The sequence below is a fragment of the Rhododendron vialii genome, chromosome 9a (assembly GCF_030253575.1).
Source record: "Rhododendron vialii isolate Sample 1 chromosome 9a, ASM3025357v1".
Classification (NCBI taxonomy): domain Eukaryota; kingdom Viridiplantae; phylum Streptophyta; class Magnoliopsida; order Ericales; family Ericaceae; genus Rhododendron; species Rhododendron vialii.
In genome coordinates, this window is record NC_080565.1 from 3,447,633 (window position 1) to 3,518,064 (window position 70,432).

General features: G+C 37.9%; 6 protein-coding genes, 2 long non-coding RNA genes, 1 other non-coding gene and 1 pseudogene across 16 annotated transcripts in view; 5 read left to right on the forward strand and 5 right to left on the reverse strand.

The window, feature by feature from the left end:
* The first annotated feature begins 3,203 nt into the window (after nt 1-3,203).
* Nucleotides 3,204-22,685, forward strand: LOC131299509 (serpin-ZX-like). The gene is made up of 2 exons (XM_058325097.1): nt 3,204-3,937; nt 22,617-22,685. The coding sequence occupies exons 1-2, from the start codon at nt 3,374-3,376 to the stop codon at nt 22,683-22,685; spliced, it is 633 nt and encodes a 210-aa protein (XP_058181080.1). The 5' UTR covers nt 3,204-3,373.
* LOC131301989 (uncharacterized) lies at nt 17,489-20,738 on the forward strand. The gene is made up of 3 exons (XR_009191504.1): nt 17,489-17,823; nt 18,928-18,992; nt 20,450-20,738. It is a non-coding gene; the product is annotated as an uncharacterized LOC131301989 (long non-coding RNA).
* A 2,254-nt stretch (nt 22,686-24,939) lies between the features above and the next one.
* Nucleotides 24,940-25,242, forward strand: LOC131299510 (serpin-ZXA-like). The gene has a single exon (XM_058325099.1). The coding sequence runs from the start codon at nt 24,940-24,942 to the stop codon at nt 25,240-25,242; it is 303 nt and encodes a 100-aa protein (XP_058181082.1).
* Nucleotides 25,243-32,923: 7,681 nt separating this feature from the next.
* On the reverse strand, nt 32,924-33,698 carry LOC131301987 (lachrymatory-factor synthase-like; annotated as a pseudogene).
* A 3,607-nt stretch (nt 33,699-37,305) lies between these two features.
* LOC131301986 (uncharacterized) lies at nt 37,306-42,418 on the reverse strand. Of its 5 annotated transcripts, XM_058328529.1 has the most exons (5): nt 42,267-42,418; nt 41,879-42,146; nt 40,928-41,215; nt 38,012-38,433; nt 37,306-37,922 (listed from the first exon to the last, which is right to left on the reverse strand). In XM_058328529.1, the coding sequence occupies exons 3-5, from the start codon at nt 40,998-41,000 to the stop codon at nt 37,365-37,367; spliced, it is 1,053 nt and encodes a 350-aa protein (XP_058184512.1). In that variant the 5' UTR covers nt 41,001-41,215; nt 41,879-42,146; nt 42,267-42,418; the 3' UTR covers nt 37,306-37,364. The 5 variants fall into 5 exon arrangements, with proteins under 5 accessions (XP_058184512.1, XP_058184513.1, XP_058184510.1 ...); XM_058328530.1 differs by lacking the exon at nt 42,267-42,418 and having other exon boundaries at nt 40,928-41,190; nt 41,879-42,260; XM_058328527.1 differs by lacking the exon at nt 42,267-42,418 and having other exon boundaries at nt 41,879-42,260.
* A 4,584-nt stretch (nt 42,419-47,002) lies between these two features.
* On the forward strand, nt 47,003-55,471 carry LOC131301990 (uncharacterized). Of its 4 annotated transcripts, none has more exons than XM_058328536.1 (11): nt 47,003-47,208; nt 49,080-49,216; nt 50,585-50,718; nt 51,075-51,274; nt 51,570-51,851; nt 52,351-52,409; nt 53,019-53,055; nt 53,140-53,211; nt 53,338-53,488; nt 54,080-54,211; nt 54,751-55,471. In XM_058328536.1, the coding sequence occupies exons 2-11, from the start codon at nt 49,087-49,089 to the stop codon at nt 55,165-55,167; spliced, it is 1,614 nt and encodes a 537-aa protein (XP_058184519.1). In that variant the 5' UTR covers nt 47,003-47,208; nt 49,080-49,086; the 3' UTR covers nt 55,168-55,471. The 4 variants fall into 4 exon arrangements, with proteins under 4 accessions (XP_058184519.1, XP_058184518.1, XP_058184517.1 ...); XM_058328535.1 differs by having other exon boundaries at nt 47,003-47,202; nt 49,078-49,216; XM_058328534.1 differs by lacking the exon at nt 47,003-47,208 and adding an exon at nt 48,413-48,531.
* LOC131301992 (uncharacterized) lies at nt 50,381-54,136 on the reverse strand. Its single transcript, XR_009191505.1, has 4 exons — nt 54,006-54,136; nt 53,353-53,476; nt 51,231-51,326; nt 50,381-50,622 (listed from the first exon to the last, which is right to left on the reverse strand). It is a non-coding gene; the product is annotated as an uncharacterized LOC131301992 (long non-coding RNA).
* Nucleotides 55,472-59,489: 4,018 nt separating the features above from the next.
* On the reverse strand, nt 59,490-63,510 carry LOC131301993 (transcription factor RF2b-like). Its single transcript, XM_058328538.1, has 4 exons — nt 62,797-63,510; nt 62,559-62,691; nt 60,773-60,857; nt 59,490-60,360 (listed from the first exon to the last, which is right to left on the reverse strand). The coding sequence occupies exons 1-4, from the start codon at nt 63,267-63,269 to the stop codon at nt 59,885-59,887; spliced, it is 1,167 nt and encodes a 388-aa protein (XP_058184521.1). The 5' UTR covers nt 63,270-63,510; the 3' UTR covers nt 59,490-59,884.
* Nucleotides 61,647-61,754, forward strand: LOC131302166 (small nucleolar RNA snoR100). Its single transcript, XR_009191638.1, has one exon. It is a non-coding gene; the product is annotated as a small nucleolar RNA snoR100 (small nucleolar RNA).
* Nucleotides 63,511-67,973: 4,463 nt separating the features above from the next.
* The window catches only part of LOC131301996 (putative disease resistance RPP13-like protein 1), a 2,920-nt gene continuing 461 nt past the window's right edge, over nt 67,974-70,432 (reverse strand). The window contains exons 1-3 of the mRNA XM_058328546.1: nt 69,896-70,432; nt 68,247-68,999; nt 67,974-68,054 (exon numbers count right to left, since the gene is read on the reverse strand). The exon at nt 69,896-70,432 is cut by the window's right edge and continues 461 nt beyond it. Coding sequence (XP_058184529.1) covers nt 68,035-68,054; nt 68,247-68,999; nt 69,896-70,432 — 1,310 coding nt within the window. The 3' untranslated portion in view covers nt 67,974-68,034. The remainder of the gene's footprint in view (nt 68,055-68,246; nt 69,000-69,895) is intronic.

Consider the following 70,432-nt stretch of genomic DNA (forward strand, 5'->3'; position numbering starts at 1 on the left):
AACTAGAGAGACGACTACGAAAATTTGCCCATTTTTTAATATACAAAGTTTGGTTTGAAACCTTAATAATGACTTTCAAAAAAAATGTTCAAGCTTGGTTTGTTTATGCAACAAACCAATCTTGAATAACCTTTTAACAAACGGACACGGGCTCAAACTCCAGTAGCTTTGTTTCTTTAGCGGTCCTAATTTCCGGAACTTTATTCCGCTTCAGAATTTTTTACGTTCTGATGGTTTACCTAATACTTGTGGTGGAATTGGTATGTGATAACCATAGGACTACTTTTAAAAATTGTAAAAATAATCCAAACCAAATGGATATGGCTTCTCTGCAGTCTGTGTTTGAACTGCATAGAGCAATCTGGACAATCTCAGTCGTTCAAAAGTGTTTTGAACGGTTAGATTTTATAGAAACACTATTCGCGAGAATAATTTTTTATTCACGAGAATAGTTTGTTTTAGATCTGAATCCTTGATTGAAGAAATGAATAGACAAGTTTGGACTGCAAAGATTTCTCTGCAGTCCAACTGCAGAGAAGCCGGATCCAAACCAAATAGCAATATAGAGACAATGTAATTATCTTTGCGTTGTGATATTTTCTCTTGGCCTTTTATCTGTACTATCCTTTTCTCTTCTATTTATAAAATTCTTCTTCGCTGTTCAAAAAAAAAAGAGACAATGTAATTATTAAATTGGGCTACTGATTCATTGACTCGGGAAAATTTCCGTAGATAGTTTCGGGTATCTGTTTATACGATAAACTAATTTGCCTAAATTTGGGAATCTCAATTGCGGATCAACTACTCTTTCTTTTTTCTAATTGCAATGAAACTACAGGATTATAAATGTGTGCCCCTTTTATGTGCTTTCCAAATAAGAAGACAGTGACCATAAGAAATAGATGGTCCACATCATTACTTCTTTCATGGTCATTCCGTAAATTACTTATTCACGGATCCTTCACGAAATAAGCTAATCTACTTACTCCTTACTAAATTTTTCCTCTGTGGGTCGGAGCCTGTGCTAGCTAGGATTGCATCACTCTCATGCTCGATTTGTAGTGCTTAGCCAATTATGAGAGTTCACCCAATGACTATTGATCAGTGGGCCGTTTCACTTCAACTCTAAGGCCCACGGGTCAATCTGTTATCGTTGCCCCTCCTCTAGTGTGGTTTGGGCTGTACTCGGTCCAATCGCTCAAGAAATGTGGACGCTATCCGCTCTACATCAAAATGTTAGGTGACCGAATCAGTTTACATGCATCTCATTTACTATATTTTGTTAACAATCTCAATTGTACGTGTTGATTTCATAAATAGGTCTCAAGGTGTTTAACAATTTTGCAAAAGCATAAAATGATGGACTATTAATTTATAGAGGCTTGTTCAAATTATATTTACTGAGAAGTAATGTAGAATCAAATTTCTACGAGGCAAATATATATATTTGTTAAGATAGATTCTAATATCCAATCCAATGAACTTATCTTTTAGCATAGACATTAAAATACATCGAAAATTATAAATTAAATGGTTTGAAGAATTGAATGAAAAAGCAAGAGATTTAATTTAACATCACATACAACAAGTGGAGTGGCAGACATTGTGTACTCACATGCATTTGACAGGGAGGTAAACCTCATTAACTACAACTTAATCAATTGAGTTGTTTTGTGGGCCCACTCGAGATCGAGCACATACAATTAGTCGATTGAGCTGATTTTTCTTAATGTCACTAAAAAAAAATATTTTACAACTACAAAACGATTTGCGTAAGACCCGAAAGTGGGCCCCACAATGCATATTTGCACGATATGTGTTTAAAATTGTTTGTGTCAATAGACTTAAGTTAATTGTTATGTAATTAATGGTGCTAATCGAGTCAAACAAGCCAAACACAGTATTGTTTAGGCTTGGCTTTACTCCATACTACATGTATTCAAGCTTCCCTCGAGCTTGAGAATTTTTTAAGACTAATTGTTCAAGCTTGGCTCGAACTTGAAGTTTTGTGTTCATAATAAGTTTGGTTTGGCTCATGAAATATGCAAGTCATTCTCAAGCTTCCATACATGAGCTAAACTTGTGCAGTTTCGAGCTTTCAAGCTTGAGCAATTAGTCTATCGAGCCAAACACTCATATGCTCAAGCTTGGTTTGAATTCATAAACGAACAAAAATCCGTGATTGAGCTTGGCTTATAATTTTTATAAACAAATTTGAACAAGCCAAAAGTTGAGCCAAGCTTGAGCCGATCAGTAGATGTTTGGTTCGTTTAGCAGCCCTATATGCAATGTAGGAAAAAAAAAAAAAAAAACAAGACGCATGTCTGGTGCGCTCAAAAGGAATTCGATATCAAAAATGCTAGAGGCACATCGGGTGTGGCACACCTCAGCCACACTCCTCTCACATACAGGTGGAGCCTACTGAAACGGGCCCCACCTGTATATGAGAGGGGTGTGGCTGAGGTGTGCCACACCTGATGTGTCCCTAGCACCTCTCGTTGGATATGAGTAGTTTTGACCGACTTTTTTTTTTTTTTGCTCGGCAAACGAAGATTTTTATTAAGCTCAAAGGGATACATTGAGAAGAAGAGAGAACAGAAGGTGCCTCTCAAAGAAACAAAACGAGAAACAGAAGGGATACATTGGGATCCAAAGAATTCTTTCTTTCCTTATGGATCGGTTCGGTGCCTATATATAAGGAGTAGGGTTCTCTGCTTCCTGCGGATCTCTACCACGCATTAACAGAGAACACCGCTGGGATCAGAGGAAAAGAGAACGGCTTTGGGCGAAAATCTTTCATTCTTTGTAAGACTCATCTTTTTTCAATCGAGGTTATTAATTATTTCATGAAAATCATATTTTGACTCCATGATTGGCTAATTTTGAGCTAGGGTTGATGATGAAACCCTATGAATCTTAGTGATTAATCTTTATGCATATGATTATTTCTATTCGCGCTCATAGTTTGTTGTACTTGGCTCATTAATTGATTGGTTCAAACTCGGATATGAATTCAATTGGAATGGATTTTTTTTCCCCATGATTTGATGTCATCTTATCAATCGAGTTGCCCAATGTATCAAAGTTAATATTTCATTACTGAGTATCCGGTGTGATTTATTTTTACAAATTCAATAAATGATTTGGTCTTAAACTTCAAAGTAGAGGAGGAACGTATTTTTACTAGTAGTTAAGATTGACCTCTAAATTATTTGTGTAGAAATCAAAGAAAAAATCATTGCGTATATTTGGTAACTAGGTTAGAGTTTAATCAAGTAGCTATCTAACTGATTTCTTTTGCAAGAATCATAATTTCGTGCTTTTCCCAGATGAATCGTTGCATCCTCCGCAGTATTATTTGCTTCTGTTACATATGTTTGATTATGGTTACACTTTTTGGGTTTTGGTCTGTTTGAACTTATGTAATAATTTTTTCGCAGTTTGCTTCTTTTTAATCTTGTTCGTGAAAATGGATACGCGGTATTTACCAAACAAAAAACAAAAAAATTTGGATACGCGGCCAGAAGCCATGTGGCGAGAGAAAAGTAGATCAAGAATGGAGCTGTGCACGCGGATGGTAAAACAACTGCTGCTCAAGGAGGTTGAAAAGGGCAATCATGAGAACCTTGTGTTGTCGCCATTGTCGATCGATGTTGTTCTTAACATGGTGGCTGCCGGATCAAGAGGTCGTACTTTAGAGAAGATGCTAGACTTGCTCGGTTCCAAAAACATCGACGAAATCAAATCGCAATCCTTGGAGATGATGGCGGTTGCAACGGGTGATCAATACCTCAATAACGGCGACGATGAACCGATTTTGTGTTTGGTCAATAGAGCATGGTTCGACCAACGTTTTACTCTAAAGCCTTCTTATAAAGAGGATGTACTTGAGGGTGTCTACGGTTGTGAGGCCAAGAAGGTTGATTTCGTGACCCGGGTAATTTTCTGCCTCTTATATGTTCTTTCAGTAAATCAATCGTAAAATATCATCAATAGTTTTAATTTTCTTACATAAACTATTGGTTAGAGTTGTGCAGTCGGGTCCATTTAAAAAAAAAAAAAAAAAACTCTCAACTACTTTTGCAACTCTCATCTTCAATTCCACACAACCCAATTGAACTCACCGAATTAATCCAACTCTGCTGCTGGCCCTCTCTCTTAACTCTCCATCTCCCACTGTGCTCCTCAACCAAACGGCACAATCGGCCGACTTAGACGAGTTGAGTTTTGTTCATCCTTTACTTAAGAGGGTGAATATTATCCTCCATCCTATTGGTTGAAAGTGTGTGGATCCCACCACAAAGTGATGTCATGCTTACCAAAGAGTGTTTTGCACGGATGGGACCTACACCATTTCAATCAATAAAAGAGAGAATAATGTTTATACTCTTTTAAATAGGATGAACAAAATTGCACTCAACTTAGACAATCAAGAGTACTATCGTCCATTTCCTCTTCTTCCATCTCAACCAAGCGCCTCAATCCCCCCTCCCCACCCCCCCCCCCCCCCCCCCCCCCCCCCCCCCCCCCCAAAACCCAATACTGCCTTACGAATTGGGGAGGCTCGTCCAAATAAGGTTTCTTACTTTGATAGGTCCTTTTTTTTGGTTGTAGGTTGTTGCTGCTTTCTTCTCTTATCGGTTACCTCAAGAATTTTTTCACTTTCAATAGGAAAATGTTTTTGGCACTTTAATTTTTTATAATGACACTTCAAAATTTATCTTTTAATGTGTCTGACTATGTATAATTTTTATACTAAAATACAAATTTTGGAGTGTCATCATAAAAAAAAAGTTGATTGTTAAAATCATTTTTCTAACAAGAAAAAAGAAGTGCTAGCCGCACAAATAAACAACGGATGATCCATAGATTTTTTGGTGGGCCCATCTCGGGTCTTGCAAAGATGATCCGAACCGCTTATTTTTCTTAAAATATTTTTCTATGGGTTATTGTAAAAAATCTGTTCAATACAATATCAACAAGGGCTTCTTCTAAATTCGTAGGGTGAACTAGTTAGTTTCACCCTACGAATTCTGAAAAAATCTTTTTCGATATCAGATTGAACAGAGTTTTTACAGGAATACTATAAAAAAATTATTTTAAAAATAATAAGCGATTCGGATCGTCTTTGCGAAACCGGCTGTAGGCGCATAGAGGTGTCAAATGGGCCGTGCCGGCACGGCACGACACGGGCACGGCACGGGCACGGGGCAGCACGGCACGTCACAGGCACGGTATTGGCCTGGCACGGCACGACACAGCACGATTGTAGTGGGCCCGGGGCACGGCACGGGCACGGAAGTGGGCGGCACAGCACGGGCACGGCACGAAAGTTGGACTGGCACGGCACGGCACGACACAGTCGTAGACGGGCACGACACGGGCACGGGCACGAAAAGTGGACAGGAACGGCACGGCACGGCACGGTTCTAAGAAGGCACGGGCACGGGCACGAGCACGGGCACGACCGGGCACGAGCATGGGCACGAAAAGGGCACGGCACGAGGCACGGGAAAAAAAATTAATTAAGCCAAATGACTTTTTTTTTAAAATTTTTAAAAAAATAAACAATTTCTATTCGGTAAAAAATATTTGTTTATCTTTTTTTAAAGGTAAACAACTAAGATATTTAATTTTTTTTAAAAAACAATTTATTAAAAATCATGTTTTTAAAAAATCATTTTTTACTTTTAAAAAACTATCAAATTTTGTTTGGTAAAAATATTTGTTTTGTTTTTGTTAGTAAAATTAAATAGGCTTTGGACCTTTGGTTTGCAAATTTAATATTACAATACAAGATAACAAGTAAAATTAAAAAAACTTATCAAAATATTTATGGTGCAAGAGTAATTTAATATGAAAGAAAACGTGCAAAAGTCATATATTATTTACCCCAAATCTAACAAGAAATAAGAAAAAAATGTGTCAGACAAAAAAGAAAAAAAATACATAGTAGAAATAAGGGGAAAAAATAAATAAATAAGGGTTAGCTAGACAGCCCAGACTATGACTTGAACCCAGGTCTTTAGATCTTTTTATACACAAACAAACCACTATGCCACCAATTAACTTGTATTATGAATTTGAAAAATTAGTATACATTATGTAGCTCTATTATATAAAAACGAGGCCATCAAGCAGTAGCCACACAATCGCAACGCAATCACAACGATCGATACCATTCAATCCATTCATTTTGTTGTGTTTAGTGTTTTAATCATTGGATCCAATTTTTTCGTGCGTCAGATTTTGATAGCTCTTTCATCGGCACACTTATCATTGTTTGATTGAATTTTTTTTACGTCTAATCAAGTATGTAGCGATAAGCATTTTACTTGATTATTGACATGAATGATCTAATTCCTCCCATATAAACGTTAGATGGTTCTGATTTTTATAAAATAGCTTAGGCAGCACTTAAGTAGTGTATTATGGGACTTAAACGCCTCTAGAAGAACCAAATGTGCTTCGATCACGTGGTTTCTGAAATTCGATTATCACCTATTTCAGGTGAGAATGATAAATTTGATAAGACGTGAAATCCTAACGGTTTAGATCGAACATTCAGGAAAAAGAGTCTGTAGCTACATTTCAAATATATACATCGAACTTAGTTGGTTATGAAACAAGGTATTCTGCTATAATATAATGTACGTTAGCCACACGATCACAAAACAAAAATGACGATCCATACCGTTCATTTTGTTATTCTCTATGTTTAATAACTCTCACCAATTTTTGGGTCTACCGGATTTTTAAAACTCCTTCATCAGGACGTAGATTCATTAATAGAAAAATAAATGTTATAAACAATCAAGTATATAACGATAACCAAATTACTTTATTTTTTGCAAGAATGATATAATCGCTCCCACATAAAAGATAGACGGTTTCGATTTTCAAAAAAAAGCTCGGGCGGCCCTCAAGTGATGCATTATAGGACTTTACGAGAATTTTCCGTTATTGGTGCATATGGATTATTGGCGTCTCGCACGCACATGATCATACCATTCATATAAAAGAGTAAGAGATGTTGCCCTAGCACTCTAGCAGACATCTCTCATCTCTGGACTCTGAATCTGATTCTCTCTGTCTCTCTGCCTCTCACAATCTCACTCTCTCAAGTCTCTCACGACAGTCTCAGGCCAGAGCAACGTTCGGAAATCTAACGTTCGGATTTGTCAACGTTTGAATCTCACTCTCGTCTCTCTGACACTCTCCACTCTCAAAGTTCCGATTCTCAACATCTCTCTCTCACTCTCTCCGTCTCTCGCTTCTCTCCACTTTCAACGGTGACTGGTAGTGGTCTGGCGGTGAGTCAAACCGTAGATCGACTGCCGTTTCCGATTGAGGTCGTTTGTTTGCCCGATTGAGGTCCTTTTCCGGTGACCGACGTCAACAGATCTAGCCCTTCCCTTTCCAGACGTCAACAGGTATCTCTCTCAGACTCTCACTTCCCTCTCCAGACGTGAACAGATGGTAGTCACCTCTCTTTGTTTTTTCTTCTTTACTAAGGGTTATTTTCTTCTTCAGTACTGTCTTTCTATATTTTCTCTTTGAACTTGTTTTCGCTTCTCCAGATTTCCTGGCATCTGCTTGTCTCTCTGTATTTTTTTCTCCCCTTTAGAAGGATACTACTTTTATGGGAGGAGGAGATTTTGGAAAGCAGTAACGAGATGGATCCTGAAATTTATTAGATTGTAATTTCATCGATGAATTTGATATGCATATATCTGTTATAAACTTATATTAACAGGGGGTAAGCCAGAGGCAGTGGGGTCAATATTCAGAAAAATAAATAATCTTCTCTTTCGCTAATCAAAATTTCATTATGTATTGCTACTGGAAAATTATTGATGATTGATAGCCCTCAGGTAAGTGATATTGTTTTCTTAGCCAAAAAGAAGTGATATTGTGCTTAAAAATGTGTCGATAATCATGATTTATGTATACAAGTTTGCGAATGTGCATCATTTCTTAATTAATTGAAACATTTGTCTTGACAGAGAGACAAGCAGCCTGTAGAATCCAGAAATGTAAAATATTTGAAATATAACAAGAATTAGATAATACTAACACTAATTCTCAATTAAACAACAGTTAGAATACAATTGCTACTTCAGTATCAGTGTCATGACTCATGACTAAGTCTGCTTAATGTGTCCTTAACATTGACCTGGAGCGAATAGCCATTTCAATACCCAATTCTTCAGCCATTGCTACCACAAGCACCTTGAGCACATTCCCTGTACCAGCATAATCACAGGAAAGTAGAGTCATGTCACAATACTTCCTAATTTGCACATTAAGTGTCTTTGAAACCTCTGCCGTTGCCTCCACACTTTCTTGTTAAACGACATTCCGAAGAAAACCATCACAAACATATCAGGATATTAGGAACCAACTGACCAACATATACCAAGCCTAATGATAGGCCAAGTTCAAAGGTAATAGGATATTAGGATTTGGACTTTTTTTTTATTTCGTGTTTATAGTTATGGTATGCAAAATATTTTTTGTTTTCCATCTCTGCACTGAACTGGTCATCTGCTTTTGGTCATCTGCTTTAGGATTTGGACTTGTTTCTTATTACCGTCTTGAATTCAAATTTCGAATACAGTTTAGTTTTCTCTATTTGTACATTCTAGGTTTTCTGCACATGTAGGTTATTAACTTATTTAGATGTTATTAATTAATGTTCTACTGTACTAATTTTCTCTGTTTTCAATTTTTTGTAGGAGATGGATCTTGAAAACATTCATTTTGACAATGAGGATTTAAACCTTGACCCAGATGATGATGAACTAACTCTACCAGCTGGAAGGGAGTCTGTAGGTGAAGCTGCTTCAAACATTGCAGCAGGTTTTAATCCTACAGGCGTAACAGGCTGTAGCCAATCAGCCCAGTCTGGTGGAACAAGGCGTTACTCTTGGGTATGGAAACATGCAACTATAGTTAATAACTATAAAAATGCACAGGGAATTGATTTAGGATCTAGAGCTGTATGTCATTATTGTCCAAATAATTATACTTGCGTAAGTAAGGGTGGTGTAGGGCACATCTTCAACGACATTTAGAAAACAAACATAAAAAATTTAAACATTCTGAAGTTGGAGTCAGTGGTGAATCTGGTGGTTTTGATTCCGTAGGTGGTACGTCGAATTTCGTATATTCTCAATCTAGTATGAGAGAGGGGTTGGCCCGTTACGTAGTTGCAGCAGAACAACCATTTACTTTTGGTGATGATATTAGATTTGAATATTTTGTTAAACATTATCTTAATCCTCTTTTTTCGAAAGTTTCTAGAAATACAACCAGAAGTGATTCTTTGAAAGCTTTTATTGAAGTTAGAAAAATTTTGATGAGTGAAATTGCAGAACTTGGTAGTTTAATCTCTTTTACTTCTGATTTGTGGAGTGGTCGAAATAATCTTGGTTACATTTCTGTGACAGCTCATTATATAGACTCCAATTGGATTTTGAATAAAAAAATTATTGCTTTCCGTTTAATGGAGTATCCTCATAATGCTATGAACATTTTTCAATGTATAATGGGTGTTTTTAGGGAGTTTGAAATTGTTGATAAAGTTTTTAGTATTACTTTTGATAACCATTCTGCTAATACCAGTTCAATTGATTTGTTCAAACAAAATTTGACTACTCTTCATGCTGGACAATTTTTTCATGTGCGATGTGTTTGTCATATTATTAACTTAGTTGTGCAAGATGGTTTGAAACATATAGGACCACAAATAGAAAAAATTAGAGATGCTATTCTTTTTATTGCTACTTCCCCAGCTAGGCAACAAGAATTTGAAGGATTGTGTGTAAGTTACAATATTAAAGCAAAAAAAATCAAAACTGATGTGAAAACTCGTTGGAATTCAACATTTCTTATGTTAAAATCTTGTAGGAATCATGCTGACGTAATTTCTGCTTATATTAATTCCAAGCATATGCGTACTGATGGTGGTTTAACTCGAGGTGATTGGAAGATTGCTTTTGAGTTTATGAATTTTTTGAAAATATTTTATGCTGCTACCTTAGCTTGCTCAGGTGTTCGTTATCCTACTACTTGTATTGTGCTTAATCACTTGTATAATATGAGTCACACTCTTAAAAGTCATAGAATGAAACCAAATTTTGTAGCTGCTTGTAAGTCTATGGAAGAAAAATTTAACAAATATTTCGAAAACATGCCAACAATATTTATTGTAGCTTCTGTAATGGACCCAAGGATTAAGGTAAGGGGTGTTGAAAAGCTCTTAAAAGGGCTTGGTGAGAATTTAGGGATTACATTACCTTCTATTTCTACTGTCACTGCGCTGTTGACTTCTATATATGCTTCATATGAGTCTAAATTTGCATGCACTACTGCTGCTCCATATTCTTCAAGTATTAATAACCCATGTTCTACAAGTAACAATGAGAATGACCCATCTTGGTTTCTGATTTCAGGGCCAAGTAGTAGTGAAACTTTATCACGATCTGAACTTACTCAATATTTAGAGATAAATTTAGTTACCAATGAGGAGTTTCAATCATTTGATATCTTAGCTTGGTGGAAAAAAACTGAAAAGACATTTCCTATTCTTTCTATCATGGCACGTGATTTACTAACACCACCTGTGTCTTCAGTGGCTTCCGAATCTGCTTTTAGTGCAGGTAATAGAGTGTTGGATGAAAGGAGGAGCAGACTAGCTCCCGACATTTTAGACTGTCTTATATGCTTAAAAGATTGGGAGGATGCACGTCTTGGAATTCAAAGATGCCATCCTAGAGATGAATTCAGAGATTATTTTTCGGACTCAGATATAGATGCTGATTAGGGGGGGATGCATTGATGATGCTGGTAACTTATGAAGGCCTTAAATGACAACTTAATGTTGCCGCATCCAGGTGCTATTCTTCATATATCTGATTGTGTGCTATGATGATATAATCTGAGCCTTTGGTGTTTAGTGTGGCCAAGATGATGCTGGTAACTTATGAAGGCCTTAAATGGCAACTTAATGTTACCGCATCCAAGTGCTATTCTTTATATATCTGAGTGTGTGCTATAATGCTATAATCTGATCTGAGCCTTTGGTGTTTAGCGTGGCTATGATGATGTAATCTGAGCCTAATTGGTGTCTTTGTGTGGCTATGATGATATAATCTGACATGATGATGTAATCTGAGCCTAATTGGTGTTTTGTGTGGCTATGATGATCTAATCTGAGCCTTGGTGTTTAGTGTGGCTATGATGATGTAATCTGAGCCTAATTGGTGTTTTGTGTGGCTATGATGATATAATCTGAGCCTTTGGTTGTTTAGTGTGGCTATGATGATGTAATCCTGAGCCAAATTGGTGTTATACTTCAAGCTTTCATTTGTTATTGGACTGAGCAGAAACTGAGCAAAAATTGAGCAGAAATGACTTTGTATGCTGCTGCTGCTGTTTGAACAACTCTGTGTCAGTGTGTGGGTGTCTTTCAATTCAAGTTTTAGTGTCCCAAGTGTGTGTGTATTTGCTGGTTTCAAAATGTGCAATTTTTAGTGTGGCTATGATGATATAATCTGAGCCAAATTGGTGTTATACTTCAAGCTTTCATTTGTTATTGGACTGAGCAGAAACTGAGCAAAAATTGAGCAGAAATGACTTTGTATGCTGCTGCTGCTGTTTGAACAACTCTGTGTCAGTGTGTGGGTGTCTTTCAATTCAAGTTTTAGTGTCCCAAGTGTGTGTGTGTTTGTTGGTTTCAAAATGTGTAGTTTTTAGTGTGGCTATGATGATATAATCTGAGCCAAATTGGTGTTATACTTCAAGCTTTCATTTGTTATTGGACTGAGCAGAAACTGAGCAAAAATTGAGCAGAAATGACTTTGTATGCTGCTGCTGCTGTTTGAACAACTCTGTGTCAATGTGTGGGTGTCTTTCAATTCAAGTTTTAGTGTCCCAAGTGTGTGCGTGTTTGTTGGTTTCAAAATGTGTAGTTTTTAGTTGGTTTTTGGTTCAAAGTTTGGAGGGTTTTGGCCGATTTTTGGTTCAAAAAAGTGCAGATGTGTGTGTGTGTGTATGTTAAAGATACAACAGTCAGCTAGTTTCAAAATGTGCAGTTTTTAGTTGTTTGTTGGTTCAAATGGGGAAGGCTCCTGGGACTTGCGATTTTAATGGGATAGCTACAATCACTACCACGAATCCAAGTAAGATTAGAATGGCATTGTTAGCAGAAAAACCGTCTGCTTTCTTTCGTTTGTACATGCTTTATTCATGTCCCTAATTTCTGTTATTGCATATGAACTCCTACCCACAAGTATAAAGAAAACAGTTAGCAAGTTAGCAACTAATGAGCAACTCACGTTTCTTGCCTTTGGTCGATGTAGTGGTGGCAACAATGGAACCTTCGTAAACACCACAGCCCCGGCATTGAATTCTTGGAGGTCAAGTTCTTCTTCCCACTACCTCCATGGCTATGGTTCAACACGTGCGGTTATTCTAGTTGGAGTCCTATCATTGTTTGTGATTTTCCTTTGATTCATATGTTAATGGGTTGTTTGCCAGTAGGGAATTTTAGCTAGATGGCAGTTTTTATTCATTATGTGCCTTTGTAGAACTTTGTCTCAATGTACTGCTCTTAGCCAGTTTTTTCCTCTGTGAATATGTTGCAGTTGAAGGGTTGGGAATTCAGATGGGGATGTGTTTTGACTGATCATTGTAGAACTCTATTTATCTATCCCATTTGGTTTATATAGATGTTTCTCTTAATGGAAAACAATCCTCTATGTGAATATGTTGCAGTTGAATAGGCTTCTGAATTACTTGAACTGAAATCTTAGAACTATACAAAGCAGTTGAAATTGCTGCCTTTTGAAGTACATAATGTCTTGACAGTATTAAGCCCAATAATAACCTGCATTTATATAGTTCAAATCTGCGTAAGGCGGCCAGTTGGGATTTTTCTTACCTTTGCGAGGGCTATAAAACCAACAAAACTCTACTTTTGAAGTTGTGTACATTTTTTTGTGGAAATTGAACAGCGTTAGGTGGCAGAAATAACCGGAATTTCACCGGTACAACTGAAGCAGCTTGGATTTTGCCCGATATTGTGGCCTAAAAGGGACTTTGGCATGTCTGTTCCTTTTCATTTTTAACAAGACAATACATACAAACTTGAGACCACAATGATTTTCGCACTTTAAAATTTATCTTTTAGTGCCTTGGAGTGCACTAAGGCACACAAGGATTGACAATGGAAAATGGAAAGTGATTCCTATCATAAAATTAATGACATACGGAGTAGCATTTTTTCGATACTACTCTCTCCACTTTGGATAGAGGTGTTAAATGAGACTTGTGCAACAATAAGGATTGAAAGCGCAAGCGTAGATTGACTGAGTCATTTACCAAACTCGCTTGTATACTAACCGAAAAGTTGTTTAGAGATTTATCAAGTAGGAAGTTGGGAAAGCGAGGAAAAAGAGGGGACGTTCAAAGAAAAAAAAGGAAAGAAGGGGCAATCGAAGTCGAATAGCAAATGGCACGGCACGACACGACACGATTTAAGAAAACGGGCCGGCACGACATGACACGATTGAAAATGGCACGGCACGACACGACACGATTTAAGAAAACGGGCCGGCACGACACGACACGAATTCAGAAACGGGCCGGCACGACACGACACGATTTAAGAAAATGGGCCGGCACGACACGACACGAATTCAGAAACGGGCCGGCACGACACGACACGATTGGCAAATGGCACGGCACGGCACGACACGATTTAAGTAAACGGGCCGGCACGGCACGACACGATTGACAAACGGCACGGCACGGCACGACACGATTTGAGTAAATATAGTAAACGGGCCGGCACGGCACGGCACGAAGCACGGTTAGCACGAAGTTAAACGGGCCGTGCCGGCACGGCACGACCCGTTTGACACCTCTATAGGCGCACCCAAAAATCTGTTCATTATCTATCCTCAATATATCTGTCCAAACAGACTTTTTGATTTTGTTGCATCCGAAATGCTACTGGGACATACAATCTGTGCACAGATTTTGTAGTGGGGCCCACCACGGGTCCCACACAAATGATCCGAGCCGTTCATTAAATGTAAAATATTTTTTCGAGGGTATTTGTAAATAATCAGCTCAATCCAATACATATAGGTGCTCAATCCAATACATATAGATGTTTGATCTAATCATCTAACTTTTCATTATCCAAAAATCAAAATGAAAATTTAGATGATTAGATCGAGCACTTATAGGTATTAGATTGAGCTGATTTTTTACAGAAACTCTTAAAAACATATTTTACATTTAATGAACGGTTTGGATCATTTTTGTGGGATCCGTGATGGGCTCCACTACAAAATCTGTGCACAATCTGTGCACAAATTGTCTGTACCCGTAGCATGGTTCTTGTTGCATACCCGAGGTGGGCCTACCAAAAAATCTGCAAATCATCTGTTCTCTAATTATCTGTGCGGCTAGCACTTCCCCAACAAAATTGAAGTTTCCACTGAATTGTGCCATTATGACTGAATAGAAACTTTTTTTTCCTCAGCAAAGATAGAACTTTCGGGCCGGTCAAGTTGCTGAGGTTGATTCTGGGTCTTTTCTTTTCTTTTCTTTTTTTATTTTATTTTGAGGGGTATAGATTGATAGAGATGAACAACCATAGGAGGTACGTACGAGCTTTTGATGAGAAGATCAATGTTTTGTATCTAACTCCAAGGGATTGGCCAAGCAGTCTTGCACTACAACAAAATACACAATTCCCGACTAAACTTTCCCGACTAAAACATGTTTAGTCGGAAAATATAAGCCAATCACCGACTAAAGAATTTTTAGTCGGTAAAATATAAAACAATTGCCGACTAAATTATTTTGGTCGGCCAAAACATATATTTGCCGACTAAATCCAAATTTAGTCGTGAAATATCATTTTTTTGAATTTTGTAAAATAAAAAATTAATTCCGACTAAACTAAATTAGTCGGTAATTTCTTTTTTTGCCGACTAAATTTAAATTTAGTCGGCAAAAATCATTTTTTTGAATTTTGTAAAATAAAAAATTAATTCCGACTAAACTAAATTAGTCGGTAATTTCTTTTTTTGCCGACTAAATATAAATGTAGTCGGCAAAAATCATTTTTTCGAATTTTATAAAATAAAAAATTAATTCCGACTAAACTAAATTTAGTCGGTAATTTCTTTTTGTGCCGACTAAATTTAAATTTAGTCGGCAAAAATCATTTTCGAATTTAATAAAATAAAAAATTAATTCCGACTAAATTTAAATTTAGTCGGTTATTTCTTTTTGTGCCGACTAAATTTAAATTTAGTCGGCAAAAATCATTTTTTCGAATTTAATAAAATAGAAAACGAAATTACATTTTTCGACCAAATATATTTTAGTCTGGTAATACCATTTAATCCGAATTAAAAAATGAAATACATTTCCCAACTAATAGGTTTAGTTTAGTCATGGAATATCAACTTTTCTATCTTTTTAAAAATTTCAAAGAAAGGAAATATTTGTTCCAACGACATTGATTACGATACAACCTTTCCGATCACTACCGCTCATTTTTTTTTTCCTTCTTAATCATAAGATTCTCCTAAAATTTTGGCTCGATCGGGCCAAGGAAGCCCCTTTATCGGCACATAAATTCTTAAATGTAAAGAATTTTGTTGTCCGATTAAGTGCTTATCCATATGCGGCTAACTTCACTCTTGGTACGAATGTTTAAATTTGTATTACGTCAAAGATAGATGATTTCGATCGTGAAAAAATACCTCAGGCGGGGCTCGGTTAGTTCACTATAACACTTAAACATCTTCGAACGCATTAAATGCCTTTCGATAATGTGGTCGCCAATACCAAATGATCTCCGATTTTAGTGACAATGCTATATTAAGTAAGACGTGAAATCCTAACGATTCAAATCAATCATTATAAAAAATGATTTGGCAATTACCTTAACTATATATATGTTTGATGTATTTGATAGTTAACTAATTCTTATGTTGTACTTGTTATTACAGTAGCCACAAGATCCCGAGACAATCTTGACGACTAAATTGATTACAATGCAACTTTTCTTATCGAAATTGTTCATTTTTTTTTCTTTTTAATTACTATAAGATTTTCATAAAATTTTGGCTCAATTGGGTTAAGGAAATCCCTTTATCAACACGTAAATGCTTAAATTAAAAAAAATTTGTTGTCCGATCAAGTGTTTATCCATATGCGGTTAACTTCATTTTTAGGATGAATAATTTAATTCATATTACGCCAAAGATAGATGGTTTTGATTGCCAAAAAAGATCTCATGCAGGCTCAGTTAGTGCAGTATAACACTTAAACGTCTCTGAAGGCATAAAATGCCTTTTGATCACGAGGTCGTCGATATCAAATGATCTCCGATTTTGGTGACAGTGCTATAATCGGTAAGACGCGTAATCCTAATGGTTCAGATTGAGTATTATAAATAATGGCTCGGCAGTTACCTTTACAATTTATACTTCTGATCTAATTGATGATCAACTAAGTCTTATGTTACACTTATTGTTGCAGCAGTTACACAACCGCGAAACAAATCATGACGATCAAGACCGTTGATTTTGTTGCACTTGTCAAATTATTCATTATCGTAAATTTGCAGCTCGATCAAGTTTAGGAAATTCCTTCATGGAGACATGGACTCATTAGAAAAATAGTATTTTCCGTTCGATGAGTTGTCTAATTAAAAGCGATCTCAACTATAACTCGGTAAGAATGATCTAATCCATATTAAATTCAAGATGGATGGTTTTGATCTTGCAAAAAGACCTCAAGTGTGGCTCAGGTGGTGTGCTATTAGACTTTAATGCTTCTGGAAGCAGTAAAACTATTCCGATCATGTGGTCATTGATACTGAACGATCTCCGATTTTGGTGACAATTCTATAATTAATAAGACGTGAAATCCTAACGATTCAGATCAAGCATTATAAAAAATATCCATGGTGATAAAATTTAGAGTTTATATGCAATGGTGGTGTAATTAAAGCTCACTATATTTTTTCCCAAATTCTCAAAGTAGATAATTGCCGACTAAATTAGGTTCATTAGTCGGGAAAATCGTAATTTTTTTTGCGGGACAATTGAAATTTTCGCGAAAATTGTTGGCGGCAGTCTCTTACCAAAAAAATCCCTCGATCATTTTTGGTATTCGATAATACAAGGTTCCAAAATGCGGAATCACTGCCCCTTCACTCTCCCACCGTCCCATGATTGAAACCCCTCCTCACCTCTCTCTCTCTCTCTCGAATTCTCGATCGATGAAGAAGTTCTTCTCCCCCTTGCCCTCTTCTACTCTCCTCCTCCTCTGTTTTTGTTTGTGCTGTGACACATGAAAACGAGTATGTTAGCACCGCTGGTCTCCGCCGTTGGCAAGAGAGAGATCCCACAAGGAGCAACAACACGTGACAGATACAACCAGGTTGATTCTCTCTCTACTTATCTCGCTTTGTCTATCTCTCCCTCGTTTCCTTCCTCTCTCGCTATACATTTATGCATACAACCCCTAATTTCAGAAACCCTAGTTTTTTTGTTGACAAGAAACCAAATTCAAAAAACCCTTAATTTTTTGCAGAAATTAAACCCAATTTTGAAATTCATTGGAGCTTTTGTTTATTCTGATTGTTGTTTTGTACAATTTCTTGGAGTTTCATTTGATTGAAGATCTTCTCACTTGATTCCGTGGAAGTCCGGTGTCGCTGACGTAACATTCGTGCTCTGAGATCTACAAAGGTGTGGCCTTAAAGTGTAAAATTCTTCATGAAAGGTATGCAATTGTCCCAAATTCAGAAACCCTAGATTTTTGTTGAAAAGAAACCAAATTTGAAAACCCTCGATTTTTTCCAGAAATTAAATCCAATTTTTAAACACTAGTTCTCTTTATCCTGCCCTAAATAAACTCCTGGTTTGTATAAATCTGTATATGTGGCTTGGATTTCATTATGTGCTTATGAGTAATTAACTATCAAGTCAAGCAAATCAAGCAACACGTTGAACTCACCAAGTATTGTGTGGTTCATTGTCACTTGAAAATTATCAAGCTTAAAGTGAAAATTGAGCTTAACATCTTTCGTTGAGCCTATTTAGAGTAGCGTGCTTACTGCCCAAAAGTGAGGATGAAGGTAAACAAGAAAGAAACTGATCTTTATGCAAACAATATATTCAGTTGAGCAATTGTGAACCTACTGGTAACAAAAGATGGGTTGAAATTTATCCATCGTCCCCATAGCACTTCATAAGCAATCCCTTGTACTTTTAATTCCAATCTGGCTAAGATAATGTGCTGAGATAATAAGCAATCCTATTGTGGATGCTATATGCAATTGCGATCAAGGTGCTTTCCATTCCTAACTGATTCCTTTTGCTGCTACGTTGGATGAGTTTGTCTTTGATCATTACGAAGGTGTTGTCGTACGTTAAATGATGATTTTCAAAGCTTAGCTACCAATATTTTTTTGCCCTTTGCTTTAACACGCAAGACTTGTACATCGGTTTCTAGTATTTGGAAATTTGTGGAATGCTTTAAGTGCTTTTAGAGACTAAGTATCCTTCTATAGATTATTTCAAGTTAAAAACTATGTTGAGGCTGATATAGCCTTCTCCTTTTGCTAAAGATAAAGTTGAATGTTATGAGATGCTGGTGGTATGGTAGTTCAACTTTAGTATTTGAAAATCAGTGCATATGGATAAATTGGTATCTCCAATTCTGCCTGAAGTTTTAATGGAAGCATACATTCTTGTAGCATGCCAGGAGATACACGTATACTTTTAATATTGAACACTTATTCCTTTACTTTTTTGTTGTTTCCTTTTTAATTAGTCCATTCCTTGTGTCTTCGTTGTTTATTTTCTTTTCCTTTTTAAACGATAGGCGAGGATGGTGGCGATGCGTGACGAGGCAGTGTTGGAGCAGGGTGATGGTGGCTCGAATATATGGTACGTAATTTGAGAATATCAATCTGAGAATAGACTTTGATGCTAAGTAGGAAATCTGGAATTGCAGTCAGTAAACAGAATTTTTTGCTGATATTGAAATCTGGAATTACAATTTTTTTTAATCCTTTGGGGCTGAATAATTGGTGGTGTTATGACTGGGAAGCTGAGAGTTGCAAGCTGAGAGTAAACTTTTATAGTTACCTGTTATTCATTACGGTGGTAGGCAAATTTGGAAATTGGATAATTCAATCAACTTGCTAAGTAGCTTGGTAATGAGAGTGAAAGTGGGGCAGATCCAAACAGTCCTAGAGGGAGTATTGGTAGTAGTGACCTCGAGTTCTTTGGAGATGGAGATGAGTTGTATGATTTAGGTGACAATATTAGAACTAAACAGGTGAGTGAGACCTTTGTAGGTGGTTCTGAACCATATTTTCTTGCTGCTTCTATTTTTTTGGTGTATTACGATTGGAATGGTTAAAAAAGGTTGAGGCTGGTTGGGTGTTGGTTCCACAACGGTAATTGGATTGCATTCATAAAGCTAGTAAACCAGTTTTGTGACTGACATGGACTGAATATGCTAGGAAAGAACTTCAAACTTTTTTCATTCTTTCATTCATATAAAACCACATTACAGATGGATGCTTGGCATTTGGAGTGCATGTGCTTGTCATGGCAATGCTAGGATTATGCTTAATTTCATGTGTCCTTTGTTTTTGCCGTGTCTGATATCTCTATTAAAAGGGTAGAGGAAGAAGGATTGAAAAGAATTAGAGTTTGGCTATTGATTTCAACAAAAGTCAGTATTTTGGTTCGGTTATGCAAAAAAAAATGGAAGCGATGGATATCTCTTTCATGTTTTGAGAAATAATACAACCATGGATATCTGAATGTGTAGTTTAGGTTCTGATTAGGTCATGGGATATGAGTTTTACTTCAGAAAAATGCGTTTAGTTTATGGGTATACAAGTTAGAGTTCAACCAGAAATGAATTTTCCAAGTTCTTGATGAATTTTTATAACCAACTTTCCGACCTTGTAATTTTTCAACATTTTTATAGTAGATGCCTCTATATGTCTAATTTATTGTGTAAAATCTGTAGAACTGAATTTAAAATGTGGAAGGAATTAAAAATCATATACTGAACTGCTGTTGCGAAACTGTCAGTGCTGATAGCACCGTCGCACTTCACGGAAACGGCTATAACTCTGCCTAGAACACTCAAAATCACATTCCGCTTTCTTTATTGGAAACTAGACACATAGAGCTTCAACTATATGTAAGCCACGTGCCTTAGTTGTGCCTGACTAATAACAGATTTCAGTTTGATAGGAGGATTCCAGAAAATTCATGGAGCATAGCATTGCTAGATTTCATAAAGCATTTCATGCATTTCATTTGCTTTTGGGCATGATCTTTGCTTGTACACCTTATGGCTGGAACGTTATTCATATTTCTAGGTGGGGATATCATAAGGACTGTCATTGTGACGTTTCCTGCTCGTAGGGAATAGATTCTGTACGGAGTTGGTGTTTTTGTAAGGTGAGAATGTACAGCTTCAATACAAATTCACCAAATTCTCACTTCTCTTGATTGCTTGTTCGTTTTGCGTGGACAATTGATGCACCTCTCCACTTAGCTTTTGTACAAGGTTCATCAATGATTCAATTTCCTCTTCATTTTCTACAACAAAGGTCTTCAGTAACTAAAATTGGAATAGGTGGAGGGAGAAGTAGATATTTAACCCTTTTTTTTTTTACTGCTGCATTATCCATGTTGTAGGTTGTGTGGCTAGCTCTAATTTTATAGTTGTTTCTGTATGCATAATTATGTCAAGATAATTTTTCGTTCTAGCTTCTAATTAGTAAATATTTACCATGTTCATGCTTTGTGCAGTGGGATACGCTAGTTCATAAATACTAATAATAGATTGTTCTTTCTTTTTTTTTTTGGTTTTTTACAGAGACGGCATTTTAATGGAGTATCGTGCGGGATGTTGGTTATTGACTACGAAGGTCGAAGTTGGGTTTTGGTTGCGGACGTGCTTGGATTTTTTTTGGTTATCCGTTTGTTGACGTTGAGTGTCCACGGGGTTTGGATACATTTTTTTATTGAGCTTGGATTTTTTTTATTTTCCCCCCGTGGTGGACGTGTTGTTATTTTGCACTCTAGGAATTTGGATACAAGTTTTTTAACTATTTGGTGAACATCTCTATTTATGAAAGTTTCTATTTATTTCTTGAAATTTTTATTTTGTATTAATTGCATTAGGTTGGCAATTTTGTGGATTTAATGGTTGTTGGCTGAAATGTGGAAAAAATTTGTAGAAAATTTTGGAATGACAAATTGGTATGGAACATTTCCCGACTAAAGTTTAGTCACCAATAGGTCACAAATTAGTTGATTCGATATGACATTTACCGACTAAACTATTAGTCGGTGATAATTAAAACACATTTCCCGACTAAACAATTAGTCGGCCAATAGGTAACACATTCCCCGACTAAATAATTAGTCGGCCAATAGGTTAAACATTTCCCGACTAAACCATTAGTCGGCAAATAGGTTATACATCCCCGACTAAACAATTAGTCGGCCAATAGTAACACATTCGCCGACTAACAAGTTAGTCGGCAAAGGTGTATACTTTCGCCGACTAAACGTTTTTTAGTCGGCAACAACCTTTGCCGACTCTCTTCCACCGACTAACTTGCCGACCAAAATTTTTAGTCGGGGAAGGCTTTTGCCGACTAAAATGCCTACAATTGCCGACTAAACTGTTAGTCGGGAATGGTGTTTTTTCTTGTAGTGTTGGCTTGGGACTCAGGTGTTTGTTTCCTTCTAAAATCTCAAGTTTGATTCTCATTTCTAACTTTTGAGGTAACCTCATCCCTACGCTTAAGCTTTTGAAATGGTTGTGAGAATGTGGGAGAGACTATAGAGATTAGGCTGAGGTGCACGAAAGTTGACCCGAGATAGCCTCTGTTACAAAAGAAAAAATATATTTTGCATCTGACATAATGAACACAATATCGATACCTACTACTCCCTTCATTCCAAATTGTTGTTCTTGTTTACTATTTGGAACCTCTCAAAAAATTAATACTTTAATTTGTAATGTTTTTTTTTTTTTTTATCAAATACGGATCTTATTTAAAAGATCTCAATTAATTTTACTAAACAAAATTTTTGAAATCATAAAAAACATCATAGATTGTGACATAGGCGTATATCATATGATTTTGTTGTTGATAACCTTGATTTTAGTGTGTTTGTTGAGATACAAAATGAGAGTGGAGAGAGTGAGTGACAAGGTCAAGTTGGAATTGTAATTGTCTAGCGATCAATGTGGAGATTGACAGGTTGCAAATTTAGGTATGGATGAGTGATTATAAGAGATTCAAGTATTGTATAACTTAAGGGTATTCCACCAATCAATAAGTTCTTGAGCACAATTTTTTTATTTTGTCCTTATACATTGTTCTTATATGTACCGTTGTTGATTATTGTTATTACATTTATGGGTATCTCATTAAGTTACCTCAAATAATGCTTAGAATTCCATGTCCATGACTTTTTTGTGTACATATTGGTATTGACTCTTGAAGGTTTGGATTTTCCATATAGGGTAATGAAGTGGTAGATGAAATAAACTCGTGGGCTCATTACTACAATAATAGATATACGCCACACTAAGGAGATTCACAATGATCACAATTTTCAGGGAAAGCGTGATAAAAAGTGATTCTTAAATTTTTTTATCTCAGTTTAAGCTCAAAGCTGAGATAAAAAGAGTGTTTTAGCGCGAAATAAAAGACCTCACTCTTACGGCGAGATAAAAGAAAAACAACCACACCCTTGCAGCGTGATGAAAGATTTTAAGGCAAAAAAAATGAGATAAAAGATCTCGCTCTTGTGGCGAGATAAAAGAGAAAAGATCTCCCCATGTGACGTGATAAAAAAGAAAAAAGATCTCACCCTTGTGGCGTGATAAAAAATTTTAGAGTGAAAAAAAATGAGATAAAAGATCTCGCTTTTGTAGTGAGATAAAAGATAAAAGACCTCACTCTTGTACCGTGATAAAAAACATTAGTGCGGAAAAAAGTGAGATAAATGATCTCACTCTTGCGGCGAGATAAAAAGTCTACCCATTTAGGTGCGCAGTCTAAATTTTCACGTGGGCGGGCCAGTACTCATTTAGACAGACTTTGAAAAGTTATGAGAAAAACGATGCCGTTTAAGAACTTTGAAAAGTTTTTTTTTTCTTTTTTACAAAAGGTAAGAAGATAAGCCCTAATTACACTTTATCCCAAATTTTTTTTACGTTTCATCTTCATCTTCATGCCCAAAATGATCGAGAGAGAGAGAGAGAAGGCAAATCCCACAACTGGGTTCCACCAGTGCCTAGTTGTTTCTTCGACGACGGACGGACTATTCCACAAGTGTCCGATTTTCACATAGGCGAGCTGTGATTTTTATGGTTTATTGTAGTAGTGTAGTTATTTCGAATGTGTTCCAAATATTTGTTTGACACATTAGGTAAAAAAATAATTATATTATTATGGCTTAACCTTATCTGAAAAGAATTAAAATCCAATTGGCCGGGAAGCCACCATTGAAATTGAAATTCAATATAAACACAAAATCCATGTGAAATGGTTAGTTTATAAAAAAAAAATCTAAAATTTGTCTATAATGTTATAATCAGCAGGTTGTGATAATTTTCATAAAAGTACAAAGCTCACCACTACAACAAAAAACACTATTGTTTACTAAATTTACTAGCTAAAATTAAATTTTTCGCCCCAAGAAAATCCTTTGGTGACCAATAACTAATTTTGATTGGCAAAAGATCTATTGTCATATTTTATAAAAATTTTAAACAATGTTTATATATGTATTTTTATATATTTTAATATCATGTTAGTTGCATTTCAAAAGATTCAGCAAATTTTAACGGGTGAAAAAAAAAGTTTTCTCACTTTAGGAAGTAAGTATAAATATTTTTGTTTTCCTAATGTAACAGAAGTTCTTAGCTAGCTTAGTGATAAGGGCTTGGAAAATCAACAAAGGGTGCGTGGGTTCGAAACTTGGCAATGACAATAAAAGATGGTCTAGTAGATACAAAGAAAAGATCACGCGCAATGGTTTTCCATCTCAGTTTATAGTGTGATCCTTTTGAACTTTCAATCACGGTTATAGACCGTGATCTAAACTAATATACAATCACACCTAAAAAAGAGAAACAATCACGTCCAAAAGAAACAATCACAGCTTATAACCGTGATAAAAGAGAAACGATCACGCATTTTGGCCGTGATTGTTTCTCCCTTTCAATCACGGTTTATAACCGTGATAAAAAAGAGTGACTTACAATCACACCCATATCCATCACGGTAGCAGGAGCGTGATGAAAAACTTAAACTTACAATCACGGCCAATAGCTGTGATATTTATGGTTTATTATAGTAGTGGCTAAAGCTGCATCTAAAGGGCTTATAAAAAACTTTCTCCAACGGGGCTCCCTATCTCGAGAGACGGCGATCATCCTCACAAATGGTCTATACTTCAAAGGAAAGTGGGAACACGATCTTAAATTTGATGCCAACCTCACTAAAAATAGACCTTTCTATCTTCTCAATGGAGGCACTGTTTCTATTCCTTTCATGACAAGCCGTAAGAGGTATCGTCACTGTAAATCTTTTGATGGTTTGAAAGTCCTCCACATCCCATACCAAAGCAAGAGCAAGCGATTCTCCATGTACTTCTTCCTACCAGACGAGCAAGATGGATTGCAAAATCTTGTAGACAAGCTCATTTCCGATTCTGGGTATTTGAATGAGTACTCTTGTCTTAGTGAAAGAGAGCTTGATGAATTTTGGATCCCAAGATTTAAATTTTCTTATAATTTGGACGTTTCATTGACTATAATTTGGACGTTTCATTGACCATGAAGGAGATGGGGATGTCGTTCCCTGTCATGGAAAATCCGGAAGACTTTGCCGAGATGGTTGAAATTCCCGAGGGTCTCCCATTTTTTCAATCAAGCATGATTCAAAAGGCTTTTATTGAGGTAGACGAGAAAGGCACAGTAGCTACAGCAGTTACTATGTATGGCGCAGAAGGATGTTCCATGTCCCTACCAAAACGAACAAGTTTCGTTGCTGATCATCCTTTCATGTTCATAATTATGGAAGACAGATCAAAGTTGGTTATCTTCACAGGAGGTGTGCTCGATCCAAGCAAAGGCTAATGACTTTTTACGTTTCTTCCAATCTTCCAAGTATTTAGGTAAAATTTTACAAATTGAATTATAGATTCGGATTATCTTTGAATGTCTTTCTTTTAATATATGGAATTTCTAGATTTTTTTTATAAGCATCTTGAACATCTATTCTAATATATATAAAGGAAAAGTACCAGTTTGGTGTCTCTGGTTTTTGAAGCTTCGTCATAAAAGTGATTTTCAAAATTGCCCAAAGCAAAACTACTTTTTAATTACTACTGTTTTTATTAGAAAATTAATTAATTTTTAGAGGCAAAATGTAAAATTCCTTCCACAAGTCCCACACCAACCGCTACACGGCTACAACCTACATTTCCCTCAAAACTGCTATACGGCTAATGGCTAGCCCGCACGTTTCTCTCAAAATATTATTGGCGTTTTCGAAACCTGCTCACGGATTTCTTTGTCCCTCACCACAGCTTGCTCCACACGTCTGTAAAGGATAAGGATAATAATGTTGTTACTTAGGATAATTATCATTCTTTCAAGTTGTTAGCTGTAGCTTAGGATAGAATATATTTAGTTTTTGAAAGTTTCAATTGTAATCCTTATCTCATTATTGTAACTTATTTATACCTGTGGACTTGGCTAATAAAGTTAAGTTTTTCAAGATACAAGAAATATCAGCTCTCTTTATGGTATCAGAGCAAAAACACTCCAACGAGTAAAACCGATCCTTTTTTTTTTTTTCCTTTTATCCTTTTTCCATCTCCTTGCTTTTCTCTTCATGGCTGACAAACAAAAACCAACTTCTTCGGGAGAAATCATTGTCAGTTCAACACCTCAATCAGTGGTTTCCAACCAAGTTTTGGTCTCCATAAACGCTGCTGCCCAACTCCCTCTCAAACTCACATCATTGAACTATCTCTCGTGGCGTGCGCAGTTCAATGCCCTTCTCATTGGGTATGACCTCATGGGCTATGTTGATGGCTCTTATCCATGCCCGCCAAAGACAGTAGAAGAAGCCGCAAACCCGGCCTACACTTTGTGGCGGCGACAAGATCAACTCTTGTTGCATGCAATTTTTGCCTCTGTTTCAGAACAAGTGACTCCTTTGCTTGCCTCCGCCACCACCTCGTATGAAGCTTGGACAAAGCTCACCAAACTTTATGCCAATCGCTCTCGCTCTCGGGTGATGAGTCTCAAGGACCGTCTAGCAACACCTCGTGACTCCAAGCCTATGGCTGAGTATTTGCAGACTATCAAAACTACCTCCGATGAGCTTGCTCTCATTGATGCACCTGTAAGCGAGGATGACCTCCTCCTCTACATTCTCAATGGCGTCGGTAGTGAGTTTAAGGACCTTGCTGGTCCTCTTCGCGTTCGCGAATCTGACATTTCCTTCGAAGAACTTCATGATAAGCTTGTTGATTATGAAGCCTTCCTTCGGAAAGAGACAGCCCAATCCACCCCTCAGGTGATCACCGCCAATTCCACCCATCGCTCAAATAATTTCCAGTCTCCTCGCGGCTTCACAAACAATCGACCGAGTTCCCAAAATCGGTCCCAAAACTTCAAGCCTCGCAACAACCAAGGATCTAACCCCAGCCATAATCGTCGCCATGACCAGCCACCAAGCCAAGGCTACAAAGGTGGTTACAAAGGATTCTGCCAACTTTGTGATCAACAGGGTCATACCGCCAAACGGTGTCCACGTGCTCGGCCACTCCAAACCCAAGATCCTATAGCGAACTGCACCGGCACTACCCGTTCCACACCCCACAATTGGCTCATTGACTCTGCCGCCTCCCACCATGTGACCACCGATCTCAGCAACTTATCCATGCATTCCGAATATGACGGCCCTGATAATATTATCATTGGTGATGGTTCAGGTTTGAATATTAGTCACATGGGTTCTACTAAGCTTCCTACTCCCTCTCATACTTTTTCGTTATCCAATGTTTTGTGTGTTCCTTCCATGGAAAAAAATTTGATTTCCGTTTCTCAATTCTGCAAAACTAATCAAACTTCCATTGAATTTTTTCCATCTCATTTTTCTGTGAAGGATTTGCGCACCCGGGAGACTCTCATTCAAGGCCCGAATAAAGATGATGTGTATGAATGGCCAAAGTCCGTGCATCTCTCCAAAATAAAGCCGTTAGCTATGGTTGGTGTTAAGGCTGCCTTGCATGACTGGCACCAACGTCTCGGTCATCCTTGTGCTCGTACTCTTCACCATCTTATCAAGCATTTTTCCTTGCCGTTGTCGTCAAGTTCTCAACCTTTCACCTCATGTAATTCATGTCAGTGTAATAAGAGCCACAAGCTCCCTTTTAATTTCTCTTCTCTTAAGAGTCGTGGTCCTCTTGATCTTATTTACACGGATGTTTGGGGTCCGGCTCCTGTTCCATCCATTGATGGTTATCACTACTATGTCATTTTTGTTGATCATTTTACGAAGTATATTTGGTTTTATCCCCTTAAGCGTAAATCTGAAGTATTTACCTTATTTCCCACATTCAAGGCACTAGTGGAAAATTATTTTAAAACATCCATTGTATCCACTTATTCTGATGGTGGGGGAGAATATCAAAAACTTCGCAACTTTTTTGCCTCCTTTGGCATTTCTCATTTATCCACCCCTCCTTACACTCCACAACATAATGGTTTGGCTGAACGACGTCACCGTCACATTGTTGAAACTGGGTTAACTCTTTTGCATCAAGCATCTCTTCCATTGAATTTTTGGTCTTATGCTTTTCAAACAGCTGTTTATCTCATTAATCGGCTTTCCACACCAATTTTACCAAATACAATTTCACCATTTGCAGCCCTTTTTTATGATTCTCCAAATTACAGCAAATTACGTATTTTGGTTGCTTGTGCTATCCATGGTTAAGACCTTATACGCACAACAAACTTGAACCTCGGTCTCGCCCATGCATTTTCCTTGGTTACTCTCTCACCCAAAGTGCGTATAAATGTTTTGACCCATCTACTCAGCGCATTTTTATCTCCCGTCATGTCATTTTTGATGAGTCTATTTTCCCTTTTTCGACACTTGACTCCAATCAACCCCAAGTCACCTCCAGCACTATAGAAACATGGTCACCCAGTTCTACTACATCAGCTCCATCCACCTTTCATGTGCCCGTCATGCATGGCTCGTCTACGCACTTGCCTAAGCCGATTGAGAGTGCACCCTCTTTGCCCTCATGCTCACCGTCTGTGCCTCAGAGTCCCCCTACCCATACTATAATTCCTAGCCATATACCAATATTTTCTGCACCAAATATTGCCCCCCATGGCCCACAAACCAATTCTACCCCCCCAAATTCCCACAGCTCCCCGTCTCATTTGGATAACATTGTCCAACTGTTATCTTCACCTTTAAATTCTCCAACCAAATCCCCACCAAAACCTCATCCTCACACCTCTACTTCAAATTTGAATTATAATACTACAAAGAGTCCCACTTTATCCCAAACTTCACATGCTCTATCCTCCCAACCAAATACCCATTTGGAATGCATTTCTCCACATTCTCCTCCTACCCGGCACCTTCAAAGTCCAGCCAGTAATAAGTCCAAATTACCGCCAACCCAAGGGTTACACTTAATTGTGGATTTAAATTCATCTCCTGCTCCGAAAAAACCCCCAACCCGAGCCCATTCCATGACCACCCGATCTCAGAATCACATCTTCAAACCCAAACAAATACATGCCACCACCAAACACACTCTACCCGAACCAGTAGAACCCACATGTGCCTCTCAAGCTCTTCGTGAACCCCATTGGCGTCAAGCCATGTCAGACGAATTTAATGCGCTGATCCGAAATGGTACTTGGGAACTCGTTGCTCCAACACCATCCCAAAATCTTGTGGGATGCAAATGGGTCTTTCGGATTAAACGCAAACCTGATGGGAGTATTGATCGCTACAAAGCTCGATTGGTAGCGAAGGGGTTTCATCAACGACCTGGTATTGATTACACAGATACTTTTAGTCCAGTTGTGAAACCAACGACAATTCGGGTTGTCCTATGTCTTGCCATTACTCAAGGGTGGCCACTTCGCCAACTTGACGTTAATAATGCTTTCCTCCATGGCTCTCTCTCCGAAGAAGTCTATATGTCTCAACCACCAGGATTTATTGATTCGCATTGTCCATCTCATGTTTGCAAACTCCGCAAGTCTCTTTATGGCCTCAAGCAAGCTCCGCGAGCATGGTATACCGAACTACGTTCGTTTTTGCTATCATATAACTTTATCAATTCCAGGTCGGACACCTCTTTGTTTATATATCAACATGATGGAATTCTAGCCTATTTCCTTGTTTATGTTGATGATCTTATTATAACTGGGAGTGATTTGAGTTTTATCTCACGGTTTATCGCTGCCATTTCTCATCGATTTTCTGTTAAGGACTTGGGAGACCTTCACTATTTTCTTGGGGTTGAGGTTCTTTCCACTCCTAAGGGGTTGTTTCTATCTCAACATAAATACATTCATGACCTCCTTGCTCGGACGCACATGGACAGTGCTAAAGCTGTAAGTACTCCGCTGCCAACGAGTGGGTCTCTCACCCTGCATGACGGCTCCTCGTCAACTAATGCCAGTGATTACCGTAGTGTTATTGGGGCTCTTCAATATCTTTCCATTACGCGCCCGGATATTGCTTTTGCGGTCAACAAACTGTCCCAGTTTATGCACAAACCCACTGAAATGCATTGGACAGCGGCGAAGCGACTCCTTCGGTATCTCAAAGGCACCATCTTTCATGGCCTTTTTCTCAAACGTCAAGCTACTCCATTTTTGCATGCATACTCGGATGCCGATTGGGCTGGCAATCATGATGACCGCACCTCTACCACTGCCTACATCATTTATCTTGGTGGTAATGCCATCTCGTGGAGCTCTAGTAAACAACGTTCAGTTTCGCGGTCATCTACTGAAGCTGAATACCGTGCAGTGGCAGCCACAGCTGCTGAGCTATTGTGGCTACAATCCTTACTCGGTGAACTTGGTGTTTCTCTCACCAAAGCCCCTATAGTTTATTGCGACAATGTTGGGGCCACCTACGTTTGTGCTAATCCTGTGTTCCACTCTCGCATGAAACACATCGCAATTGACTTCCATTTCGTGCGTGATTTGGTTTCCAAAGGCCTTCTTCAAGTCTCTCACGTTGCTACCGCAGATCAACTTGCTGATGCCCTGACCAAACCACTGTCTCGCCAACGTCTTTCCCTTCTACGGTCCAAGATTGGTGTCTCCGATGGGAGCCCCATCTTGCGGGGGCGTGTAAAGGATAAGGATAATAATGTTGTTACTTAGGATAATTATCATTCTTTCAAGTTGTTAGCTGTAGCTTAGGATAGAATATATTTAGTTTTTGAAAGTTTCAATTGTAATCCTTATCTCATTATTGTAACTTATTTATACCTGTGGACTTGGCTAATAAAGTTAAGTTTTTCAAGATACAAGAAATATCAGCTCTCTTTATTGAGCAGAGTCACCTTGTTTTTTCTGTACTGGTTGTCAGCTATTTAATGCACAATCCTCTTCCTTTATCCGAGTTTGGGATCGGTTGTGTAAAAGATAAAACTCAAAACATGACACAGGCAGAGTTAGACTGAGTGCAGGCAGTGGCGGCTCTACAGCCAACCCACCATGGTCACATGACCACCCCAAAAAAAAAAAGAAATTTGTTAGAATACATGTAGAAATTTCAGGGTAACCCTTTTTTTGAACACCCAACTCAAATGTCAATGAACACCTAATTTTAATATTCTTGAACACCTAACTCAAAAACGAATTGAACACCAAATCCAAAACTAATTGAATACTCAATCACAACTCAATTATAGCTCATCAATCTAGGTAATTCATATTGAACACCTACCACATCACCTAAAATAAAGCTCACAAACATAATGAAAAAGTAAGAGAAAAACAAGAATATATTAGTGTTTTGGTTGCCTCCTTACTTTCCTTTGAGTTTGGTTCTTGGGTGGCATTCGTCGGTATGACCTTGATCAGTTAAATCTTTATACTCTTTTTCAAAGATTTATAAAGAATATTTTGTTGATAAAAGAAATGTATTAGTGTAAGTATTATACTCTGCGTTCTCTCTCCATCTTTATTGTCGATGGTCTAAATGTGTTGATTTTGCATTCATGACGATAACTACTTTTTTTTGTCTAGTTAACTTATAGAATTACAAACAAAGTTAAAAATAAATAAAAATCAACTACATTGCAAAACCCCGTTAATTTGAATAATACTCTTTCGAATTTAAGAGTAGGATAGAAAATCTCATCATATCATCCTAAAGAAGGACATATTTTTAAGGTCAACCCCAACATATTCGCTACAATTTCTTTCAAAATGGTTTTAGTAGATTAATACGTCGGTTAAACGTTGGCACAAAATATGAGAACTCTTCAAGGACAATGGTAAAATTTTACTCCCTCTATTCTCAAAACATTGTCTACTACGCAATACAAAAATTTAAAAAAAAAACTGTTAAAAAATATAGTATAGATTTTTAAGTTCTCATTTTGCATCGTAGTTAATTTTTTCAAAATATAGGTTATGTTTTTTGACCGCGCCATTTATATTAATATTTTATATTTTTATATGTATTATCGGTTAATAGATTAGCTAGTACAGGTAAAGTAATTTTTGAACCCTACTATAAATTCCTGGAGCCGCCACCGGATGTAGGTAATCTTGAAAATGTTGATAGTCATTAGTGAGGATGATATTCAATCAACAGATATAGTATGACGGGGATTGATCAGGTAGGGGGATTTAGCAATTTAGGCATACCAAATGGCAAATTCGATAAGAACACGAATCAAAAAATAATAATAATCGATAAGAACCTTAACCTAAATGTTTGGTGGTTATAATGGAAGTATGGAGAACCAAAGAAAAAATAATATTTGGCGTGTCTCTTACCGTGTCTATATTCTTGTCTTTTGATAATCCTCGTGTCTCGTATCTCTATGTCTGCGCTATATATATTTGTGTTCTTTATCTGAACCTCAAACTCTTATTTCATCATGTTAGACAATCCTAAGGGTGGGTTTGGCTTCTCTAGATAAATAACTTATTTTTTCGTCTTTATTCAATTTTTTTTTTTGTATTTGTTCGTTTTGCATCAAAATTTTGTGATTTATTGATTCGTCTCGACGAGAGAAATCGGAAGAGTATAAAATTTTGATCAAAACTCGTAATTTTTTGAATAAAGATAAAAATAAGTCAATAAGTCAACTTTTTTTTTTTACTTATTCTGGTCTTTTTCAAAAAAATTATGAGTTTCGATTAAAATTTTTTACTTTTTCGATTTTTCTCGCCGAGACAAATTAATAAGTCACAAAATTTTGACGCAAAATTAACAAATGCGAAAAAAATTTGAATAAAGACAAAAACAAAGTTATTGGTCCAACTTTTAAGCAAAGTTGCATGCATGTGTACGTTAATCACAAGACAAGGAAACATAGATTACAAAAGAAACGGACAAACAACAAATAATCCAACTATTTATACAACAATCCAACTACATCACCATCCCCGGCCAACCCCTCACATACATATGGGACCTACACGTACTAGTATTGTGTACCTAGACTTTTCGAACAACAACAATCCAACTACATACACAACAATTCAACCACAACACCATCCAATCACATACATGTGGGGCTTATACAAACTAGGTTTTTTTTTTTTTTGTAATGGAGCAAATACCTAAGTCTCAAGCCAAGTCAACACCACCTAACCAACCCTACGTTGACTATTTGAACAACAATAATCTAACAACATACACACACAACAATCCAATCACAACACCATCAATAATCCCTCACATACATGTAAGGCCCACGTACACTAGTGCTAAAAAACAACTACAACTCTCCTTCACCTTGTTCTGTGCTCCTTATTGCATCCTCCATTTTCTTAATTAGCCATCCCCTGCAGCACATTTTCATATATCTTCACCATATCTTCCAACACCCATCCTTCCACCGGCTCGACAGAAAACGACCACTCGATCTCGCACCCCCGACCTTGACCATCATCTCCTCCGGGAACGATCTTGACCTTTGAAACGTACGACTTCAACCTGGTGTTGGTGTCGATGATCTCGTAGGCGATGGTCCGATCAATAGGATCAGAGGCTATCATCCTCTCCTTGCACCAGCTGACGGAGTCGACACTGTCCTGGGGTCGGAGTTTAAAGCCGGAGCAGTACCGGATGCAACCCACCTCACCGTTGGTACCGTGGATCCCATAACAAGTGGGTATGGCTGGGAACAATTTGTGTAGGCTGAAGAAGTCCTTGAAAAGAGGCCATATTTGGTCTGCACTAGCATGTGTTAGAGTTTTAGAGACCTTGGATTCCCACTTAGGTTGTGAGTTTTGTTCCATTAGAGAGAGAGAGAGAGAGAGAGAGAGAGAGAGTGTGACAATTGAGAGAGTGAGGTACCTACTTAAATAAAAGCTTAGGAAGCTGGACTACTGTGGCCACCACTAGTGAATTGCATTACTCTTGAAATGCTTTTCTGGTGTAGTAATAATGGCTTGGGGAAAGTTTACTTTGACCCCATGGTTATCGTCAATAATGGCTTGGGGAAAGTTTACTTTGATCCCTATAGTTATCGTTATGTGCGGATGTTTTTCTCATAGTTTAAAACTGACCACATAACCTATCTGTGGCTTTAAAAATGTGCGGATAGATTTCCTGCCGTCATGTTTTCCATCCATATTAACAGACACAACATTAAAAGACCGATATACCTTCATCATGTCTATTGATTCTTCTTCTTTTTTAAATCTAACCACACCATCTCTTATACTAAAAATTGAATCCAAACCGTTAATATTGTAAATTTTGACGAGTACTACATCTTTATGCCAAAATTCAAGTCAATCAAAAAATGAAAAGCTCATGGTCGAATTGATTTTGTTAAGAAATTAAAATTTCAAATTTGAATTTACTAAAAATTAGATCATTGGATTATTGATGCCTAATCGAGATGATTTTTTACAGAGATACTCTATTTTTTATTTAATACATTATGAACGACTCAGATTATATTCTAGAGGCATGTGTGATACACCTCCATTAATATGGATGGAAAATATGACGGCAGAGGGTCAATCCACATATTTTCAAAACCACAAGTAGGTTATGTGATCAGTTTTGAACCATGAGGAGGTATCCGCACATGGCCATAACCACATGGGGTGAAAGTGGACTTTGCCCTAATGGCTTGGTTCCCTTTCATGGCATCCATATGACTCATGAGGAGCAAAAATGATGCAGTTGCTCCTTATCCTTTGACTGTTTAAGTCCTATTTCCTAATCAACCTACATGACAAGGACCAGACCCTTTTTTTTGGTAACTGAAAGTTGCATTATAAAACTTAGCGTTTACAATCCGGGGTATACAACCCGGCCCTATCAAATCCGCATAAAGTAGATTAACAATACAATTAGGAATACAAGAGTAGATATAAAAATCTCCCACCGAAATAGGTGCATCACTTGCCAATGCATCCGCACAATGATTTGCTTCCTGATAGATGTACTTGATCGACACCGCTTCAAGCTCCTCCATTAGAGACCTGCGATCCAGTAAAATATTAAGTACCAAGTGGATGATTTGCTATTTGATTATCCTGCAAGAGCTGGAAAACTCCTAGAGCATCAGTTTCTATTTCCAAATTCCGCACACCCTCTGCGTTTGCCAACTGAAGTCCATCGCACAAGGCTAGAACTTCTGCCATCAAGCTTGAGCTCGCTATAATGGTGCTGTGAAAACCCTCCTAGCCATCTGCTATGGTGATCGCGTAGAAAACCCCCAGCACATGATGTACCCAAAGATGGATTGAAAGCTCCATCGATCTATGTTAGGTTTCACAAATTAAAGTTTTCCCTTGGAGGAACCCAGCCAACCGAAACAAGTTTTTTTTTTTTTTCCCGAAGGATGTTGCTGAAAGAAGTACCATTCCGGAGATTTGCTCACAATGGAGCTGGCAATTGAATAGGGTCGGCCCAATTTGTAGTAAGAAGGGTTTAGAATTTTTAGTTTTGTGCTAATATTTTTTCGTTATAAGTCTTGACGAAGGAAATTTAAAAAGAAAAAACTATGATAAAAAAACTAGTACTAAAGACGAAAATAGTACAAAAAAAGATAATTTTCTGATCTATTGGTCTTTTTTTTCTTTTGTTAAATACAATTTGTTTTTTTTTTTTTACATTTTTATTCTTCTGGTGGAGACGAACTGAAACATTCAACATGTTCATCAAAAACTAAAATAGGTCACTAGCAACAAAAATAAGTCATTAGCTTCCAATAACAATTTAGTTCCAATATTGTGTTTTCAATATCTTGAAAAACTAGTACTTATATTCAGAAAAACAAAAGAAAAGAAAGACAACTACTTGCAGATCAAATTGAAAAGCATAGCAAAAATGTGAGAACCCGAATTTTCTATCATAAGAACTTGAAAAGTAATTTTCAAGCTTCTTCTTGAAATTCCGTCGCTACAGTTATCCTTAGAAATAAATTTTCAATTCAACCATGATATTTTTGGATATTTCCGAAGAACGGAGATAGATCTCAAATTGTTTCTCTTTACCCAACTAATTTTTGGTGGCAAACCTACCCTATTTAATTTTGTCAAATCTCTGCCTCACCTTTAATTTTCACTTTTAAGCCCATGAAAAGTCAGGACCGGCTATAGGAGAATAAATTCCTTCCCTACCGCCGCCCAATTTGAGTGTGAAACCCTAGAGGGAGGAGGGTGGCTAGGGTACTTTTGCAATCCTAGAGAGAGAAGAGTTGGATGTGTGTCTAACTTGTTTCTGTCTCTTTACCCAACTAAATTTTTGGTGGCTAGCCCACCCTATTTAATTTTGTTGGATCTCTGCACCAATTTGGCATTTCCTCCATGGCTACTATCTATCTCATAGTGGGACATTCAATATCTATAGCTGAAGTAATAATAGAATCAAATAGGTCATGAGACCTTGCATTAAGTTCCTTGTTGGGTGCACCTATATCATGCAATTCGTTAAAGTCAATAGGCTAGGCTAGGGTGGCTCAGCCTCCCCTCCAAGTCAATAGGCTAGGCTAGAGTGGCTCGGCCTCCCCTCCAGTGAATAAGTTGTTGTACTCGTGGCAACGCTTCCAGCGACATTGACGTTGAACGGAAGTTTATTTTTTGTTGTTTTTTGTTCATCTCCAGTTTCAGAGATGAACATTCCCTACGTGGAACTTTTGTTGCCCTCTGTGGGTATATCTGCTCCCTCAATCATTGAATTGCTTGGAGGGAAGGATGGTGAGGCTGGTCAAATTACCACTGCCATCTTCAACCCTCCTTGCATCTGCCTACTGTGTAAAACTTTTAATGTATTTGGTGAGAGCCTATCCAACCCACATGGCTTCCACACAATTGCGTAGTTTTATATTTTGGCCTCCTACAATGTGTTTGACGCACAGTTCGGAAATTCTTGTTCTAGTTCTGATCGTCCGATCCGAGTGGCGATTGGGGAGATCACTTTCGTAGGTGATACTTACAATCAAGTGCACCTAAGGAAGATTCGTAAGTTGTACGTAACAGTTTTCAATTGCTTGAGTACTAGCCACCTTCAATTAAGATGGCTTTTGGAATATTTTTCTCATTATAGTGCTTGAACAATGGCGAAAGACGAGGCTTTCGAAATGAACTTAGCTATTACATATCTGTGTATTTTCAATTTCCAATTACCAGCCATTGCGCTGATCCGAAAGCTCCACCAGCAGAAACTGGGGTTTCATTGTGCTTCGTAGGGTGTAGTCTGGAATCCCGACTATCTCCAGATCTTATGGAATCGAGATAAATCAGAACCCTTGGTACGTTCCTGAGAAAAAAGTTTTTTTTTTTGTTTTTTTTTTATGAACAAGAATACCCAATTACTTAATGATTGGTTCAGCTAAACTCTCCTAGGACCTATCCTCGCAAAAGTAATTTTATGCTAGTTAATCGATCTCCAAAAATAATTAGTTATGAAAAATCTAATTGCCTGAGAAATTCAAACGAAATGGCTGATTTGGATATGAAAATAGAGTTTGTTCTTCATCGAAAACGTCCTACTCAGACTTGCCTTTTTGCGTCTTCTTATAATCGTCTTCATCAGTAGCTAGCAGGTTACCAGTGTTGGTGTTGGTTTCATTAAAAAGTTCCTCCTCGGTGACCTGGCCCTCAGAAATAAGCGAAGCTAGGTAGTCATCGGCTTCGAATTTCTTGAAGTCCTTATCAGGGTACTCAGAAGTGGCTCGTCGCCTGAAAGCTTCAAAACCTTCGAAGAAGTAGACGGTCATCGAGTCAACAAAGCTTTGTGACTCTTTGTAAGCCGCCACGGCCATGTCCTTCTCCTCAGTAACTGATTCTCTCATCCGGACAATCTCTTGCTTGAGCTCGCGGATTTCTTTGTCCCTCGCAACAGATTGCTCTACGCATGTCTTGAGCAGACTCACCTTGTTGACGAGCTGCTCCTCGTACATCCTAATCTTAGTCTGGGCTCGATCTAGCATCAACACCATATCCTCCCGTTCAGCCGTAGCTTTCTTGTACATGTCTTCCAATCCCCAAGAATAGTTGAGGTTTCTAAGGAGCCGGGTTGAAACCGCGTAAGCATACACTGCAGCCTGCAATGTACAAATACCTTGTCATCACCCAAGGGTAATGGCTCAAACAAACAAAGATTTATATAGGGACAAGGCTAATGAAGCTTTACCTGACTTGTAGCAACCAAGTTCTTCTCAGATAACTCCTTGTTACTCATCTTGTCAACAAGCTTCATGTCAGCAACAAATGGAAAATCGGTCAACTTGTTCAGAGCGTCGTGAGGGTCCCTCAAAATAGAAGGGTCCTCGACGCTCTTTCCCTTTGTGTCTACCCTTGAATCGGACTCCAGTATCTCAACATCATTACCCTGGTTCTTGGGTGAGGCCTCAACCTTGTCCGCAGACTTTTGCCCTGTGCTAGGAGTACCACGGGTGCAAACTATGCCAGAGTCCACGAAGGTTAAAGGATCGGACTCTTTAGATTTTCGAGTCAGCCTTGGCTTGATCTTTTTAGCGAAGGGCCCATCGCCACCCTTGGCTTTCCTCACCCTCAATTTGGACAACACGTCTGTGTTGAGCCTCATCTTCTCACCTAGTCAGAAGAGAAACAAAAGTCCTCGGAAAAAAGGACCAAATACTAAAAACACCAAACGGAATAGTAACCATTGTACTAGAAAAATGATTAACTCAAGTGTGAGAATCATGAGAAGATACTCTCTTTTTTTCCTACATTTGACTAGACATGTTTATGTGATTTAACATGCTTCTCTCTTTTCCTAGGTCCTTGGTCTTTGTTTCATGTTTTTTCTGCATGTTTCACTTCCCCTCCAAATTAATCTAATAATCACACACAAACACGTACCATTCATATCACAGATGCATATTACACCCAAAATGTTTGTCTAAAGAGATGGGCTTCAGGGGCGGAGGTATTTGGGGGTTGAAGGTGGCACATGCCATGCCCGGTTCCAGGGAAAAAAAATTAATTTTACACTAAAGATAGTTGATTAGGTACTTATCAGTAATTGAATAACTTGATTTTTCACTAAAACAAAGAAAAATAGCAACAAAAGAAATTAACAATTCAGATCATAAAAATAATATTTCAATAACTTTCATTTAAAGACCATAAGATAGTTGAATCAAGGCTTCAATTATTCTAACAAAAAAACAAAGTCCAATTTTACGTTTAACTTTTCTCTTGGTATTGCTACCAACAACATACAACATGTAGCCGAGCAAAAAAAACAACATATAACATGTACTATACTAGTGAAACCCCAAGGGGTTAGACGCTGATGTTTGATGGGCACATTTTATTTAGGGTACAAACAAATAAACATCTTGCAACGATTACACATATAACCCTAGAACTTGTTCCACGTCACAAACTACTCTAAGTGCGTGTACATTTTTCCCTTTGAACCCTAAGACTTATAATTAAACACCAACGTCTACCCTTCCGTGAATCTTACTTCTAAATTGGAGGCAAAATCAAACACACAACATTTTGTATCCAACTAGGAAGAGGAATAATGGACCTTTTAAACACACACACAATACCAAAACTCCCAATGTGGGAACCAATCCAATTGACGCAGGCTCTTAGGGCTTGCACCACATTTAACAGAGGGCCCAGAGGGTCTGCACCAGAGGTCAAGCACCCAAACCACAATAGGTGGGCGAGACTTGGTTGCTTTGGAGGAGGATAAGAGGGTAATTTCACATACCAACTCATTTAAGCAATTGCTGACTAAGGAGAGGCATAATAGACCCTTTAAACACACACACATGCACACAATACCCAATTGCCTAGGTGAGTTAGTATGTGAAATTATCCTCTTGCTCTCTTCCAAAACATTTTGTATCCAACGATTGTCATCTTGGAAGAGAAGGGTAGTTTCATTTTGGGGTACACTAACACTTCTCAAATCTGTCATCAATAGTCTTCCCATCTACTATACCTCATGGCTGCCAGACATGGAAATCAACAGCGAAGTTTCCAATATCTGGAAAGATATTATGCAAATTCAGTCCCAAAATCCAATTGGATTCGCCAAGTTTACGGAAAATGATATTCTTTTCTGGAAAGATAAGTGGCTAGAGGGCCCTCCTCTTTGCTCTTTATTCCCTAGAGTATTAAGCATCATCTCTACCAAGGATAAATCTGTGGCTGCTGGAAAGAAGAAATGGACTTTGGGATTTCCAATTCAGAAGAAATTTACACTCCTGGGAAGTGAAAGAAATGAATCAAATCTACGTACGAGATGCCGGATGGTATAAGGATCAGTGCTCGAGGGAAAGATATGCTTATATGGAAAGCCCGCAAATCAAACATCTTCTCTATTTTATCTTTGTATAAACTTGCAGTCAATCTGGGGCCTCAGAATTCTGTTACTATGGAAAGCAAGGAATTTCACATGATATGGCACAACACAGCTCCTCATAGAGTGCAATGTTTTGTCACAACACATCAGTTCAATCTCATATGCCATGTTGGAACGGTGAAAACTTCAAAAATAGAAAAAAGTTGACCCGGGATACCATTCCATTTGCAGTCATGCGGTCCATTTGGAAGATGAGAAATGAATCCATTTTTTCAACAAAAGAAAATCCATTGGGTGGAATTAACAGAATCGATAAAATCCAGGATTGCATGGTGGGTGAAAATGAAATGGGGCAACAACGACTGCTCTGTGAATGATTTGATATTCAGATTGGGGAGCATCCTCTCAGCTATATAAATGCGATCGTGTCCCAAATGGGTGTGTGTCTGTGTGTGTATTTCCATCTGCGTGTATGAGTGTGTCCCCTATGGGTGTGTGAGTTGGGTGTAGTGTGTGTCCTCTAAAGGTGTGCATTGGTGTGTGTTCAATAAAAGGGTGTGTTCTTCAATTGGGTGTGTTAGTAAGAATCCAGGCTGGTATTCATCGGTATGATGAATACCAACTGGATTCTCATCATATTGAAGATTGGCTCAAGGGTTCGTGGGGGTGCTAATTCATCAGACAGATTGGTGATTGGCTCAAGGGTTCATGGGGGAGACAATTCAACAAATTGAGAGGTGTAAGTTCTTCAATTGCTACCTGAATTGGAAGGAAATTTTGCTGCAAGTTTGGTTTTGCAATCAACAATTTTGCCGTCGGCTGCCACATTCATCTTTTTCTTCTTCTTCTTCTTCTCCTCTGAATTTTGATTGGAATCCTCTCAGTAAATGGAAGAAATTGCTGAAATCTGTTGCCGCCTCACTCTGCTAATTCTATTAATGCTGCCTTCAGTTCCGAAGGATCAAAAGGAGTACCAGTTTTGAGTTACTCTGGATTTGAGTTTAGGTAGTTCAGTTGCGATTCTGTTTGATTGAGATGAGATTCCGTCTGTAAACGTTGTCTTTTTCGGTAAATGTACACTTTCATTGAAAACCACAAACACGAAACACTAACGTACGTCCAGCCAGGACTCAAAACCAAAACTGCCTTAGCCAACTCCCAGAACACTTTCATTGTAAACGTTGTCTTGCTTTGTTGACTCCTTGTCAACTTGTACTGTTTCGGGTCCATGATTGGGCATATGATTGTCAAAGGTTTTTGTGCCAACATAGTTGGAATTCTTTCTCCTTGCTGTGATATCGTTCTCATGTGCTTCCCTTTAATCTTTGTAATTCTCTTTTTAAAGATTAATGAAATCCTTTTTTGCGTTTCAAAAAAAAATTATTCGGCAATATCGTAGAGCTGAGGTAGTGATCACAAACTTCGAAAACAAAGAATGAGAATTCTAAAATTTTTATAGGAAAAGAAAACCTAGATAATCATGAGGATGGTTTGGAGATTTCATATTGGTCCTCTATATTGAGGGAGAGAGAGCATTAATGTAACTATGAAATTGAAATGAATAACAACTCATTGTCATTGGTGAGATTAATTTGAGTCTGAAAAAGTTATTTGAGGATTGGATTGGAGTGCACAAGTAAAAGAAAGGCTTGAGGTCCCGTAACATAGAATCGCTTGGAATCCCAAAAAATTCGAAAGATCGGAACATACCTTTAGAGAGTGCCTCTTCCACGCGGTTGGCTCAATGCGTTCTAAAAACTTAGAACACAGCTTCAACGATAACCAATAAATGGGTTAGATCTCGTTCTTAGAATGCAGCTTCAACGTAACCAATAAATGGGTTAGATCTCGTACGTTCTTAGAACGCAGCTTCAATGATAACCAATGAGGGGGTTCAATCGTGCATTCCTTTTCCCCGCATTTCTTGAAAAGGCCTCGATTGACAGGATGGTATCACTTTACAAGCATTCAAATGAACCTGCGACCAGGGTACTGATATCTTAAAAAATCACAACTCTTTCTCGATGAAACGAGTAAATAGATCGATAAAAAAGGTATAAATCAGAATGCTATATACTTGGGATAGCATTGTTCTTACCAAGTCAGACATTCGAAAATAAAACCAAATAAAGGAAAGTGATTGGGATCCGATTAATTCGACCGGATTATGCAATTGTTAAGGGCACTTATGACTAGTTCAACTAGAATCTTGTTGGGCCGTTAAAAGTAAACTAAAATCTCTATATTTAGGGTTTTACTAAAATTGCTTTTACTTACCCGTAAAAAGAAAAAAAAGAACTAAAAAAAACCCTACACCAAAAGTACTTACCTTATTTGTACAAGTGGTTTAACCCTACGGTTTAGCCTATATTTAGGAATTTACTAAAAATGCGTTAACGTCATTGGTGAGGTACGGTGACCGATGACCAGCCATTTTTTTCGTGGACTGGCGAAATTTGTCTAATCTAATAGATTTGGTTAAGATTTGATTCCTTTTATTTCGATGTAAAATACATGTGTTCCTCATTTTTCGTTGTATGATTAGACAAAAGAAAGTAAAATGTTTTGAAAGTAAAAATCTTTTCCATCATAGGGGATTTTGAAGTCAAACAAGCACTTGAAATCGATTAAATTTGTGAACATTATTGAATATTGTGCATGATCTTTTATGTTCAGAACATGGGAGAATGTATTTGTATGGATATGCACGTATTGTGTATAATCTTTTATGTACAACATGTGAGCGTGTCGATGTCCTAATTTATTAATAGAATAATGTGTGCGCGTACAATTATACTTGTCGGTGTCAGCGGATCTGTATCTATGCTTCTGAGCCTTAAATACTGCTGACCCAAACATGCATAAATTCAGGTTATTTACCTTGGAAAACATTGCTAAAGAATATACTTTTGTTTCAGCTGTCAAAACAAGTGATTAATGTGGCCAATAATCAAACTAGTAAAACGAGCTGGGACCGTTTTTGGGCTGGGCTTGGCCAATCTTTTGAGCTCTATCTTGTAGATTTGGGTTTTAGACCCATAGATTTTTGGGCTTGGCCCAATGGGTGTAACAAGATTTTGTCCAATAGGTGTTTTCCTGAGTTGGTTTCTTGCTAATCTAGATTTTGGATCTCGTGTGGGCAAAAGATTTGATGTCATCGTTTCTTGTCCTTTTAATTTTTATAACAATTTCAAAGATTAATAAAAAAAATTGTCTTTCAATAAAAAATACTATCTAAAGCGTGGTTATGGGCCTAATGATGTTTGGGCTCAAGTTGAGAACGAATGAGATCAACGTGGGCTGTGATGGGTTGTTGATGTTGGGCCGTTGGGGTGATAAGATGGTTGTTGTGGTCAGCGTCCAGGGGGGTTTTCCAACCTTAAAGCAATTACTTGATGTGAAAAAACATTTTTAAAGCAATCAATCTGCTTTTGCCAATTAATAATCAAACTAAAAGCCTGTTTTGGCTTCAATATTAGGTCGGATTATTTTTTTATTTTATTTTATTCGCATTTGCTAATTTTGCTTAAATTTTTGTGACTATTAGTTTGTCTCAGCGAGATGAATCTAAAAGTATAAAACTATTAACCAAACCAAATTATTTTATCAAAGATAAAAAATGATCCAAATAGTTTGTCTATTACAGATTATTTTGTTCTTTGTTAAGATTACTCTCATCAAGACGAACAATAATGCACTACAAATTGACGCAAAACTAACAAAGGCGAAAAAAATTTGAATAAAGATAAAATTAATTCCACTTGATTATTAAGCCAATATGCTAAGAGTACAGATGAAAGAGTGTACATTACCATATGGGGACCACCACGGGTCCCACACAAATAATCCTCTCCGTTGATAAATTTTAAAATATTTTTTTGAGTGCCCTTGTAAAAAATCAGCTCAATTAAATGTGTAAGTACTTGATCCAATCTTCCAACATTTCATTGTCTAACTCCTGAATGAAAAGTTAGAAGATCGTATCAAATACTTACACATCTTCAATTGAGCTGATTTTTAGCGAGGCCGCTAGAAAAAAAAAATTTAAAATTTGTCAACAGACCGAACCATTCGTGTGGAACCCGTAGTGGGCCCCACACGGCGATATACACCGTATGTACACCTTTCGTTTGTACCACTAGCAGGACTCTAAGCCAAAACAGGAGAGAACTTCTAATACTAATAAGCAATGGAACAAAATTTGAAAGAGTCCAATACCAAATTCATAGAAGGAGAGAAGAAGAATCTGCAAACAGTTGTCGCGATTCGAGTTGGCTGTATCTTTTTGACAGTTCTTCCACTTGACAAATGGTGGATTAATTAAGAGCGCAGGAAAAAAAAGAGAAACCGCCTGAGAGATTTGATTTTTCGTTTGCACAATTTCTCCAATTTTGTAAGACTTTTGTGGTGTCCTTTTCACACGTATTTTACACAATTTGACGGAAAGGAAAAGTTCGGGTGCATGACCAATATTGCACTGCCATGACCAAAAAGTCCGTCACTTGACCCCAAAATTAAAACAAATTTGTTGTTTTTTGACTTCTATATCTCTCTCTCTCGAGAGAGAGGAATTTTTGGGTGCCATCTGCAATTCAGACCATCTAAACGTGTTTTGGACAGTTTGGATTTTAGAGAGAAAAAAAAAGGAGAGAAAATGGTGGGGAGAGGGGAGAGAGGAAACAAATATGAACCATTCAAAACACATTTAAAAGGTTCGGATTGCCGACAAATACATCCACGTGGTACCCATTTAGCACTTAAAAACTTCGCTATAGAGAGAGAGATCTGATTAGGTGCAAATGCATTCCTCGGAAACCCATACTTGTTTCAAATGGCTGCCAAAATTAATAACATACTCCGTATCAAATTAACTTTATTTTATAGGGATCGGAGTAACTCATGATATTAAGAACAGTAACAGCATACACATTACTGCCAACTCTTTAGGCCACCTTACTTGTTCCTACACGTAAGCATATGAAACAGCTGTAGGAGGAGTTGTACGAATTAGTCCGAGACGCGCACAAATTGGCCTGAGATACGTTGTGTTTATCAAAAATGAAATGACTGTGGTAGGGACTGTAAGATTTAGTCTAAGGTGTGCACAAGCTGGCTTAATACTCCTTGCATTACCCCCTCCTCCCCAAAAAAAAAAACCTCCTAAGTTTCAGGAGCACCACACAAGCCACTTGGGTTTCATTGTTTTGTCATCATTGTATACATTATACAGAGTTAGTGGCTTAGCAACTATAATAAAGGGGTTTTGACTTGGGCCTTGGGGTTTTAAAATTGTAAATTGTTGAAGTAGCAATTAAGGGAAAAATAATAATCTCGCTGAGCCATTTGATTGGAAATAATAACACCCTAATTTACCTCAATATTGAGCTACTTTTTGGAGAGAACTCTGTACGAATAGGAGTTTTCCGCAGCAATTTCATGCATAATAATAATGTCTGCTTTCGCTCCATTCATCTCAACACAACTAAACAATCTCCGTTTTTTCTTTCATGGGCTCCGTCCCAAAATAAATGTTCAGTCTGCAAAACGAAAACTTAAAAATAATACGAATTTTTCAAGAAAAATTCAAACTTTTTTGGGAAAATGACAGCCCATGACGTGTTTTGATAGTTAATACTTGTCAAGGACGTGCTGAGAACATTTGTTAATACTGAAAATGTCCTTAGAGGGGGTATTAATTATCAAACACGACCTTGGCCGTCATTTTCCCAACTTTTTTCAACAATTTACTAAGTATCCGCAAGTTCTTTAATTTATGAAAAAAGATTGAGTTTTTTTTTTGTAAAAAATGTATTATTTTTAAGTTCTCATTTTGCAGAATAGACATATATTTTGGGACGGGGTAGTATTTATTTTTCTAGATCACTATCATCTTGTACTATTCTGCGAATTTGAACCATACAAGCAGAACTATTGTGACCCTATATATACAAACTTGACGGCTCAATTTGTTATGTAGAATAAGGTCCTGTGGGGTGATGTTCAAACAGAAGATGTCCATGTGGTTCATTTCATTTCAAAATGAAGCAAAAAAAAATTAATCGAATAAGTGTAAGTGTTTGATGTAATTTCTAAATTTCATTCAGTATTATTTGGATCATGCATTTATTATTGCATAGATCACTTTTCAGGGATCCTTCCGGCATCCCGCATAAAAAATCTAAACCGTTCATTGATTTTAAAATTTAATTTCGACTAGGCTATCGAAAAACCATCTCAATTTGTGCACATATATGACTTTTTCGATCAAAAGTAAGGACTGGGAGTTGGTGAGAAACTGAATGGATTTTAGTCGGTAAGAACTAAGAAGCTCTCTCTCTCTCTCTCTCTCTCTCTCTCTCTCTCTCTCTCTCTCTCTCTCTCTCTCTAAAAATGACATATTTGGAAGTCAAGAAGTGTTTAACACGGTCAGAAAGCCTAGTGGAGATATTTAAATTTAACATGGAAGTCGTGGATTTTAATTTCTTAACTCGACCTTTGTCTGCAGGATATATAATTAAGAGGAGGTTAACTTCTCGATTTGGAAAAGTAAATTTCCGATCACGGGTTTTGTTGGTGAAGTAGTGTTTGACTTGGGCTTTGTTATTTGGTTTCTGTTCCTTCGAAGGCTCGTATTGGATTGAATGGAAAAAATTAACATTTGAATATTCTAAACAATCTAGATACCCCTTCTACTACACGCCCACGCTTACGTACGTACATCCCTGTATACATATATATACACAACCAAAAAACTGCAAGAGAGAGAGAGAGGGGTATGCAAGTTCGTATTGCATGAGAGAGAGAGAGAGAGAGAGAGAGAGAGAGAGAGAGAGAGAGAGAGAGAGAGAGAGAGAGCTGAGCTTCAAGCCTTCAAGTTGAATAGAGTGGAATCAAACCAGATTGCTGAATTGCCAAAAGTAAGCGGAATATCTATAGAGTGAAGCCATAACCAAGGATGCAGTGAAGCTGTTAGAACAATATTTGCCCCCCTTGGAATTTGAGAAGACAAGTTTTCTGTATCTGTTTCCTGTTTAATTAAGGTGAGTAATAAGTTTACGAATCCTACATCTTTCATTCTACGGGTAGAATTTACGTCTGTGAAGGAGCGAAGCCGAGCTTCGAGGTCAAGCTCGACTTATTTACAAAACGAGCCAAAAACTTGAGTTCCAACTCGGCTAGAGCTTTAACAAGCCGAGTTTATTCATTTACTAAATAAGACTCTTGAATCTGGCCGAGTCTCACTTAACGAACCCAACTTTTGTCGAACAAGCCGAGCTTCACTTGGCTCTTTTACTAAACGAGCTGAAAACTCGAGTTTGAACTCAGCTCATTTACTAAACAAGCCGAACCGAGCGTTAATCAGTCAAACCAAGCTCACGAGCTGCTCAGTTTATGCCCTATGTAGATACCTCGATATGTTCTTGATCATTCTCTTATAATCTTCTCTAGAAGGAAACCCCAAGGGTTGGCTTAATGGTTAAAGCAGCTGAAACTTGACAAGCGAGCAGTTTGTTCCTTCTTAAAGGTCTTAAGTTCAAAACGTTTAAGGTGCTATCAACTCTTCTGGCATCATACGGAGCATTTGCTCTGGCTTTCAATGGAGTCCCGCTAGCGAACAGTGAAGATATAGTCCCCAAAATTAGTCAAGCTTCACGTAAATTGACCCAGATACCTGGTTATCAAAGAAAATTCTTCTTTATGACCTTTGGTTTTCTTAAGAAATACAGTGCAAAATAATTAATTCGTGTCACAAATTATTTCATTGGCTATAGCTTGTTGGATAATTGGAGCTTTGGACAAGCATGTTTTAGTAGTATTTCTTATTTGTGTGAACATTAGGCAATGGGCCAATTAGTGCTTAATGACAGAGACACCTTTAATACATAGAGAGAAGCAAAAATTTTATACGCTACTCATAGCTTTTTACTTAAAAAAACAAAGACAAAGAATTACTTTTGGATATGCATTTTTCTACTAAAAAGAAAAGTACGTGTGCCCTGTTTTCAAAATTTGCCACTTTAATTTGTTCAAAAAAAAAAAAGAGAGACTGCTCTTTCAAAAGTAATTGCACCCACTTTGATTCTGTTTCAGAAAAAACCTTTTTTCTCAATTCTCATATTCACACCCCCAAATTCTCTTTATGTGGTGACTTTCTGCTTCACGCACACTTTTGAGCACTATAAATTCGTATGCAAATAGCAAGCAAAACCCTCTCTCTCTCTCTCTCTCTCTCTCTCTCTCCATATGAATTGACTAGTTATGGATGAGTCTCTCCCCCAATTTGATCAACATCATAAATACAATTTTGCTTCTCTCTATACATATGTACTCCCTCCATCCCAATTTATATGTTCATCGATCTGGTATTCGTAATCTCTCAAAAATTTATAATATTTGACAATTTTGCAAGTTTTTATTATCTTAAAAACTTTATAGAATACAACTAATCAAGATATATGGAGTATTGAACAATATTACTTATTGCAAACAAAAAAGCATTATAAATTTAAAAATATAGGTAATTTCTTGAGAGATCGAAAATAGTGAAATGGACACAAATTGGGACCGATTGTCAAACAGTAGGGTTAGTTCTGCACCAACTAGTTTTCTCTTCTTCTTTTTTTCTTTTTCTTTTTCTTTTCTTTTTTTTATCGGGTTCGGCACACCTAGTTGATGCATAACTAATTGTACCACACCTAGTTGATGCATAACTAACTTGGTAGATTGTAGCGCTCTCTCTCTCTCTCTCTCTCTCTCTCTCTCTCTCTCTGGTTGGATAGGTTATAACGTGGCCCTTGAATAGTCCATTAGCTAAGGAAGCATGATCAGAAACTTTGGTTAATTCCCAAAAGCATGATCAACTTGCGTATAAACCATTCACTTTTAATTTGTTGTAGTATATTTTTGACAGGCTAAAGATGGGCTCTACACATAGCACCAAAGTGGCTTTTTCCCTACTTCTCACGGCTCTCATTTGGGCATTGGCATTCAACCAAATTGAAGGACGACCAACGACCATTGTCACATCTACAAGTACTCCTCACTCCGGTAACGGCAAAATTATGACCTTGTCGTGTTTATTGGAATTTTTTTTCCATATATATACTTTTTTTTTTGGTTTAAAATTCTTTTGGTGGACTTTGTGAATTACTATTTGAGAGGTGAATGTTCAAAATTAACCCATCTTCGCCCATATTGCAATTTGCAAACCTCAGCCCATATGCGTGCGCTTAGTGGGAAAAAAACCGTTTTATGAGACTATAGGATGTTAGTATACGTTATATTGTTGTGAGGAATGCTACACGATCATTGGGCCAAACCCAAGGTTTGTGCTTAGTGAAAATGGTCGCCCATTTTTTCAGAACAAAATTTCATACATATTCAAAATTGTCTTACCCTACATTTTATTAATTTGGAAAATATGTCCAACTATATAAAATTATTATTTTGTGAAACAAGACACGTTTTCTGATAGGCCAAAATAATATGGTAATAATCAAGGCAGCTGGCCTAATTGTTGCGTAGCAATACTAAGTACAGTGAGGTTGCGGGTTCAAATACTATACAAAGAATTTGATACCCATTGTGATTGGTTGCAATGGGGTTAGGGTAAAAGTAGGTTTCTTCTTTATGACCAAAAAAAAAAAAACTAAATACTGTAAAACGGTAATATCTGGAAAAGCTTTTGCGACCAAATCCAAAAGATGAACCCATTGGCCCACATTGAAAGCCCATAGCCCATACTCTGGACCCAAGTAAAGACCCAACCAAACATAGGCCCCTCTTCTTCCTCCATCTTCTGATTAGTCCAAAGGCTTTTTCTAAGGCCCAGATCTTCTTTTCGCGGCAAAACTGCAGCTTTCTCAAGCCCAATAGGCAATAATTCAGTTGTGCATCATAATAATAATAATAATAATAATAATAATAATAACCTGTACTTTAACCTAGGAAATGAAAATTTAAGAACCATAAAAAAAGAACGGGTACTCTAACCTAGGAAATTAAACAATTTATCTGTATTCCCATACTTAATCAACAATTGCATCACTCATCTTCTCAAATGGTGAATTCTATCAATCAAATCCAAATGATTCCCACAACCAAACTTCTAACTGTGACCTAAAAAAGAGCTTTGATCAAAAGTAGCAAATACTTTTTTTTTAACAATGTGAACTTTCGGTTTGAGTAACGGGCCAACAATCTTTGCCGTAGTTTGTGAGTTTAAAGAAACTTAGGGACAAGTGGTAGCAGTCGTCACAGAATTTAAAAAAAATACAAAAAATAAAAATAACTTCATAAATAAAGTTTGAATAACTAACTTCAATAACTTCTACTACTTCCTCATGGTTTCGCAATTTTTTTTGTAATTGATATACTTGCCTCCACTGAATTAAAATTCTGGTTCCTTCGCTGCAGGTAGGAGTTTGCTTCAAGCAGTAAATGTCTCCGAATCCCTGAGCAATTCAGATGACACTGTAAGGGTAGATCCCCTAGATAGTTTCAAAAAATACAGAGGAGGATATGACATTACAAACAAGCATTATTGGAGTGTAAGTGTTCAATTCTCCCTCTTTCTCTTACTCACACAGACACCTGCACCCGCACATTCCTTTCACGCGCACGCACACGGGGCTCTGTTGTGTTAATATTTTGCAGCAAATTTTCAGAGAACATCAAACAATTGCTGCTTTGATAACGTGTTCAATTCTGAGCCGAAATGAGTTTTGAGTAATGCAAACACATTTTCAATGTTTTCTGGAAATGGATTTGTTATGAAAGAAAAATCTGAGAGAAGTGTCGAAAATCTTCAGACTAACAACTTCCTGAAATATTTGCTGCAAAACGGATTCAAAAAACTCCCAATATACCAAAGACTTAGAACTTTCCTTGTATTACATTTGTGCAGTCAACAATATACACAGGAATACCTGGATATGCCATTGGGGTGTTATGGCTTTTGTGTGGCTTGGTATATGGGGGATTTCTGCTGGCAACCACTTTTTGTTGCAAAAATAACAACAGAAAGTTGAAGAAGAGATCACCTTGTCAAAAGCAGTATAACCTCTGGCATGCAGTTTTGGCAGCATTCTTTGCAGTCTTGGCAATGTAAGTATTTCAGCTCTCCGCCCTTCTGGACATTTCTTCGCATGCACTTTCACTAGCATTAAAGTAACAAATGATCACTTCACAGGTGGATTAGAGCTCTTCATTCCACCATCAATGGTTGTTGAACAGTCATGCCGAAATGTCTATACTTTAAAGCAGAACTCATTTAAGCAACTTTGACAAAATCATATGAACAAAGAAAACTACTGAGCTGCACTTGTTATGAAACTTGGGAGAATGGTTTAATCCAACCACGAGGCCCTTTCTGACCATACAATCCATTTTGCGTTGGCAGAGTTGCGACTGGCTTAGTTCTGGGAGGGAATGCAAAATTCCATTCAAGAGCAAAAACAGTGGTAAACATTATCATTGATACAGCAAATGATGCAACCGAAACCATATACAACACAACTGGAGCAATGAGAGGCATGAGTATCAACTTGGAAGTATCTAATGCAAATAGTCAGGCTTCTGGCTTCCTTACCACCACTTCCCAGAAGCTCGACTCTCAAGCTGCAGATATACAAAGACAAGCCAAGAAGAACCGGAAATCAATTGATAAGGGCTTGAAGATAGTGTAACTCTCTCCCGTCCCTCCCTCCCTCTCTCTCTCTCTCTCTCCACCCCCATCAAGTTACATGAACTGTTATTTTTAACAACAGTATCCATGTCGGGTAAATATGACAAGGCTTAGAGTGAGATATGTGCCTAACAAGTCTACCCAATTTGGACACTTAATCTTCTAGGCCTTGTTCGTTTGGGGGTCTAACCTCACTCAAAACCCTCAAACGAACAAGGTCCTATTGACTAATGTTTATGATTTTTGAACACAAGAATATCACATTAGCACGAAATCAAATATTTCTAGCCTTTGATATTAATGAGAAGTTGACATTTTCTAGTAATCCCATATGATTTCAAGTACATATCTATGTGATCCGTAAAGTATCACAATATCGTTTAGTTTGAGTTTAGGAATCAAGCATGAAACCCACACCTGATTCAAGATTTCTAGTAAATAAGTAGTCTCTCTGTCACTATGTGTGCACAACCATGACATTTGTTTCTTCTTGTAGGTATATATTGACCACAGTGACAATCTCATTCAACCTGATTGCTGTGCTTGCCCTATCAGGTGCATAAGTTAACTTGTCCTAGTTCAGCTTTCATATCGCAATGTTAACATCAGTTCCATACCTAGTTCAGATCCTAACAATTTTCCAAAACCTAGTAATTTGTTGTTTGGGATGCTAAAAATGTCTGCCTTTTTTTTTTTTTTCCTTTTGTGACGTTATTTTCCTCAAAATTTGGTCCAACTTGTCAAAAAAATTTGGTTTCCCACTCCGTCTCAAGTCTCAACGACAGGAATCGAATTAGAGGGAATGGTCCTTTTTGTGTATTTTATTCTTTTTTTTCTCAAATTTTATACTGGAGAAAATTGATAAGTGAATTTTTTTTTATTATAAGCCAGAAAAAGTTCATTAAAGGCAAAAATGTTCTAAATAGAACGCGCTCTTTATGCATGTATCGACCGATGCCTAGAACCATGCTAAGCTCGGCTTCTAACATATGAAAAGTACTCATACAAATGAAACAGCTGAAAGATCATTACTTGTGGAACCTATTAGTTCTGCACTCCAAAATGGAACGCTGAAATGATTCATGTAAAACGAACACAAAGTTGTTAGTTTCCTCGACTTCAGCACAATGTAACTGTACTGAGAATGAATTTTGTTCACTGCAGTATTTGGAATCCTGAAAGTACGACAGGCACTCAAGGCGTAAGTACATTTTTCGACCATTTTATTGCTCGAGGGTAATTCATAAAACCAAATTTCTCATATAATTTGTTGTTCATAATACAGCTTTTTGGTAATCTGTTGGTTGCTCACGGTCCTATGCTGGCTGTTCTTTGGAGTCTACTTCTTCCTAGAAAAGTAAATCCAAACTCTTTCCTTCTTGCAGTGGTTTAGCTTTTCGCGATTGATCTGTATGTGTAAAAGCAGAGTACTGAAACCGAGAAGTTTGAGCCTAAAAGCGGAAATTGAATTGATGGATTTCAGGTTCGAGGGAGATACCTGCACAGCTCTTGAAGATTTCCAAAAGGATCCTTATAATAGCAGCTTGAGCTCAATCCTCCCCTGCAATGAACTGCTTTCAGCAAAATCTCTACTGTATGATGTCAGCGAAGGGATTTACGACCTAGTCAATGAGGTAAAGTTAGTAACTGAGAAGTTCTTAAGCCGATAAAAACACGGATAGCCATTTCAAACAAATAAATTATAAGATCAAGTCAGTGAATATATGTCGATAATTGTGCAATGACATTTGGCTGCTGTTCAAGTTTCAAAAGTAACTGACACCAGATTAATAGAACACTGTTCAACCGCTATTAAGAATTTTAACTTCCCAATTAAAGGTATGTTTATGACGAGCAAAAGTTTCCACACTTCTATTTCTATTCCCATACTTCAATAATGCAAGGGATAGGATGCTAAAAGCGGGGCCAAAAAACATGGTTCAAATGCCAAAACTATTTCATGTAATTTATTTACTCCCCTTGCCTTTTTGTTTCTCTGAATAGGAAACTACATATGTATAAGTTCAGGATCAATTAAGCAGAAAAATGAGGAAACGATACAAAAGGATTCAAGCATACAGTTTCATTTGAACTTAGAGCTTTATAGGATATAAGACCCAGTGTGCATATCTTCATAAGAAGAAAAAGTACGTGTTCATGAATGATTTCATGGTTTTGGCTTGTAAGCGCAGCAAATTAATGCCTTCTGCTATGGAAATCGACAGGTGAACGCAAACATATCAGCATCGTATTCCAACATCTTTCAAGTCTGCAATCCTTTCTCAGCACCTCCGGAGTATACATACCAACCAGACAACTGTCCAGCTAATACTATCAAGATAGGAGACATCCCTCAGGTATACTGAATGAAAGCAACAATACTTCGCCCTAGATTTAAGCTCGTCATAGACAATGATGTATATGTACAGAAAAACCTGATAAAGGTCTAAGGGCCTGGCCTGCCTGGTAACGTGTTGTTTTACACGTTTCCTGTTTCTGTCTTCAGAAACTCTAGAAAAATGGAAACAAAACACATTTGACAACTATTTTGTTTCTAAGAAAATGAGGACAGGATTGTCAAATTCTCCAAAACTTTCTTGGGAAAAGGCAATTGTATATATTCCAAATCAAGAATTCATTCCCCGGCTGCCCCCTCACCCGTTTCGAAACAAGGATTCCAAAACATTTGTATTCATACCCAAACACTTGTTTTTGGTGTGTTTTTCACAAAAATAAACAAAAGCATTTTCCGCTCCCAAAGCTATTATACAGACCTATAACATTTATCATGAATGAATACGTTAGAGTAGTTTCAAATACACCACCATCTTGTAAATGAACATATATAAATGACCTGTGTGAATATCAACCTTCTCTTCTTTTCTACTTCTTGAAGCTATTGAAGACGATATCCTGTTCTGATACAAGTACCTGCCAAGGAGGATTAATAATCCCTGCTACGGACTTACAAACAGTAGAGGCCTACACAATTTCACTCCAGAACATTATCAATGTCTATCCGGGAATGGAGAACTTGGTTGAATGTCAGTCGGTAGCGCAAGCATTTACAGAAATACTTCACAATCACTGCAAACCACTGAAGAGATACACGCGCATGGTATGGGCCGCGCTCGTGTTTCTGTCAGTGATTATGGTGGCTTTGGTTCTGATATGGACAGACGAAGCTCATCATCAGCAAAAGCATCATTTTTCAAACAGTTCGGTGAAGCCTCATTCCATGGCAGCAGAAATGATGGAAGCCGGAGTAACTAAATCGACTAAAGACGACTCAAATCCTAATCCAGTCCTGTAAATACAGAGCGAATTCTCTAGATTACACTCTAGAAAGATATAAAGATTCATCATTTAAAGCAAGAGAAGGAAACAAATCACATGGACAAGAAAATTATACAATTGGAGAAGCATTTGTAGGAGGAGTTAGATTTAGGTCTGATCCATAACAAATTTTTTTGTTATAGTGATGCACAATATCGATACCTATATATTGTACTCTATAGAAAGCCTAACACGGGGACAAACCCCTCAATGGCTCGTCAGGATATTTCAAGTAATGATTTATTTCACAATTCACATTGTTTAACTTCTTTTTCACCAGAGATTGTGAAACCTGTATAATCGCAGTCTTATTTCAAAATCTGTATAAAAGAAACCTTTTAGCACTCAAATTAAGGCAGAAAACTGAAAATAAAGCTGTAAATAATGAACAAATCCTTCACTTCCGAACAGATTTCTTAAAGTCTTTGGACTTATCATTGCAAGTATCTAGCACATTAACTTATCAAAAAAAAAAAGAAGGTATTTAGCACAAATATCCTTTCAGTATACTATAAAGTTGGGATGTGGAAGAACCCAGTTGAGCCTAGTAGGCTATATTGAATCCAATGTGAATGGAATCAAGCAGTTTTTTCGAACTTTAGAGGAGAGAGATAATCCAGAGACGATGAGACTAGGGAGGGGATAGAGGAGACAAGGGGGTCCATGGGATAATAGATGGGATTATATGAGTATTAGGATTAGTTGTACTGTATTTGGTCAGAATGGGATAAAAATGGGATGAAGATTGAAGATGATGGGGATTTACAGAGATAATGCGGAGAAGGGTACTAGCGAAATACCGACCCTCCCCCGATAGTAGTTAATCCCCACATCTGCTACTAAATGGACAAATAGTCTCACCCTGTCTAGTCCAATGGTTAATCTTAGACACATACGAGGGACTTAACAAATAACGGGTTACACGTGGACCCTTGCGTCCCCGTCATCCTAATGCTACCTTTCTAGTCCAGCAATCAAGCGAGCCCTAAGTTTCAAGTGCCGCCTTTCTAGTCCAGCAATCAAATGAGCCCTAAGTTTCAAGTCCCATTTTCCTAGTCCGGCAATCAAGCGAACCCTAAGTTTCAAGTCCCATTTTCCTAGTCTAGCAATCAAGCATGCTCTAAGTTTCAAGCCTTGAACACCAGCCAACCCCTAGAGATTATAAAGCCACATTATTTGGTTTGGTGTTTTAACCACCATTTTGGCTCTGGTTTCAAGAAATAGATTAACACGAGATCTTTGCAATCCTGGAACAAGAACAGAACATGCAAATGACATGGTGAAAACAAAGATAAGCACTAACTTGGCCCAATATGAGTCGTCTCCAACCCAAAAATCCGCCATTTCTCGCCTCTTTGAACCACCCAAACAGAGTGAAAGCTCCCCGTCTCTTTTCTTCTCTCATCATTTCTTACTTTCCAAAAGTTCTTGTATAGATTTGGATCAAATGAAGGCGGTTTATTTTCAATTTCAAATTGATTTTAGGGTTCAGATAGAAGATTAAAATGTATACACAGTCCTATATTCATTGTGGTGAGAGAGAGAGAGAGAGAGAGAGAGAGAGAGAGAGAGAGATATTTCCTCCTAACCTGCTTTGGCTCCAGAGATTGATCCTCCGACCCAGCTATGTGAAAAATATAAATGTAAGCGTACATTGCTAGAATTGTCAGCCGTGCATTTTCCTTTTCTCTCTCTCAAGAAAAAAACAATAGATCATCGAGCGATTATTATTTGCTCCTGAAAAGCACCACGACTCTAAAAAATCTCATACCCAACAGTTTTTCCACATATCAACTATCAAGTCACAAAAATTAAATCAGAGAGATTATAAAATATGGAAGTGTGAAAATTATTATTCATTAGAAAATATAATAAAACGTCCGTTCGGTGAAATACAGAAATGCTCCATCGATAAAGGTTACAATAAGTCTTTGTGCTTCTGCGAGACATTTTTTTATCGACATAAAAAAAAAAAAAAAGGTTATAATAAAATTTGTAGAACTTGTAATAACAACCCGAAACTAAATAATTGTTGATGCAGAGGAGCAACGAAGAAGGAAAGTATAATCGCAACGGCATCAACGGCGCGGTTTGGACGAGCCACGATTGGCGACCACCACAACGGCAACACCAACAAGAGCCGCGACGCATACAATGACAGTCATTACGTTCAATATCGCTTCATGCGATTCGGTAGGTTCTCCTGAGGGACTAGGGCCTGGAGACAGGTCACTCAGCTTTATTCCACTGCTTCGAGATCTTGATCTGGCACCTTTAAGCAACCTGAACCCTTCCCTGAGCTTGCGTGAATGAAATGGCGTAAAAAAGTAAGTTTCTTCATTTGGAGGAGGAGCCACATTTCCAGCGATGATGTAATCTGCATTGTTGGGTAGAAGTGACCCGACATTGCTTGACAATGCGTAGCTCCTTTGCGTTAATGTTGTGGATGCAGGCTTCGGGGAAAACAGGAGGGCGAGCAGCCACAAAGCAAATGAAAATTTGCATTTGGCCATCTCCTCTTGCAAAAAAGTGAATATCAACAAGGGAAGAGAGGGTTTTGCAAATTAACGAGAGATACGTGAGTTCGGAACTTGTAAATGCAGACGTCTATGTTTTTTGTGCAGCAGCGTGAAGGTAATTATAGGCCATGGGACTCTACAATTAGTAGTCTCATTGGTTGGATTTGATTGGATTTAGTACTTGACGACTAATTACAGACCGTCCATGCAAGAAAAATGTCAAGTTAAGTTGGCAGAAATCAAAAAGTACAACTTCCATACAAAATCTTGCTGAATACAACTGTATTGTCTAATTTTATCTATGGTTTCCGAATGGAAGTTACAACTGTTAGTTACTATATCGAAGAGTCTTGTAAAGCCTGTAGACGATTGAAATCCTATATTTAGATTGAGTATTAGACAGCTGAATACAGGATACCCATGCATGAGACTACAAGTTGGCACATGTTAATACATGTAAACATGCTTTCAATTATTGAGTATCGACGTTTTATTAACCAAATTCAATCAATAAAGATTAGTTGTGAATACTTAATGGGGTGTCTTTAGGTCAGCAAACCAGTCACCAGTGCCATAACCATTCTTCAATATGTTGATGACACGATACTCTATTGCAAAACTGATTTTGAGGAGGTGAAGTTAATTAGAGGATTCTGAAACGGTTTGAAATCACGTTTAGTTTGAATATTGATTCTAATATGGAGTGCAGTCTATGGAGTAGGAGTATTGAGGATCAAACTGAGGAATTTTAATGCAAAGCTCAACGACTGCTAAGTCCTAGGCTAAAACACAAGCGGGTATCAAAGAGGAGAATCATCCTTTGGAGGTAAGACTTCTCTGATTAGACCAGTTCTTAGCACCTACATGTCTATTACTGTCCCTGTTGGAATGCCTGAGAAAGCGGGTATCAAAATTGACAATTTTCTAAGAAATTTGTTGCGGAGTTGTGATTCAATGATAGAAGACATAATGAAGTGTGAAAATGCTTCTAGAAGTAAATCCACGGGTTAGGATAAGCACTAGCTAGGAATGTAAAAGAAACATGAATGATTCTCTACCTCTGTAATGGTTGTGGATATTTGCTAATGGAAATGGTTTTCTTTTTCATTTTGACAGGTATGTAAATTGAACTTTGAAACTTTGGAAATGGTTTGTGGAACAAATCATCCTGAATTGTTCAATAATTTCTTCTACGAAAACTTAATTTCTCATGTAGAGATTGGACCTTCAATTTTGAAACGAACTTGTCAGCAAACCATTCAAGAGAAATTGAATTAGTTCATGTTGGTGCGCTGCATCTATTTTAGTTGTATGCCCCATACTCTTGGGATATGAATTATATGAATCCAACACCTACCTAGAACCAATGTCGTACCCTAGTCCATGTAGCAGGCTACAAAGCATATTCATAGTTCATAATTCAGATACTATTCAAGCTTCTTTTGGTGAGTGTTGCTAAAGATTTAATGGTAGTGTCGTAGATTGCTCTTTTCCAATGAACTTCGTTAAGAGAAACAGATGACCGCATGTGAAGCTTCGAAGGAACGGCCATATGTTTTTGCCCATAACTTAGCGTATCCGAGCCAGTTTACGCACAATTTTTCCATCCGCTACTGGAAGCATACTAGTTCACAATGAAAGCCTTTTTCTTTTTGGCCATGTCGTTTGACGACTAAATCTTATAGATTTAGGCAAGCAGAAATGTTGCAGAGAATGATTCGCTTTTAAATAAGGTGAACCAACCCCTCATTTGGTGTATGAATAACACAAAGCCATGAACACATACTATTTACATTCGAGAGAGACAGAGACATACTTTATTTACATTCTATATTGTCAAAAGTGGATACACAAGGGGCGTCTCATCCATTTGCAATGACTCTCAATTCCCAGATGTTATGCCACACGAAAAGAAAAGAAAATTTGAATAGTGAAAGTCTCATGAATACATAAGTAGTACGGCAATAATATTTGGAAGTTCACCGCCTGAGGGCCCGTATTGCACACTTATAGGCTTATCTCCATGTTTTGTGTCTGAATCTGAACACAACTGCATTCAAATTCATATGCGAAATAAGACCATAAGATGGTGAAATGATAAAACGGGATAACCAAACAGGCCTTGAATATCACGTAAACGTGCGTGCATATACCCACTGACAAATCGCAGAGTCGCTATTGCGTTGGGGAGTTCTTTTCAACGGAAGAAAATGGGGGACTTTTTGCATCCGCGGGGCCGGTAGACTTTCTCTGCTCAAGGGGAGTTGCGGGACTTGTCAGACGAACGTGGCCACTCGACTGGCCAACACGGGGATTTCGGAAAGGCGGCATATCTGCAAGCAGAGGAGCTGGTTTCTTTGAAACTGGAAATAAACTCGTGTTTCGTGGAGAAAGTGCGGCTGATGGGTTATAAGTTGGTGACAGCAAGTTTGAAGGAGATGGAAATGCGATTGGGCTTGGAGGCAAAGTACTAGAGGTGGATGATGGAGAAGCTAACGGGCTGTACGGCACGGTCGGTTTTAGGGCCGATGGAGACGCTAACGGGCTGTAAGGCTGCACTTTAAAGCTGAATGATTCATTGAGAGTTTTTTGGCTGCTGGTACTGGAAAGCTTGAACATCTCAACGTCCTGGTTGAGCGCATCGTTCAGAACTGTGAACGAAAAAGTACCCATAGTAAGTAAACAGACACAGTACCAAAGACTACCTCGGAATATAAGTAAAAGTTACGACATGAAAGCAAACAACTTGACGTGAATAACGGTGGTGGTGGGACATTGATTCATAAGAGCCCTCTTGGCTCTCTGCGTCGAGACATTGTTAGATGTACATTGCAAGACATTGTTAAGTTCCCTTATGAAAATCGGGTATTTCAAAGTGTCAGATCAGATCACCTTACGAAGAAACGCCCATTGCCTTCAAAAGCATCATCTCTAGGTAAAAGAAAAACTCAACGTCGTTTCTAAACGTTTAAACAGGAAGAAAAACTCCTAACGTACGTATCAGCGAAAGACATTCGGAACTGCCAATAATGAGGTTAAATTTGAATGAAATAATTAGCTTACCATCACGCAGCTGGACTTGTTGCTCCATAGATTTTAACTGTAGGTTCAGCTTGGCATTCTTTGTTGCCAGATGCATTGCGTCTCTCTGCATAGTAAAACAACAAAAGATTAACGAGACGGGCCATAACCTTATTGTGTGAACTGAAGATAGGTGCCTTAGAAAATTGTGCGTTTGTTTACAATGAATATTTGGAATTCCCACGACACAGAAAACCAATTCACTTTCGGGCAAATTGTGTGAAATTTAAGCTCGAATTGGTTCAATTTGGTTTCAATTCAACTTGCCATCCCCTCCCCAATTCCATATCTAACTGGATAGATTCAGTGGCACGGGAGGTGGCGGACAGTTGGTGGCGGTGGTTAAGCTGGTCACTAGTGTTAAGTTAGAGCAAGGGTTTTTGTTAGGTACGAGGAAGAAGATGAAGAGAAGGGTATCAATGGATGGGACCGGGGATCTAGTGGCGGCGGTCACAATAAGAATTTTAGAAAACGCAATTATTATATGTGAAAAAAAAATTATCTCCAACTTATATAGTCTCACCATTCCTATATTTTTTTCCTTAATTTTTATTACATACTAGTCATAAATCTTTTATTTTTTTTTTCAAGAAAGGAGACCTAAAGAAGTATTTTAAAACTAAATTCAATGAGCCAAAGTGAAATAATATAAATGATGTGTAATTAAGAAAAAAAAACTCCACATTAATTCTAACCCTAAAATAACTTAACCTATAAAATTGAGGGAATTTAATTATAATGCCACTCCCGAAGGGAGTGCGGTTATCAATTTAGAAAATCCATATAGGGATCTGGAGAGTGACATTATAAATTTGGGGTGTGACATATCTTTGTACATACCGATGCTCTGAACTATCAATAAAGAAAACATGGTAATGAGCATATAAATTCAATTGGGTCTCTAGGCCTGCCCTCTCTGATGCCATTTGGCTTTGATTTGGGGACATAGTTCCGCAGCAAAACATGTATAGGGGAGGCTATTTTTTAAGTGGTATTTTGAGATCAATCACTTTGTACATATTGTCAAAAGTTAGGTCTGTCTTCAATCATTCCCCGCTCATACCCTCAATGATTAGAGACTACATGAATTCTGTTATTATTGTTGTTGTTGTTGGAGTGGCATTATCGATATCTAAAATTAAAATTAGTCTTTTTTATATTCTATGTGCAAATGAAAACCATCATTTACTATACTTTTTATTGTGTTATTTTAATTTTTTCTAGAGCCGATGGCTATTAATATTGTAATGTATCTTTTATTTTTTTAATTAGTATACATTTCGCCACTGCTAGAGTAAAATCCTGGTTCCGTCTCTTCACTAACAATGTACGTCGACCTCAAGGTTCTCTTCCACACTCTAAAATCTATGTGTGTGTTGTCCAAATTTTGTTGAATCGGATGAAAAACCTAACTGTGCACATTGATGTAACAACCACAGGGTGGTTATGACTAATAATCAAATGTTAATGAGGAAAAGCATAGATGTAGTTTGCTAGAATGCATTCGAAGGGAAGAATCGTGCCTCTTAACGTATATTATTTGGTGCGCCTGAAAATGCCCCAAACTCCCTCTCCACCACGCAGTAAATAATCACCCAAGGTGCACATGCATAAATGCTCAAAACTTGAAGTGTTTAAAGAAAATTCATGTCGAAATGCAACCTACGATACCATAGATGATCAGCCATTTCGTATATCAACACAATGTTCAAATATAGGTGTCCCTGCAATGCTCAAGGCAACAACTAAATTCAGTGAGGCAGTTAACCTTATATTTTGCAACTTGAGCACAGAGATTCGTTGTGTCTAACTGAAGGCGCCGGACTTGTTCCTCCAGTTGTGATATATAGCGAGCAATCCTCTCTTTCGAGCGAGTAGCAGACTGCCTGTTCGCCACAATCCTAAATTCCAAACAACTATGTTAGCAGAAAATAACTATGCCAGCATGACCTCTCAAATCAAATTGAATAGAATCAATATGGAGTAGATTTTGTCCTAATTCAAACCTCTTGGCTCGCTTCGGGTCTGCGGACCAAATATCAGCCAACCTCTGACATGGTGTAGTATTCTTCCTCTTCCTTTCTGATTCACTGCCGCCAACGCTGCCACTGTCCTGGTCCATTAAACAACCAGCAATATCATCCTCGATCTGCTCGAGTTTTTCAAGATCGATGAATGCAGAGAAAAGGTCATCTCCGTCGTCTTCCAGTGGGTCACCGGATGGGCCTATGGTGTCATCTTCGACAAACTTAAAACTGCCGTCCGAGTAAGCCCGCCGATGGGCTAGCCGATTGGACGAGGAGGAACCAGGTTCGTTGGTGGCGCCAGACATCCCAGAAAACACCGGGATGGGTGGCACCACTACGGTCATCTGTGATGGCTCATTGGAAATTTGCAGCTCGGATGTTGATACCGCGTTGAAGTTAGTGTTATTTTTGTTATTACTGGTATAAGGGGTAGGGCTTGATGGGTTCTGCATTTCCCTTGAGGATTACAATTCACATGTTATATACTTTCTCTAGCACCCAATTGAATGGGTTTCTGAAAGATGAATCTTTTCGTATGTACTCGAACATCTGAGAAATAGAGAGAGAAAGAGAGAAAAATGGACGGGTGGGGATGGAAAAAGCGGCTGCCCCCGGCACCTCCCTCTGCAATCCGTTGAAAGGATCGCAGAAAGGAGAAGAGAGGGATGTCTTGCCTAACAACCGTTGAGCTAAAGGTTGGTTTGTTGTTTTCGCGACGAAAAGGGCGGAAGAGTTGAACAAGATTACAACAATTCCGGAGTAGTGTTCTAAAAATAGGACTCAAAATAACTGTCTTGACTTATGACTCTGTTTGTTCTTTCCTTTGTTTAGAAAGACTGTTGACTTGAGCCAATTCAAAGTGATCCTCTCTCTTTCTCTCTCTCTCCCTCTCTCTCTATGCGTGTGTGGCGAGGGGCCTCCCAACCCTGCTAGTGGTGTCTATCTCCCTCTCTGGTGTGCGTTTTCCATCTCCTTCGCTATGACATTACCTCGTCTTTTTTCCTTTTTTTCAGTAATCTCCACCAATGCAAACCTTCAGTGCAATTGGTGCTGAAATCCCATGAAGATTACAAGAAACTGAAAGGGAGGGGTTAACGTGTCACACCCCAAAATGAGAAGTGACCGGCCGTGAACCACAAGGCCAACTCATGGAACACGCAGTCTAAAATAAAATAAGTCGTTGATCAATAAATATTTTTTTTTGTTATCAAATAAATCCCAATCATAAGCATGAGGCACAAACATCCCATGAACCAAACAATGTCAAAAAGATCCAAACATCTGACAAAATGTTTCAATTGCGGAAGCGACAAATAAAATACTAAATTATGATGAGACACCCTAAGGAGGTCAAACAACAGCACACCCCGAGATACTGCCAGAGTCCTCCTAACTGCCCTACTTGCCTGAAAAAGAAGTTGGAATAAATCCGTCAGCTGACGAGCTCAGTGAGTAGCAAAGCATGTATATTAAATACAGTTCCAAAACAGGGATCAAAATAATTTACCATGTCACCATAAATTTGGCAAATGCGGTGAACATCAAAATAATCCATTAATCCAATTAACGATTCATCCGATAAGTCTTAATGGTGATCACAATACAACCTCCAACAACAATGGGGAACCACAACCAAAATCAACAGTACCAAGTGCCAGTGAATAAATATCTCAAAATTGGATCCAATATCAAAACTTAGAGTCACCACGAGTAGGCAGCCCGTAGAACTTTTCCCTAAGAATGATCCGGTCAATAACAACCGTTGAGCATTAGGGTCACCGGCCTAATCCGGATTCTTCCCTAATGGCCAGAGTCACCCGCACACAGAAGATTAATTTCCCTGGACTTCCAAAATATGTTCCCATCAATATCCACAACGTTCCCACCAAAAGATTATTCGATCATCAAATGGTTTCACCAATCCGCATGCCAATTTCAAGAACCAAATAAAACAAATAAATGTTCCCAATTTCAATCATTAATTTTCTAAAACAATAATTTAAGGGGTACGGGGAAGTTCGCAAATACGTAACATGCTTAACTACTCACCTGGGTCCAAAAGTATTAATGCACTCGAACAACGTATGCCGAAAAGTGGCTATCCTGAACAAAATAACAAAACACGGAATGACCAACTATTCAAATACACACTAATGTAAATACAGAATATCATTTCCTATCAAAATAAAGTAAAAACCTAGCCTAATCCTAATTGCTAACCTATCAGTAGCAAACAAAAGCCTAAATCTCACTACTGCCACGCCACTACTTCTTCCACCAACTCTCATAACAATTTTAACTCCAAAACCATTTTACTCCACTACAATTCTATAACTGTCAATATTAAAAATCATCCTACAAACTCCAAGCTAAACACCTCTTGCTTCAAATCATCACATGCACCGCTGCACACCACATCGCCAGCCACACGCAGCACCGCACACCGCCATGCACAATTTTAGACACCTGGTCTCACACCCACATCATACACAACATCTGCACTACTCCATACGTCAACAAGATTAAAAGAAAAACAATTGGTGCCAAAAGAATGGAACCCAATTAACCTTTCAGTAATCCCTTTGTTCTATACCTCCAAAAATCAAACTTTAACCCAATCCATGAACGACAAAGAATGGATAAAAAAAAATGGAACAAGAATAAAGGGATCGAGAATCTCTTACCCGATCACCCACCAGAAGTCTGCGGCTTCTTTCTCTTATTCAGTATTCTTGACTTCTTCTCTCGACCGTTCTCTCCAAATAAAAACCCTACTTCATGAAAATATCTTCTAACTGAGTAACTTTATAAAACTACCCACTAACATATTACCCCTAATTTGTTGGTGACTAGTTATCCAACCGATATAGACCAACCACTGCAATTAATAATTATACGCATGCCCCTCAAAATGTAATAATGCACACAGTAACTATATCATGCAAAAAAGAAAATTGCTAATTAGGACCCACACCATAAAAACTTTGAATTAATAAATGGCCAAAATAATTAATAAGATAAATAAAATTTCTAGGTCGTAACATAACGTATATTTGTTCATCTACCAATGGAGATCAAGTTATGGAGGCCAATCGGACAACAACATGGTTCACACGACAATTATATCGACAAGAACAGAAAAAAAGAACATGACAGTTAATTACTTGTTCCACAAACTAAACACAAAGGCATCTTGTCTCAGATGCTAAAACCGAGACGACAACAGAAGCCCTAGTTTAGTTACTTTCGAGAGTGCATCGCAAAAAAAGCTGCTACATTATCAATTCCTAGTTACAGAAACACACCATCCTATGGGAAAAACGGAAAAGAAACAGTCTAAATTGTCAGACAAGCTATGATTTTCCGAATGATAGATTGCAAAGATCCAGGATCGAAGCGAAAGAAAGGGTAGACCCCAAAGGCGAAGCAAAAAACTACATCTTCAATTCAAATTTCCTACATCCTGGAGGAAAACAAAGTACAATGCCAGCATAAGAACAAGATCATGAGGTATCAAATAGTAAACATAACAGGAAAAGGCAAGTGTGGAACTCAGTGGAAGCTATTATAAATATGATCAGAGAGCCGGAATACCTATGAAAAATCATTTTGCGATGTTGAAGACTTGTGTCAGCAATACTACAGAAACAGCTCAATCCACCAATGGCTGAACCTTCAACTATCTTAAAAGCACATGCATTTAGGGATGTAAATGGAGATTTAGCCAGCAACCCAGTTTTGAGATTGGACTTTTCCATCAATCCATTAATCCGCCTCTAATTGGTAACAAGCTTAGATCACAAGCTTACCAATTTCTGGAAAATGCACTCAATCAGCAGGCAAACATTCTAAAAAAAATATGAGCCAGTATGACCTTTGAGGACCGAAGTCTTACCATGAATTTCTTAGACTTAGCACATCGCACTGTCTCGAAGACTCGGGAATCAAAACACCTAGAACTGGGGGGGGGGTGGGGGGGAAGAAAAATAAGTATCATAGCTAATTTGTTCGCTGGTCTTACAAATTATGCAAAGAGGTACACTAGTTTTAAATCGCGGTATCGGTCGCCGTCGCGGTATCGGTCGCGGTATATCGGTATCGGGACATATCGGTGATACGTCGCAGGAATCGGGTGTCGCGGTCGTGAATTTTTAAAAATCATCAGCAACATGTATAAAACTTGAAAAATATACTTTTGCCCCAAACATTGGCTTAAATTATCACATTTTAATTAATTTAAGACATGTAATAGCCCATTCTCTTCATGTGAAATATCTGATAATTTATCAAAACTCGCAAGTCAATAAGATTTTACAAATATGAGAAAAATGCAACATTATAAGTTTCGATATAATTGACATAAATAGCAAAAATAAGATGAAGACATTAAAATAAACACACCATAGAGGTTTTACATTACATAATCGCTAGCCACAACTAGTTTCAAGCTCATAGCTTTTAAGTCAAATATAATTTTGCTAATACAACTTCAATGCCAAAATGAATGACGTGGAGGTACCGATACGTACATGAATGACGTGGAAGCAAATATATACATATGTGTGGAAGGAGCTCTTTTTTTTGATTTTTTCTGTTTTTTTTTTTTAGCTCTGTTTTTTGGTTTTTTCTGTTTTTTTTTTTTTTTTTCAGAACCGATACGTACCGGCCGTACCGGTCGTATCGGCCATACCGGTCCAAAAATCGGTTACAGACCGATACGTATCGGGAACCGGCCGATACGCCTGTGAATTTCAATCTCACCGATATATCGGCCTATATCCGAATCGGGAGTCGAAAATTCCGGTACGAACCGGCCGATACGTACCGTATCGGCCGATATTTAAAACTATCTGTGCATTTTAATTTGATTCTTAGGATGCATAATTAAATGGACCTTGAGCATTTTCAGTTTGTATTGACACTGCTCAATGAACACAAGAACAGGTTACTAAAACAGTTTCGCTCATAGGATTTAAATACATAAAGGAGCTAATTAGTTAAGAACTACTTTCTTCAACACGTCACAATCCTGTTTTTTCTTTTATTGTTGCTAAGGTCTCAGAATTCCTAAGGGGCGGGAGAATAGACGCACTTATTTCATTTAGAGACTACCGAGTCTGAAAATAAGAAAACAAAAGAAAATGCAGTAAATGAAAAAATTACATGATTTGTGGGGGAGTTTCATGCTTCATCTGCAAGGAGTGGGTACACCTCAGCTCACTGTATTTTCCTTCCGTCTGAAAGCCCAATAATCACACCAAATAATTAGGTCGGATAAAATTTGGTATGGATTATTTTAGATAAGCACACAGGGGAGAGAGAGAGAGAGAGAGAGAGAGAGAGAGAGAGAGAGAGAGAGAGAGAGAGAGAGAGAGGTGACAGGCAAAGAGAAGAAATCAATAAAACATACAATTCGAAGAATAACTTACCTATTAGAATCTTTGGAATATGAGCAATCTTGTGCCAATCTTCGCCGATTCCCTTTTCGCATCTTTTCTCAAGAAGGGGACAGCTCCATATCTCCAAAGATTTAAGAGATGAAAGGTTGCCCAGACACTCCGGCAGAGATTCCAACCCACTGAAATTCGAAATTGCCAAAAGTATCAAGGCAGGGAGGAGCTCAAGTTGATCGGGGAGAGACTTCACCTCCGCCCATCCCCATAAACATAGATACTCCAGGGAGGTGAGATGGCTCGATGGTGGAGATGCAGTAGTACTTGTGGAGGGCCAGGGGAAATATCCATACTCCTCTCCGAAGTAATCTATAGACAATTGTTGAAGGTTGGTGGTGCAAAACAGTCCCTCCTCCCAACAACTTTCCCGATTTGGACAGTCCATAATTCCTAGGAAAAAGAGTTTGAGGCGGCGTAATGCATCTGGATTGGGTTTCTTTAACTTCGGACAGAAAAGTAGCTGTAATTCTAAAAGGGCTGGCTGTAGCAGCCCATCGGGTAAACACATCAACTCCGGGCAATCTTCAATCTGAAGTTTATGAAGGTTCGAATAGTCGTTGAATAATGCTTCTGTTTCGTCACTTTGATCGAGCGTTTTTAACTTTGGACAATCTTCTAAGACTATTTCTTCAAGGGATGGTTGTAGCACCCCATCCGGCAAACACGTCAACTCCATGCACTTTACAATTGAAAGTTCTCGAAGGGACATCAAGAGGTAGAACGCTGCATCTGTTTCGTCAATTGGACCCATCAGATTATAGCAATGATATACACATTTCTAACTCCTCAAAAAACCCTAGGTTTTCTAGCTGGTTTGGCAAAAAAACTCATTACTCACCCCATCTATTTTCACTATTGTCATATCTCTCTTTGTTTGGAACGTGGAGATAGGAAGAGAGAAGAAGCAAGAGTTCAAAAAAAAATTCTGTCCCCTTGTTTGGTTTGAGAGAAAAGAGACAAACAAAATGGAAAAACAGAGTAGTAAGTACAATGAATTTTCTTTTCATTTTTCGTGTTAATTATTTTCTCATCTCTTCCCTCATTTTCCAAAAGTTCCAAATACAGCATTAGGAATTCTCTGCTTCTTTTTAGCAAATCTTCCATTATGGCTTTTGTTTGTTTGGAAAAAATTGTTTTACACAAAAAATTTTATCAATTTCGGGTGTTTGGTGCATAAACTTGGAGTACACTGTTTTTAATGGTAAAATATTTTACCTCCACAAGAGGAAAAAGACTTACGAAGCAAAATCATAGTTAAATTACGTCCTTTCATCTTAAGGACAAACTAGTTTCCTAATCCCAGACCTACTTGGACCTCAAGACCTTGACAACAACTTTTTCTTTAGACAACACAAATCTTGTACCATAAATTTTAGACGATTTTTGTTGCAACTTAATTATATGGCGTGCACGCAAAGTAAAATTCATGTAGTTACTTCACATGATTTTTTTATATAAAAGTATTTTTTGGTCGACACAAATAGAGCCTAAAGTGGCAATGTTCTCGTGATCCACATCTTCCTGTAGAAGCAGGGATTGTCTATATCTCATTTATATAGAAAACGTAATTATGGTGAAAATGAAACAATGTAATAAGTAACTGCTGAATGGTATCAACGACTGACCTGGAATGGTCATCAACTTGGGGCAGTTTCTGATATCTAATCTCTGAAGACAAGGGAAGGATTCTATCGTACTCGTGGCAAAAGCGGGCAATGACGATACGTCTGACCATTCTTCTAGTTGAGGCATATTGCAAAGTACTAATTCCCTCAATGCTGGAAATACTCTTGGAGTTGCTGCCTCACTAGCACTGCAATTATCGATAATCCATCCGTCCTGTCCATAAAATTCGGGACCAATACGCTTCAAGTTTTGCAAGCCATCCATTCTGACAATCGCAAGATGCGGAAGGTGTCCGAGCGCTGGGACTTGTTCACACAACCTACAGTCTCTTAGCTCGATCTTCACCAATTTTTGAAGCACGCGGGCATTCCTACTCATCCAAAACACCCATCTTCTTCCTCCAAAATTTTGAAGAATTAGTCCCTTAACATTCTGGTGAGGTTTGAGTCCTTCCAACACATCCCCATGGTTATTGTCGGGCTCTGCAAGGTTTTCTTCCCAATGAAATTGCAACTCTTGAATGTCTGATTTTCCTA

Bases quoted from the DNA above. Each gene is read 5' to 3' on its own strand.
- LOC131301990 (XM_058328534.1), top strand. From the start codon at position 48,428: ATGGATGAGTCTCTCCCCCAATTTGATCAACATCATAAATACAATTTT. The intron at 53,489-54,079 runs GTAAAGTTAGTA...GGAAATCGACAG, and splicing joins TTTACGACCTAGTCAATGAG to GTGAACGCAAACATATCAGC. The intron at 54,212-54,750 runs GTATACTGAATG...TACTTCTTGAAG, and splicing joins AGATAGGAGACATCCCTCAG to CTATTGAAGACGATATCCTG.
- LOC131299510 (XM_058325099.1), top strand. From the start codon at position 24,940: ATGAAGGAGATGGGGATGTCGTTCCCTGTCATGGAAAATCCGGAAGAC.
- LOC131299509 (XM_058325097.1), top strand. From the start codon at position 3,374: ATGTTTGATTATGGTTACACTTTTTGGGTTTTGGTCTGTTTGAACTTA. The intron at 3,938-22,616 runs GTAATTTTCTGC...TTTTCCATATAG, and splicing joins AGGTTGATTTCGTGACCCGG to GGTAATGAAGTGGTAGATGA.
- LOC131301986 (XM_058328529.1), bottom strand. From the start codon at position 41,000: ATGAATGTGGCAGCCGACGGCAAAATTGTTGATTGCAAAACCAAACTT. The intron at 38,434-40,927 runs GTAGCAATTGAA...TCTTCTGACTAG, and splicing joins AAAATTTCCTTCCAATTCAG to GTGAGAAGATGAGGCTCAAC. The intron at 37,923-38,011 runs GTAAAGCTTCAT...TGTACATTGCAG, and splicing joins ACTTGGTTGCTACAAGTCAG to GCTGCAGTGTATGCTTACGC.
- LOC131301993 (XM_058328538.1), bottom strand. From the start codon at position 63,269: ATGCAGAACCCATCAAGCCCTACCCCTTATACCAGTAATAACAAAAAT. The intron at 62,692-62,796 runs GTTTGAATTAGG...TTTGGAATTTAG, and splicing joins GACCCGAAGCGAGCCAAGAG to GATTGTGGCGAACAGGCAGT. The intron at 60,361-60,772 runs GTAAGCTAATTA...TTTCGTTCACAG, and splicing joins ACAAGTCCAGCTGCGTGATG to TTCTGAACGATGCGCTCAAC.